General features: G+C 37.7%; 2 protein-coding genes and 1 non-coding gene across 3 annotated transcripts; all 3 read left to right on the forward strand.

The window, feature by feature from the left end:
* Window positions 1–4,480: 4,480 nt before the first annotated feature.
* Window positions 4,481–8,627, forward strand: MGD1 (monogalactosyl diacylglycerol synthase 1). Its single transcript, XM_079055362.1, has 8 exons — window positions 4,481–5,492; window positions 5,575–5,747; window positions 6,131–6,292; window positions 6,518–6,659; window positions 6,925–7,149; window positions 7,267–7,329; window positions 8,004–8,078; window positions 8,165–8,627. The coding sequence occupies exons 1-8, from the start codon at window positions 4,962–4,964 to the stop codon at window positions 8,399–8,401; spliced, it is 1,608 nt and encodes a 535-aa protein (XP_078911488.1). The 5' UTR covers window positions 4,481–4,961; the 3' UTR covers window positions 8,402–8,627.
* A 15,264-nt stretch (window positions 8,628–23,891) lies between these two features.
* On the forward strand, window positions 23,892–24,801 carry LOC145120403 (DnaJ/Hsp40 cysteine-rich domain superfamily protein). The gene is made up of 3 exons (XM_079056232.1): window positions 23,892–24,250; window positions 24,366–24,515; window positions 24,624–24,801. The coding sequence occupies exons 1-3, from the start codon at window positions 24,023–24,025 to the stop codon at window positions 24,699–24,701; spliced, it is 456 nt and encodes a 151-aa protein (XP_078912358.1). The 5' UTR covers window positions 23,892–24,022; the 3' UTR covers window positions 24,702–24,801.
* Window positions 24,802–58,341: 33,540 nt separating this feature from the next.
* On the forward strand, window positions 58,342–58,448 carry LOC145123024 (small nucleolar RNA R71). Its single transcript, XR_013714904.1, has one exon. It is a non-coding gene; the product is annotated as a small nucleolar RNA R71 (small nucleolar RNA).
* Window positions 58,449–72,089: the final 13,641 nt, after the last annotated feature.

The raw sequence follows: 72,089 nt of genomic DNA on the forward strand, positions 1-72,089 counted from the left end.
ATAATTCTTCGAATGAAAGGTCCTACCCCACAACGGTTGGACTCAAACAAGAGCTGCGCAGTAGGGCTAGACCTAACCTTCTGAAATTATTTCTTCCTCGCAATATGTAACTTAGCGCATTCGTTTACTAGTTAGCTAAAGATAACTAGAACTCCCGAAAGCACAAAGCAAGCAACATTCGAGCATTGACTAACCATACTAAGCATATCCTATTCAGGCCATCATATTATTGACTAATCAGTTCTAGCATGTAATTCAATAAGCGCATATAGCATGCACATAAGGCATCTTCCTAGATCCTTAGCCCTAATCTAGCATGCAGTTCTCATAAGCATATCATATCGTAACATAACATGTATGGGTATCTTGGGGAAAACTTACTTGAGCTCGGCCGGTCGCACGCATCACACACCTTGTTCTTTCTCAAATCCTTTTTATTTTAATTTTAGAAAACGATTTTCTTGTAAAAATCTTTCAAACCCTCGATTTGAGTCCAGACACACCCGAAGGTGTGTCTGAATCCCTCAAACCAAGGCTCTGATACCAACTTGTAACATCCCAATTTTCAAGACCAAAAATTTCGTTTTTGACTAAGTAATTTAACAAAAACCATTTTTGAAAAACAACATCAATATCATATCAAACTAATAACCCATAAGTCAAGTGTCATAAAAACATATCCTTGAGTAATAATAATGTCAGAGTACAATCCCAAGGTCATCATAGGGCGGAAATCATGTGTGTGCGATGCGCTGCTACCGTGCCGGCTCCTTCCCCTTCACTGAAGAGGTACTTGAAAACAAAAATGTAAACTGTAAGCACGAAGCTTAGTGAGTTCCCCCATCATACCACATACCATACAATAATCAATAAACATACTGTCATGCATATCTGGGTGCCCGACCTACCCTGTTAGGCATACCGGGGTGCCTAACCTACCCTTGTCAGACATATTGGGGTGTCCGACCTACCCCTCCGGTTTATCTCGACCGATTACGGGGACTATTTCACCCCCTACTACTACCACACAATAACATAACATAATCATATTGTCCAGCATAGTCGCGTACCACACTACCCCTTCAGCCCTATCGACCGGTAACCGGGGACTATCCCTCCTTACTACCGCTATCACATAACATCATATTATACTAGCATGCAAAACACATCAGATAGTGGCAAACCCAAGTAATTATCACAAAGACAACTACTCGACAACAATCCCTACTAGTGGGCCGACATTGTGGCCGTAGACCCACCTCTACTGGAAGATAACTCACCTCGATGTCGTGTAGTATCTGCACAGTCCTCGGCACGGGAATCAACTCGACTCCACTCCTTAATCCTTACACAATGACCTCTTCCGATTACTAATGCATACTCATAACCCTTACAAGGGTCAACCCAAATCCTGGTCAAAGTCAAAGTCAAGGTCAACTTTGGTCAAAGTCAACATCCAGTTGACTTGACTCGCCGAGTTGGTCCACCAACTTGTCGAGTCCCTATCCTATCAAGACGATACTACCCCCGACTCTACTCGTCGAGTCTAGAAAGAACTCGACGAGTTCACATTCAACCATAGCATTGAGACCATCTTCAACCGACTCGCCGAGTTCATCCTTGAACCCGTTGAGTTCATCTTCATCATATGAATGTGTCCAGTCTATGACTCGCCGAGTTCCATGAACAACTCGTCGAGTCCGTCTTCATAAGTTGAGAGATTCCCTTGGACTCGCCGAGTCTGTTCATACACTCGCCGAGTCCTATGATTTCCAGGTCCAAAACAAACCCTTAGCAGGCTAAGTGTTCCTCCCACTCAACCAAAACCATTTTCAGAAGACGTTTTGGGGGAAAAAAAGCGTCCCGACTCGCCGAGTCACCCAAGTGACTCGCCGAGTCCCTCTTTGTCCAAAACTATACAGTCGATTATAATGGGTCTTAACGCGTCAAGACCATAGATCTGGCCTCCTAGGGTCCATTTTATACGTAAAGCTTCAAACTTGATGTACATGCATGGGGCCTTTGGCTCAAAAAGCCATAGAAATGGGTTTATATGATGCATGGGTCTCCCATGGCCATAAAGTTGGTACCTTTATGTCATGGGAATCCTCAATGGTTCCAGATCTGAAGTCCTTATCCCAAAATCATGGTTGCACCCAAGAATGGCTCCAAAATGGCTTCCAAAAACCCTAAGTTACTCCAAAAAGAGTATCTAATGAAAGAAGAAGCAAGGTCTGGACTTTTTACCTCCAATAAACAGGAAATGAAGCAAAACCTCTGGATCTCCTTGCTCCTTCTGAAATCCCAAGCTCCTTCTTCTTCTCTTCAACCTTCTAACTTGCACAAAATGGCATAAGGAGCTCAAAATCACTCAAAAAGGGTTAGGGTTTCAAGTTAGGGTTTTCTGGAAGTGAGAGGGACGATGGAGGCTGGTTTGGGACGAGTTAAGTTGTTTAAATAGGGTGCAAACTCTAAATATTAGGGTTTTGTCCAAACAGCTCCTACTCGTCGAGTCGGTCTTCCGACTCGTCGAGTAGGTCACTTAAACCCCCGATCGAAAGTCGAGTCTACTCGACGAGTTGGGCCTCCAACTTGCCGAGTCCTAGAGTAATTTGCAACATTTCTTGAATTTAAATACATACCAGGAATCGGGTGCTACATGATATTCCCAGTTGATTTTTATGTTTTAGATATGGGAGATGTCTCACCGAATTCGAATTCCATTCTTTTGGGGGTCCATTTTTGAAAACTGCAAGAACAAAAATAGATGTTTATGATGGTACCCTTTCTATGGAATTCGATGGTGAAGTTATCAACTTCAATATTTACGATGCCATGTGTTATCCAGACGATGTTTCAGCTCTTAATTTCATAGATGTAATCGAACCATTAACTGCTGAATATTTTGAGATTACTAACCGAGAGTCACTAGCTTTAGTGCTTTACATAAATTTGTCTGTTAATGCAGCCCAAGTTTTATCAGAAAAATATGTTGTTGAAAAACAAGTGTAGGAAATGATAGCTCACATGGACCATCAGAGGAAACTCAAGTATGACAATCAGATTCTAAAGTTACCTGATTCTAACTCCAAACTTTTTCCTTCTGTAGGGAAAACACCCATCTTGGAGCTGAAGACTCTACCAGAGCATCTGAAATATGCGTTTCTTGGAGAAGAAGAAACACTTCGAGTGATCATATCCAACAAGCTTTCAGAATAGGAAGAATCCGAACTGATTGGAATTCTGAAGCAATACAAGAATGCGATTGGGTGGACCATTGCTGATATAAAAGGACTCAGCCAATCTTTATGCATGCACACAATACTAATAGAAGAAGGTTTTAAGCCCTCATGAGAAGCCCAACGAAGACTGAAGCCTCCGATGATGGAAGAAGATTGTATGTTAGGATATACGAGTAGTGGTATGCTGGTTAGAGTACCAGGGCCGATGATCGTCAAGTTGAGTGCCCTAAGGGGTTGTATGTAGTCATTTAGGATAACCTAAGAACTCTTGATCTAGGATTTCTTGCATTTTCCTTGTTTGGTTGTGGCTCTAGAGTGGGATCACCTGTCCGACTGTCTATCTCACCTCTAATTACATATAATTATGCATTCATTAGTGATCTGCCAGTAGTGACGTAAAGCGGTCTATGCATCCTATAAGCCTTGCGAGGCGGCCTAGACAAACTGTAGGCTCTTATGTACACACTTGTGGTGTGTGGTATTTTGAGGGAACTCATTAAGTTTTGGCTTACAGTTATGTATTAAATGTTTTCTAGATACCATTGGTGATCGTGGGAAGACGAAGATGTGTCTGTACACACTCATCAGCAACATTGGAGATTCCACATTTTCTATATTACTCCGATTTTTAACAAGTGTATTTTGAAACAAATGAGTTTTCTTAATTTGAGTTTTATGTAGATGATGTTTTACCTTATTTAAAAATGAAAAAAATTATTTGTGAAAAACGAAACATTATATAAAGATAGAGTTTAAAACTACTATTATCAAATGATAATATTCAGATTTCATTCCTAGCATCTTTAAAAGAACCCACACACCATATTTTAATCGAGTTGTTTAAAGATTATAAAAGTTTCATTTGCACCGGTCATATGCTCTGCCCATATCACCGATTCGACATGGATTATCCCCCAAAATACTTCCATAGTGATATGATTTTTTTTAAAAATTAAATATAAAACAAAAAATTAGTTTCATATAAGTTGTTTAACAATAAAAAGACATCTATTTAAACTAAATATTTTATAAATTAAGAATGAACATGTGATTAATGATTAATGTTAGGTGAAATCGTCAAATCAATTTATTCCACAACCAAATGGATCCAGTTAATCACAATTACAATTTGATGTATACAACTTTGAAATCCAAATTTCAATTTAAATAAACAAATGGAGACATAGTAGCACAAATTGGACAATAACTTTGTCTACTAAATTCTAAAAACCCTAAAAAAACCTCAAATATGGAAAAGCAGTAAACGATTAAACAACCAAACAAACCCGGGCGTGATAGACATGACCACCACCACCGCACACACAACCACCACCAGTTTCCGATTGGGCGAGATTTGTTAACGCATTTCCCTCTCACAACGAGTCTTTCTTTGTATCGACATACATTCCAAAGCCTCTGAAAAAAGGGTATATAACTTCTAAATCCATGGAATATTACCTTTGTTCCTAAATCCTATCTATGTGGTTGCAAACCCCTCTTCATATTTCCCTCCCTCTCTTCAAAAAACCACGAACTTATCCGTTTTCCTGTCAATTCATTCCAACCCAGTTGGGGATTTTGTCAGTTTCATCTCTCAAATCCTTTTCTTTCTCGAGAAGAAAAACGAATACGCGTTTCCCTTTTTTTTTCGGGTATATGACTTGATTACTTAAGAATCAGAAGAATTAGAAGAATTAGAAGAATTAGAAGATAGTAGCTATGCAGTCATCGTCATCTTCGTCATCGTCTTCATCTGTAACTTTAGAAACCAATAATGCCGTCAAATTTTTATCCAAATTGACTAACTTCGCATTTGATTCCAACACTAAGTGCTTGAGTTTAGATGGGTATTCCTCGGTTCTCTCTAATTTTGTGCAGTGCGACAGAAAAGTTGGGGATTTTTGGGCTGGTGGGAGAAGGAAATCATTAAAACTTGTGGGTTCATTGAGTTCAGGAACCCGAGGCGCTTCTAGTATCAATAAGTTCTTCAATGAGTTTAATAAGTTCGTTAGGTTTCATTGCGACAGGATTCCACTTGGGTTTGCTTCTGTTAAGCTTAGTTCAGGGAATATTAGTGGATTAGAAGATAATGGTGGTGTTTTGGAGGATGAAACATTGCCTTTGAGTGGTTTTGAGTCTAATGGTAAGAAAAAAGTGCTCATTTTGATGAGCGACACAGGTGGTGGACATCGGGCTTCTGCTGAAGCAATTAAATGGGCGTTTAATGAGAAATTTGGTGATGAATATGAGGTTGGTTTGTTAAAGTATATTCTTTTAGTTTCCATTAATCATGAATGTGTTCTTTATGGTTCAAAAATCTGTGTTTTTTCAGGTGTTTGTGACTGATCTATGGACAGATCATACTCCATGGCCATTTAATCAATTGCCAAGAAGTTATAATTTTTTGGTTAAACATGGATCCTTATGGAGGATGACATATTATGCTTCTGCTCCTCGTGTGGTGCACCAATCGAATTTTGCTGCCACTTCCACGTTTATAGCAAGGTGAAGATTCTTGTCTTCCTATTTAACATTCAAATTGATTACTTTTTTGATGTTGTTTTCTTTGGATTTATGTTTTTGGTATGTTGCTTATATTTGGAGAATTTGTGCACACTAATATTATAGCTAATAAGCTTCTTTTTATAAAAGTTTCTATGGGTGACTAAATAATAGGTCCACCTTCATGTGTGCGTCTTGATTCTCTAACTTTTAACATAGAGGGTGTTTGGTTGTGTGTGTTTAAAGTGATTATTGAGTAATCAGAATCAGATAATTAGCTATAATAAACAAATCAATGAAAACATGTTGCTATTTGTTCATTCAACACTATTTGTTTCCCTTTACACCATAGAAATTACACTTCACTAATCTCCTTATCATCACAGAGAGGTTGCAAAAGGTCTAATGAAGTATCAGCCTGATATCATCATCAGTGTACATCCTCTAATGCAACATGTACCACTTCGTGTCTTGAGGTCAAAGGGTCTTTTGGACAAGATTGTATTTACTACAGTGGTCACCGATTTAAGCACTTGTCATCCTACATGGTTTGTTTTCCACTCAAACTTATTCTGTTACTCATGACATGATAGATTGTACTGTATTGACATGCATTGAACTGAGACTCAGACTGATGTCAATGTGACAAAAGTTTCAACCTTTTGACCCACCCAATACCCGTTTTGTTTAAAAGACGTGAATACCCTTCTCATCCTCATAATCGAAAATAGCCCTAGAAAGATTGTGATTTTGGTTTGTTGTTTATTTGATAGGTTTCATAAACTTGTAACAAGATGCTATTGCCCTACAGAAGAGGTGGCAAAACGGGCCTTAAAAGCTGGACTCCAATCTTCTCAAATAAAAGTTTATGGGCTTCCTGTTCGACCTTCTTTTGTTAAGCCCATTAGGCCCAAGGTTTGTTTGAATCTTTCTTGAAAATATAACAAATGTTTGACACTTGTACTTTCACCATTATATTCATTTAGCCACTTAACTATTGAGTATATTTTATCGATTTCTCCATTGAACTATTGTTATAATACTTAATGACCAAATCACTAAGATGGTGAAAGTACATTCTGCTTTTCTTTAACTTTTTTAAAAACCGGAAAAAGGGTTTTTAAAAAAGTCAAAGAAAGTACAAAAAGAAACATTTTTTTTTTAAAAAACAAATGAATAGGATGAATTGAGGAGGGAGCTTGGTATGGATGAGGATCTACCTGCAGTGTTACTGATGGGGGGTGGGGAGGGGATGGGGCCCATTGAAGCCACAGCTAAAGCATTAGGAAAAGCATTATATGATGAAAATCTTGGTGAGCCAATTGGTCAAGTTCTTGTCATTTGTGGTAGAAATAAAAAACTCACTACCAAATTGCTTTCAGCTGAATGGAAGATTCCTATCCAGGTATATTTCAAATTTTTACTTTTTTCATATTTTCCTTTCATTATAAATTAAATTTATTTAGTAAGTAATCAGATTTTAGAAGATACATTTTAAGCCATGGATTCATATTGTTTACAGGTGAAGGGATTTGTCACTAAGATGGAAGAATGCATGGGTGCTTGTGATTGTATTATCACAAAGGTAAACTGCTTCCTTCTATTCACCTCCAAATTTTCAATTTTTTGACTTAGATTTTTGGGTTAAATTTGTATTTATGCAAATAAAGTGGTTTTTTTATACGAAATATACAATATTTTTCTGGTTTAATCTCAAAAAAGACGTAATATTTTGTGTTTTTTCCGGATTAAAACTCAATTTTTTTTTTGCCTGAAAAAGACCTTGTATTTTTTCATTTTTTCCGAAAAAAGCCCTCAACTTTGTTTTTTTTTCCCGAAAAAACCCTTAACCTTCTAAATGCTTCCAAATAAACCCTCAATTTTTTTAGTTTTTCTCGAAAAAAAACCCTCACATTTTACAATTTTTTTTTACTAAAAGGGCCAGATCGGAAAAAATGAAAAAATACAAGGTCTTTTTCAGAAAAAAAATAAATTCGAGGTTTAATCCGGAAAAAAAACACAAAATATTACGTCTTTTTTGAGATTAACCTTATTTTTTATACAAACATTGTTTTATAAACTGGTAAAAAAGTGAAACATTGCTGCATAAATAAGCATTTAACCGATACTCAAATCAATTCTCTATGCACAAATACGATAACTCTTTCCAATTTCAAGATTATAATATTACTTTTTTGACACTTAAAAAGTCAAAAGTCCATGTTGACTTTTTCATTGACCCTTTTTTATTTCTCATAGGCTGGTCCAGGCACAATTGCAGAAGCCATGATCCGAGGTCTCCCCATCATTCTAAACGATTACATAGCTGGCCAGGTAATTTTGTTATTAAAGTTGATTTCAGAATGCAAGGGTAAAATGGTCACTTTGTCTCGACACCTTACAAATCTGATATTCTGCAGGAAGTTGGAAATGTACCTTATGTAGTGGAAAACGGATGTGGGAAATTTTCAAAGTCACCTAAAGAGATTGCAGAAATTGTTGGTCAATGGTTTGGTCCAAAAGCACATGAACTCAAGACAATGTCACAAAATGCATTGAGATTAGCAAGACCCGATTCGGTTTTCAAAATTGTTCAAGATCTTCATGAACTTGTGAAACAAAAAAGTCTAGTAATGCAATATTCGGGTTCCACTTAAGAAGAATGAGATTGAATTTAAAGCTACTTGTGTAATGAAAACAATTTTGACTTATGTTGTAGCAAGTTATGCTTTGAAGGGATTTTCCCATGAAGGTTGTATAAGAGGTGAAAGAGCATTTTTAAAACATAGTATTCATTTTGTGTGTGTGATTATATTATGTGGGATTTGAGGTGAAAAATTTGTAAACATTGTTTATGATTGATAACATCTATTACTTGAACTATTTGTACTTTGTTTTGGCAAATGAATACCCTTGATGGAAGACCAAAAGTGAAATATTTGTACTTTGCTTTTGCTTTTGATTTTCTTGGTTAAATTGGCCATGTTACCCTTGTTTTGAGGGTAAAGTACATAAAAGCCATTATGTTTTACAATTTTTATGGTTTAATTATTATATTTTAGTTTCGTCAATGAAAGCCACCAAAGTTTGATAGTTTTTCCTAAGTCAACCACTTTGACCAATGATTTGCTATATGTTAGGTTAAAATTGTCACAATAGAAAAATATATCAAAGTTTAGTGGTTTTAGTGAAGATTTTGACACTTAACTTTGACACAAAGTATATCATTAAAGCCACTAAAGTCTTACAAAGTTTCATATTTTGACCACTTTAACTTGCTAATAACATATAAAAGTATCCTCTCATCTCAACATCATACTTCATATGTCCTTGTTTTCTTTGTATTAATTGTTGCACATTTCCTCCTTAATTGCTTATCATTAATTGTTGTGTGTTGTGCGATTATACTTGTTTCTTTGAATTGATTGTTTTATAAGGCTATAGAGCACGCTCTCACACACCAATATTAGAACTTACAAGAAATGTAATTATAAGAGCAATGAGGAATACTCCTTTCCATGTGCCAAGAACAAAATTTGTAAATCTTAAAATTCAACAAAATACTTTTTACAGAGCAGGAAATATATTTTGTTATATAAAATTTTGTAAAAATTATAATTATAAATGATAAAATGATAAACTGTTATATATAAGAAAACAAATAAGTCAATACTATAAGTATGACTTTGTGGGTCATTTTAAAGATAACCCGAATTTGTCAAACACTAAAAATCAACTTATCTATTTGTTGTGTTTGATACAGTATACATGAGGTTCACCTAAATTATTGTTAGTGTTACCTGATTGACCTTGGACGGGTTGGCGTAGACCGTTCAGATTGTATTTACCATTTTTTATAATCTAATACGAACATATTTTTCGTAAACTACATTTTGATATTGTATAAGCTAATAAACACTTTACAAAAGACATAAGTTGTTTAAATAAGAAATCCCAAATGCTCCCTTATAATGTAAGAGGCTAATTCATAACAAAAAACGTAAGTTGTTTAAATAAGAAATCCCAAATGCCCCCTTATAATGTAATAGGCTAATTCAAAACATTAGTAAATAAACATTTTTTTAACAACTTAACATTAAACACAAAACTAGCAGGAAGCTAGAAATTACAAAAAGATAGCTAAAATATTGAAGCCAATCAACCTAACTAACTTTAACCTTATTGTTTTTATGAGCAAACCAATTATACAACATATCGTATCATCAAAATCAAAATTTTAGACGAAACCATTTCACAAAATAAAATAAAATTTCGAAACCTCCACATCACCTAAAGGACCGTTTGAATAATCGATTTTCTCTCTCTCTCTCTCTCTCTCTCTGTGTGTGTGTGTGTGTGTGTGTGTGTGTGTGTGTGTGGATAACGAGACCATATCTAGCCAATCAAGCATGTGTCGTCACGAATCCTAACCAGGAAACACTATATCAATCCATCTAAAGACTCTTCGCTAAATAGAACCCACCAATTCACATAATAAAAAAAAGATGATCAATTTTCTCCACATGACCATCACACAAAGGACACACCAAAGAAGGGAGCTCCAAACATTTAATACTTAAATTCCACCTAGTAGGAAGTGATGATAAAAAATATTTATCTTTCGGTGCACACTTCAATTCCATCTCGTAACCGAAAGACCATCCAGAGGCGAAGCCATTTCAGTAAGTTACCTAGTATCATGAACCGAAAATGTCACACCCCAAAACCGGAACGGCGAAAACACTCTGGGGTGGAGGACGTCATGTTTAGTATCACAAGACATGCATCATAGTAATCAAAGTAATAAGCAACCATTTCATTAGAAAGAAAGTGTTTACAATGTGTGATCACAAAACATAAAATACATATACAAATAACAAAACGAGACTTGAAGCTATACTGCTCCATCTTCTGAATCCCAGTGCAAGTACCTGTCTATTAGGCTCCTGAGAATACAAGTTATTTGAAAGAGTTGGTCAGCAATTAAGCTGGTGAGTTCATAAGATCTTAGTGATGTAAGTAAGTTGTAAAATGCTGTGGTAAACTGCTGTTGAAAAGGTAGTTAAAAATGTAGTAAATTGTAAGTTCGGTTTAGAAAAGTTCGCCGGTTCCTGTTAGAAAATCCTATATTTTCTACTTTGATGAAAGATACGTAAAAATGATTCTACAATCCTTTCTATGGGTACTAAATGGATACAAGTGATATACTACTCAGAGTAAACAAACAATCGATTGAGCGCATCTGCCCTAAGGCGGAAAGCACACATCCCATAGTTTGTTTGATCATTGTGGTATATAACCCTGGTGTATTCACTTGTTACTCATGGAGTTAATTGTAATAGTTCCTTTATATTTAATGAAAAGATTCTTTAAGAAAAACCCTTATTCCTTATAATAAAATGGTGACCACAGTAATTACTCCTATAATCACTTAGTTTATACTGGCTATATATGATCTAATATCGAATAGGGAGTTAATTGGGTGGATCTGCCCTAAGCCCACAACCAAACAAGGAACAGGAAGTAAGGCGGAGAGCACACATCCAACTACCTATTGGGTATCAATGATATATAACCATGCTGTATGAACTAAAGTATTATAGAGTTAATCACCCAAGGTCCTTTAAGTTTATCCTGGTTTAATAAAATGGATTAAACCCTTAACTGGTAAGTTTCTAGTTTTTGTATACCCAAAAGTTTTGATTTGGAAAGTATGTTCTATTCTAGAAAACTGTGCGTTGACTCTGTGTCCTATGACTTGACCCATACCTGGTACCCTTATGACGACTCAATGTATACTGGACATATATATCTAGAATCGAATAGATAGTAGACTGGGTGAATCTGTTCCAAGCCCACAACCAAACAAGGAACAAGAAATGAAGCGGAAAGCACGCATCCTATTACCTGTCGGATCCTTATATATATATATATATATATATATATATATATATATATATATATATATATATATATATATATATATATATATATATATATATATATATATATGTATCCTTTGATGTGTACATTAAGGAATCATAAGGTTAGCATTATGGTCCTTTCTACTAAACGTAGCCTTCTACCAAGCATCCAATGTTATGTGTGTTTGTTTCTTGTATTAGGGTGTATTTTCCCAAATGAACTATCATTAACAAAATATAGATTATACATTAATGAATAGGTGAGAAGATCATAAAATTAAATGTAATAGGGAAAATAATGTTTTACCTTAGCAGTGACACTACTGGCTATAACGTAGAAAAATACCGACTCCAGGTGGTATTAAATGTACAATACACCTCAGGGAGTCGTTTTGATAAAATACAGACTCCAGGTAGTATTAAATGGACAATACACCTCGGGGAGTCTAAAATAGCCTTTAGTCCTAGGTTGGTTAATTAAAGGTTTTAATGTGAACTCGTATGTAACTAGGAAGATATATTATTATGTTTTATCACCTCGTGTCTGCTAACCCAGATACGTGTAATCGTACTAAAGTTAACGCAAACTCGGAAATATATATTATTATGTTTTATCACCTCGTGTCTGCTAACCCAGATACGTGTAATCGTACTAAAGTTAACGCAAACTCGGAAAGATATATTATTATGTTTTTATCACCTCGTGTTTGCTAACCCATATATGTGTAATCGTACTAAAGTTAACGCAAACTCGGAAAGATATATTAACGTGATTTTTCCTGGTACTTAGTATGGTGTGTTCCTCCATGTACTTGTTATAGTATGTTCCTCTATGTAAGTGTTATAGTATGTTCCTTTATGTAAGTTTTATAGTATGTTGTGAACCCTTAAACTATACCTATTATAGTTTACTACTAATGTACTTGAACTGTTATTGAAAATATCGTTTTACTACCAAGTTATGCTTGTACTTTAAAACAGAGTTTTGTTAGACTATAAAGTAATATAACTTGAAAGAGCTTTTGAAATGTTTTGATCACTTATAAAAGGCATAAGTAATATTTTGAAAGATGTTTGAAACAAACAATTACACAATTAACATTGTGTTCAACTTGTATTCCCCCCTTAAAACATTGAAAACAGTTAAAAGATTCATTACGGGGTATGAACTCACCTGATGTGGGTGATTCAACGAATACACGTGTAAGGATGAGAAGTTCCACGAATGAAGTCCCGAGACTTAACGAGTCCTAAAAGACATATAATGGCATATATTGACATAAATATAGTGTTTAGAAGCAACCAAATGCAAGGAAACACCTCACGGGACTAGGAAACACTTTGACCAAGTGTTGGAATCACATGTGATTCAACTAAAGAGTGTTTAAGGCCATGGTTTGGTGTTTACGGTCCTAAGTTTACGGCTAAGGTAGTTTACGGCCGTAAACTCCTGGTCAAAGTTGTATATGAGGGTGTTTGAAGGCTAGGGAAGCTTGAGGTGATTTTACTCTACACAATGGTGTGAAAGACCACCTCTATTGAGGCTTTTGATGAGTTTACGGCCAAGCAAGAAGCTTACGGCCGTAAACTCATGGACATTATGAAGTGAGTGTGGTTTAAGGTCCTATGCTCATCAAGGAAGGTTTCTGGGTCACTAGCTTTGCATCTAGGAGGGTTTATGGCCCATACATGCCATAACATTGAGTTTACGGCCAAGGGGGATCTTGGGCCGTAAACTCAAGATGTTCTTGGGAAATGCATGTTTCAATGGTGTGATTCAAGGCATTCTTAGTAGATATGAAGTATAGGAAAGAGTACTCACGATCTAGAAGCTTGAAATGGCCGTTTTTGGCCAAGAACACTAGTGTGTGTTCTTGGTGTTCTTAGTGAAACTTGAAGATTTGAAGATCTAGTCAAAAATGGATGTTTTCATGGATGGAATCAAAGAGTGTGACTAGAAGATGAAGTGTAACAACAAATATAGGAAAGAACACTTATGTTTTTGAAGATCTCGAGTGAAGATTGGGATGATAGTTGAGAGAGAACAGGAGTGTTCTTGAGGTTGGAATGTGAGAAATGGCTGAAAATGATCAAGGACCACATATATACTCTTGGGTTTACGGCCGTAAACTCCTTGTTTACGGTCGTAAACTCCATGTTTACGGCCGTAAACTCCACATGTTGGAGTTTAGGGCTTTAGTGTTGTACAATGTCTCTAGCAGGTACATTCTAACACTCCTTTCTTAAGTGTACTTGGCTTAAAACTCCTTAGAATGGCCTATAACCAGACTAGGACTCATTTCCAATAAGTCTGACACTCAGTTGAGTTGACTGACTGTGATTTTAAAAGCAAATTTTTTTTCGGGTTGTCACATCATCCCTCTGTTAGAGGGAATTTCGTCCCGAAATTAGCTTTCTTACAGTACTGCTGGGGTTGCGCTCCTCTGATTTGCAGAATACCTACTCGTAGACCTGGATATTTTTTCCCTGGTGTTCATGATAGGATTTGTACTTGGTCCCTCTATCATCACTGCGTGTATACAAGTCGTATATAATTAGGATTAGTAAGACGGTCGGATGTGCGACTCTGCCCCAGGTCCACAACCACACAGGGAACAGGAGATAGGGCGGAAACACACATACTGAATCTGCATAATCATGATCATATACCACCCTCGTGTCTACACTGTATAGTGATAGGTGGGTTGTATTCGTCCATAGCCTCTCTGCTCGAACTGGGTCTGCTGGACGAGTGGTATTCCATGATGGTCTGCGGACATTCGACGATGAGGTTTCGGAGGACAAAGTACTCTTCGCATGAGTACTTTGGGGTTTAGAATACGAGAGATAAAACTGAGGTTTATGTTGGACTGCCGATATGAATGACGAAAGCTTCGAGAACTTGCTGATCGAGGCGATAGAAACATATGAACTTTAGTATGGTGAGGACCACGCCAATTTATGAAGAATGATAGCATCGGACTCTTTACTGAACAAAGTTCGGCCGATTAGAAGGGAATGTATGTTATACGATGATGTATCCTTAGCACGTTCGAAATGTACTCTTAGTGCGCTCGACTATGTACTTCTAGTGTGTTCGAAATTGTACTCTTTGTAAATGTTCTAGTGTTTTCTGTTTTCCCCTTTATGTTAACACTCCTACGTATCGTACCGCGATGTGCGCGTACATACTGCGAAAGTGTTTTGATAACTAGTATTGATACTTTAAACTACGATCCTCCTTGGTACCACTACGATCGCCTGGAATATACAAGTTACGAATATTTAAGATGAATTGGACGACCGACTGAGTAACTCTGCCTCAAATCCACAACCAGACAAGGAACAGGAATTAAGGCGGAATTACTCACTCTAAGTCTGCGGCATCTTAGTTATGCACAACCCTGATGTATATGTTCAGCCATCATAGCTTCTCTAAACGGATCCTTTAGTTCTTTTGAATGCTGTGACTTGTTCCTATGGGTGAGTTATTATAATTACTTTTAAGTGTTATCCCCAAGTTTTAGTCATATATTATTATAAATTAAGTTTTAAACCAATACTTGTTTTTAAGACGTACCAAAATCTCAAAAGCGGGATTCCTCGCGGTTCGTTTATGTCTTTTTGTTAGATTCTTCCTCCTCCTCCGTCGCCTCCCTCTGTTGGGCAGTCTTTCTTGGCGTGACCCATTTCACCACATGCATGGCATACCTAAACTATACCCGCATCGGTGGTTGAAGTGATATGCTGAGTCGGGGTTTCACAGGAACGAGCTTCTGCGTCTTCCCTCTCTATTGGACAGTTCCTTTTAAAGTGTCCTGATTTGCCGCACTTGAAACAGGCCAAGTTCACTTGGGGAATTGGCCCTGTCGGCGCCCTGCAGGAACGGGCAGTGTGCCCCTTTCTGCCGCAATTAGTGCATTGCAGCTCTCGGCAAGCTCTGTGGTGGTGGTAAGTGCATCTGTCGCACTCTGGGAGATTTCCTGCATATTGCTTGCCGGGGGTGGTAGTGGTAGCTGAAGTGCCAGATGTTGCGACTGTTGTTGTGGCTATGGGGGTAGTCATGGGTTGTCGTCTCTTGTTAGAACCTTGAGCCGGCCTTTTTGCCTTGTTATACCGGGATTTTCGCTTCCTGCTCGTAGGTTTGTGATCGGGGGTGTCCTTGTCACCAGACGCTAGCTGTTTCCCTTGATCGTTATTGTGATTAGCATTGAGATGTGCCATGACGGCTGTCACAACAGCTGTGACCGCAGCCTGGAAAGTAGCAGTGTCTATCTGCAGAATTGGTGCCTCGCCTGTTGGCTGGTTCCTTCCTGGTGTAGACATGATTCTGTTGCATGGAAAAAATGATCTAGTGAGAAATGATGCCCATTGTTAGTCGTATTCCATCATCTTAAATGTACTAATTAGTTTCACGCTTCGCCGGACCATTCCCAATGTTTTAGGCGACACTGTTGAGATATGCCTAGAGCAGTGGGTAGAAGTAGGTATGGTACGAGTGATATTAAAACCAAGTTAACCTTGGTCTGAGTGTATCTAGTCCTGACTTCCACAGGGTGTTGGAAATAATTCATAAAAGAGTCTATACCTAATAAACTCTATGAATTCGGAATGACAATCCTCGAATGAATATCTGTTACCTGAATAACTGTTACCAGTTGCATGTAAGAAAATAATCCTAACACATAATGTGAGCAGTGCTACCACTCGCTCAATAAGTTAACAAGATTATTATTTATTAGTGTGACGTGTAAGACGTTTTGGTTACTTCGGTTGATCCTTCTTTGAAACTTCTCCTGAACTTGCTCTTGTTCCTCCTGGATTCTTCTGTTGTCTACTATGAGGAAGTGGTTACATCTATCTGGGTTTGTCGTGCGAGAATGGAAGTGACTAAAGAATCTATGAGATTTAAGGTAACTTTATGGGGTGATCCTTACAGAGTCCTATAATTGCACAATGTATACAAGTTGTATATAACTTAAGATTAGATAGACCTTCGAATAAGTGATACTCCAAAACCACAACCAAACAAGGAACATGTAGTGGAGCGTAGATTACAAATTCTAAGTCTATAAAATCTCAATTATATATAACCTTGGAAGCATACATTGCAAGATTATAGACCTATCCGTAAGGGTCTTTTAAGTTATCACATAAGTCATTTGTGTAGTGCCTAAAATACTCCTATAGTATTTTAATGTAATGTACTTAGTATGTTTCAAACTTGTTATCGCGTTATAGTATCATAGAATACTCCTATAGTATTCTAACTCAAATGTACTTGTTCTAGTATTCCCTTGACTTAGTATTTGGTAAGTTTTAAGACTGTTGCAACACCACATCACTCCCAAACACATGTCGGTCACATCTCAAATGAATATAGTTGATCAAGCTATATTGATCCTAGCTATGATTACATAACTGTTCAGGTTTGACGACAATGTTCAACCTTTAAATACTTTTAGTTCTGTTCTTCTTGTGATACTTGGTCTAGTATGTACATGTATAAGCAAGTAGGTATATTTTTATAACTTATCGTTATACTCATAAAATATACCATTATCCAGAGCACTTAAGCCCCATTGTATTTATAGTTGTATATCTTTTATCGGTTGATATACTTAGTTCACTATAAACAATGCTCTGATACCAATCTGTCACACCCCAAAAACGGAACGGCGGAAACGCTCTGGGGTGGAGGACGTCATGTTTAGTATCACAAGACATGCATCATAGTAATCAAAGTAATAAGCAACCATTTCATTAGAAAGAAAGTGTTTACAATGTGTGATCACAAAACATAGAATACATATACAAATAACAAAACGAGACTTGAAGCTATACTGCTCCATCTTCTGAATCCCAGTGCAAGTACCTGTCTATTAGGCTCCTGAGAATACAAGTTATTTGAAAGAGTTGGTCAGCAATTAAGCTGGTGAGTTCATAAGATCTTAGTGATGTAAGTAAGTTGTAAAATGCTGTGGTAAACTGCTGTTGAAAATGTAGTTAAAAATTTAGTAAATTGTAAGTTCGGTTTAGAAAAGTTCGCCGGTTCCTGTTAGAAAATCATATATTTTCTACTTTGATGAAAGATACGTCAAAATGATTCTACAATCCTTTCTATGGGTACTATATGGATACAAGTGATATACTACTCAGAGTAAACAAACAATCGATTGAGCGCATCTGCCCTAAGGCGGAAAGCACACATCCCATAGTTTGTTTGATCATTGTGGTATATAACCCTGGTGTATTCACTTGTTACTCATGGAGTTAATTGTAATAGTTCCTTTATATTTAATGAAAAGATTCTTTAAGAAAAACCCTTATTCCTTATAATAAAATGGTGACCACAGTAATTACTCCTATAATCACTTAGTTTATACTGGCTATATATGATCTAATATCGAATAGGGAGTTAATTGGGTGGATCTGCCCTAAGCCCACAACCAAACAAGGAACAGGAAGTAAGGCGGAGAGCACACATCCAACTACCTATTGGGTATCAATGATATATAACCATGCTGTATGAACTAAAGTATTATAGAGTTAATCACCCAAGGTCCTTTAAGTTTATCCTGGTTTAATAAAATGGATTAAACCCTTAACTGGTAAGTTTCTAGTTTTTGTATACCCAAAAGTTTTGATTTGGAAAGTATGTTCTATTCTAGAAAACTGTGCGTTGACTCTGTGTCCTATGACTTGACCCATACCTGGTACCCTTATGACGACTCAATGTATACTGGACATATATATCTAGAATCGAATAGATAGTAGACTGGGTGAATCTGTTCCAAGCCCACAACCAAACAAGGAACAGGAAATGAAGCGGAAAGCACGCATCCTATTACCTGTCGGATCCTTATATATATATATATATATATATATATATATATATATATATATATATATATATGTATCCTTTGATGTGTACATTAAGGAATCATAAGGTTAGCATTATGGTCCTTTCTACTAAACGTAGCCTTCTACCAAGGCATCCAATGTTATGTGTGTTTGTTTCTTGTATTAGGGTGTATTTTCCCAAATGAACTAGCATTAACAAAATATAGATTATACATTAATGAATAGGTGAGAAGATCATAAAATTAAATGTAATAGGGAAAATAATGTTTTACCTCAGCAGTGACACTACTGGCTATAACGTAGAAAAATACCGACTCCAGGTGGTATTAAATGTACAATACACCTCAGGGAGTCGTTTTGATAAAATACAGACTCCAGGTAGTATTAAATGGACAATACACCTCGGGGAGTCCAAAATAGCCTTTAGTCCTAGGTTGGTTAATTAAAGGTTTTAATGTGAACTCGTATGTAACTAGGAAGATATATTATTATGTTTTATCACCTCGTGTCTGCTAACCCAGATACGTGTAATCGTACTAAAGTTAACGCAAACTCGGAAAGATATATTATTATGTTTTATCACCTCATGTCTGCTAACCCAGATACGTGTAATCGTACTAAAGTTAACGCAAACTCGGAAAGATATATTAATATGTTTTATCACCTCGTGTCTGCTAACCCAGATACGTGTAATCGTACTAAAGTTAACGCAAACTCGGAAATATATATTATTATGTTTTATCACCTCGTGTCTGCTAACCCAGATACGTGTAATCGTACTAAAGTTAACGCAAACTCGGAAAGATATATTATTATGTTTTTATCACCTCGTGTTTGCTAACCCAGATACATGTAATCGTACTAAAGTTAATGCAAACTCGGAAAAATATATTAACGTGATTTTTCCCGGTACTTAGTATGGTGTGTTCCTCCATGTACTTGTTATAGTATGTTCCTCTGTGTGAGTGTTATAGTATGTTCCTCTATGTAAGTTTTATAGTATGTTGTGAACCCTTAAACTATACCTATTATAGTTTACTACTAATGTACTTGAACTGTAATTGAAAATACTCGTTTTACTACCAAGTTATGCTTGTACTTTAAAATGGAGTTTTGTTAGACTATAAAGTAATAATTTGAAAGAGCTTTTGAAATGTTTTGATTACTTATAAAAGGCATAAGTAATATTTTGAAAGATGTTTGAAACAAACAATTACACAATTAACATTGTGTTCAACTTGTATTCCCCCCTTAAAACATTGAAAACAGTTAAAAGATTCATTACGGGGTATGAACTCACCTGATGTGGGTGATTCAACGAATACACGTGTAAGGATGAGAAGTTCCACGAATGAAGTCCCGAGACTTAACGAGTCCTAAAAGACATATAATGGCATATATTGACATAAATATAGTGTTTAGAAGCAACCAAATGCAAGGAAACACCTCACGGGACTAGGAAACACTTTGACCAAGTGTTGGAATCACATGTGATTCAACTAAAGAGTGTTTAAGGCCATGGTTTGGTGTTTACGGTCCTGAGTTTACGGCCAAGGTAGTTTACGGCCGTAAACTCCTGGTCAAAGTTGTATATGAGGGTGTTTGAAGGCTAGGGAAGCTTGAGGGGATTTTACTCTACACAATGGTGTGAAAGACCACCTCTATTAAGGCTTTTGATGAGTTTACGGCCAAGCAAGAAGCTTACGGCCGTAAACTCATGGACATTATGAAGTGAGTGTGGTTTAAGGTCCTATGCTCATCAAGGAAGGTTTCTGGGTCACTAGCTTTGCATCTAGGAGGGTTTATGGCCCATACATGCCATAACATTGAGTTTACGGCCAAGGGGGATCTTGGGCCGTAAACTCAAGATGTTCTTGGGAAATGCATGTTTCAATGGTGTGATTCAAGGCATTCTTAGTAGATATGAAGTATAGGAAAGAGTACTCACGATCTAGAAGCTTGAAATGGCCGTTTTTGGCCAAGAACACTAGTGTATGTTCTTGGTGTTCTTGGTGAAACTTGAAGATTTGAAGATCTAGTCAAAAATGGATGTTTTCATGGATGGAATCAAAGAGTGTGACTAGAAGATGAAGTGTAACAACAAATCTAGGAAAGAACACTTACGTTTTTGAAGATCTTGAGTGAAGATCGGGATGATAGTTGAGAGAGAATAGGAGTGTTCTTGAGGTTGGAATGTGAGAAATGGCTGAAAATGATCAAGGACCACATATATACTGTTGGGTTTACGGCCAGGATTGGGTTTACGGCCGTAAACTCCATGTTTACGGCCGTAAACTCCATGTTTACGGTCGTAAACTTCATGTTTACGGCCGTAAACTCCACATGTTGGAGTTTAGGGCTTTAGTGTTGTACAGTGTCTCTAGTAGGTACATTCTAACACTCCTTTCTTAAGTGTACTTGTAACATCCCAAAAATACAACCCAAAAATTTTCGTTTGAAAACTTTACTAAATCATCATATCAAATATTAAAAGATAAATCCATGGATCATGTGTCTCAAAATGTCATAATAAGTTTATCAAATCAACTGATGTCAAAACATATCAAAGTATCTGAATAAAAATCCCAGGATAAACTGAAGCTGTGGTGTGTGCCATGCCATCATCCCGAGCTCTTCCCCTTACTAGCGGAAGTACCTGAAACCAAAAACTGAAACTGTAAGCACAAAGCTTAGTGAGCTCCCCCAAACTACCACATACCATACAATAACATATAAAACAACTACTGGGCCTTGCCCACTGCATCAGACCGAAGTCTGGAAACTGCATCGGACCGAAGTCCGGAACTAACCAGGGCCTTGCCCTCTGCATCAGACCGAAGTCCGGAAACTGCATCGGACCGAAGTCCGGAACTAACCAGGGCCTTGCCCTCTGCATCGGACCGAAGTCCGGAAACTGCATCGGGCCGAAGTCCGGAACTAACCAGGGCCTTGCCCTCTGCATCAGACCGAAGTCCAGAAACTGCATTGGACCGAAGTCCGGAAACTGACTGAACATAGCATAGCATAATCATAACTACTAGCATAAACACAGATACTACATACTGCATCGGACCGAAGTCCGGAACACATAACACAAAGACATGCTTGAATCACAGAGACATCAAGCACACTGAACTACTGCATCGGACCGAAATCCGGAACTACAGCTAACTAAACGGGCCGACATTGTGGCCGTAGACCCATTCCTACTGGAAGGAAAACTCACCTCGTAACGCTGGCTGCCGAGATGCTAAATCTGAAACTGCCTGACTGCTGCTCCGAAACTCCCCGGCTACAAATCCCATAAACACTAAATCAAATACTGATTACTAATCTCAGGGTAAAATAACTATCTACCCCTGGTCAAGTCAACTTCCTGGTCAAAGTCAACTTCCAGTTGACCGGACTCGCTGAGTTGGGCCGCCAACTCGCCGAGTCCCTATCATCCATTCTAGTCCTCTACTCGCTTCTACTCGTCGAGTTTGGCAAGGACTCGACGAGTTCTTCTTCGATACTAACATCGAGTCTAACTTTATCCGACTCGCCGAGTTGTATGGACAACTCGTCGAGTTCTCCTTCATCATATGAACACGTCCAGTCTGTGGCTCGCCGAGTCGTATGAACAACTCGCCGAGTCCCAAGCATGCTATTACTATACAGTCGATTCTAATCGATTTTAGTGCTTCCAAATCATAGATCTGAGCTTCTAGGACTGGTTTTACACGTAAAGTTTCTAACTTTACGTGCATGCACAAGAGTATAAGGCTAAAATACCCAAAATCATCAAATACTAAGCACTTAGGGTTTGGAACAAGGCCATGATTGCATAAAGGTGGCTATAATGAGCTCCTGGAGTTCAATAACGTCCAGATCTAAGGTTTCCATCCACAGGAGAGTCCATATCTCAAGTTTTGAATCATATAAGGCTCCAAAAGAGACATAACAAGCATAAAGGGGGGGGGGGGGAGGGGTTTAATGGAGGAATGCACAAGGTAATAACTTTATTACCTGAATGAGAAACAGATGGAAGCTAACTCTTGGATTTCCTTTCTCTTCTATGGACCTTCTTTCCTTCCTTCTCTTACAAAGCTTCCAAACTGGCACAAACACACTCAAGCTCAACAATGGGGGCTAGGGTTTACAGGGGAAATGCTCTAAAGGTGCTGGAGGCTGGGGTGGGAGGCTATAATGACGTTTAAATAGGGTACAAACCCTTGAAATTAGGGCTTCATCCAGACATGCAGACTCGCCGAGTCCAAGGATATGGACTCGTCGAGTTGCCAACTTAACCCGCATGCAAATCCCGTCTCTACTCGACGAGTCGGGCTACAGACTCGTCGAGTACCCCTTTAAGAAATGAAAATTACTTTAATTAAATCACATACCAGAAATGAGGCGTTACAGTACTTGGCTTAAAACTCCTTAGAATGACCTATAACCAGACTAGGACTCATTTCCAATAAGTCTGACATTCAGTTGAGTTGACTGACTGTGATTTTAAAAGCAAATTTTTTTTTCGGGTTGTCACAGAAAACCCCATGACACCATCGAATTCCCATCTCCAAGAATCCTTCTAGTTTATAGGCTGGGAATTGCCAATAAGGCCGATCAAATAATCAAGTTGTCGCTGCAAAGCACCTTCACATATTTGACGGTTCCAAGACAATGACCAGCCGTTAGGGATGCACATAATCATTATTTTTTTATATGCTTTTGTTATATTGCCTTAGGGATGCATTGTGCATTTGTGTTTATTTCTTTAACCTACAAAAAGCTACTTGATTGAGGTGAATATCTTAATGGTCAGTTATAATGTAAAATGTAAGAGGGTAATTTGACATAAATTTGATAATATGAATTTAGTTATGCGAAGAAAACATATTGTAAGGATAAAGTCATAAAACGTAACATTAGCCTGGTGTTATAATGTAAGGGGCTAATTTGACATAAAATTGATAATGTGAAGTTAGTTACATGAAGAAAACATGTAATGACAAAATGTGACATTAGACAGGTGTGATCTTACCACACCTTAACACAATTTTAGTGTGTCATGTCATTTTCCTCACATCATAGGGTGTCATACAACATCTTACAAAAAAATTAACGATCACAAGAAAATGTTAAAATTGGGCGACAATGTCTCCACGATGGGCTTACCGCACTCCTAACCGTTGGTCTGTGTCATATTCACCGCACTACCATGATGACATGTCACCGCCACCACCGCAGGGTGCTTAGCATTAAGTTTATAGGATACGCTACCGGTCTTAGGCTGACCATTATTTATTTTACAAATTTATCTAATACGAACAGAAAATATTAAAGAAACGCCGGTGGGCCACCGGTGAAAGTTGTAGTGCAGAAAGCCACAAGAAAACGGCTTCTGTCGTCATCCACGACTCTAAAAAATAAAGTCGTTTGTTTGCTGAAATCGTTCTCTCTGTTCTTTCGTATCAACGTATTTTGCTAAATCAAAGCCTGAAATCGATGATTTCGAGTACATGTAGTAGTTGTTCTTGCAAACCGTTGCTGATTTCAACAAAGTCATCGTTTACAGGAAGGTATTTTCATCTCCGTCACGGCGGTGTAAGTCTGATCCAGAAACGCTTCAACGGCGACGGAATTTGCGTTGTGAGAGCTTCAATGGTGGGGAATACCTCCGAGAACTCCTCCAATTTCCTTAAACGTATGGAACAAGCTTGGTTAATCTCTCAGGTATATACACAAACTAAAAGTCATCATTTAGGGTTTTCTCAATAAATTCTCGATTCAATAACAAATTCGATGGAAGCATCTATAGATCTAAGCAACTATGTTATTTTTGTTGCAGCAACCAAGGCCAATTGCTTGTTCTTCTTGCGAGTCGAATGGGCATGTCGAGTGCAAATGGTGTCGTGGCACAGGGTTTTTCATTCTTGGTGATAACATGCTTTGTCAAGTCCCATCTAGAAATTCAAGCTGCGTTATTTGTGCAGGAAAGGTGAGTAGTTTAAGAAATTCATCCCATTAACATGACAACCAAATCATCTTTCTTTTTCATTTGGGGGTATGATTCAAGATTGCTGATTAGGGTTTATGTTTGTATCAGGGATCAACAAGTTGTGCAGATTGTAAAGGAACTGGATTTCGTGCAAAATGGTTGGGGCAACCACCAATCCAATCTTAGTTTTTGCAGGTAAGTCGTTGAATGTAAAACTGGAAAACTAGATTGCTCTGTACATTGTATTCTTTTAGACATTTACTTCAATTTATCATCCCATTTGGTATTTTTTTGCCACATCAGCATTAAGCAAAAAAAAAAAAAGTTAAATTATAACTGCTTACTGTTTAATAGGTCAAAAAGTGTATGTATATATGTTGCTATTATTAGTAAGAATGAAACTATGTTGTGCATATTGATACACCAAAATATGTTATCTTTAGTGGTTTTAATGTTACATTCCAGTTCCAGATTTTCTTCTTAATGTGGTTAATGTGATTAAAAGAATTTTTGGTTATGATGATGCTTTTCCAGCTTTTCTTATTATTAAAGGTAAGTGGTTATGAACTTATGATGTTAAATGGTGCAATTCTTTTTAGGGGGTTATGAATTTCAATTTTATGGTACTATGTAGTTTGTGATGCAAATGCAATTCATGATGTATCGGCATTTTGATGATACTTTTGTTGATTAGCTTTATGTTTTTAAGTTAATGATATTCCACTATAATTTCACCATTTTGTTATGTTAGAAGAGATTAGGGTGATGTATTTTTATGTTTTAAACTTATAATGTGTCATTTTGATAGGATTTTTCGATCTGGATTCGATCCTACGATCATAATTTTGCAAAATGAAAAACAATCCTATGTAGGATGTCGATATCGACGACCTAAATAAAAACAAATCCAAACAAAATTAATTTTAATCAAATCTATCTTGATCACAATAAAAATATTATAAATGTTGAACAAATATCGATCCAATGTAAATGTAAAAATAAGACAAAACTGTAATTCTCGTGGTTTGCAAAAATTTTTGGATGAGTTCTAAAAAATTTTAAATTTGCATGGAAGGTTTAAAATCATGAATTTTCCATGAATTTGGTAGTATTTTTATTATTAAAAAGGGTTGATGTCGCATTATGACCACCAACTATTGTTTATGTTCCCAGTTAATAAATCGTATTCAATATGTCACTACTGAGAGATATCATCGAAAAGTTAATTTTCTAAATCAATAGTCTTACACGGTATCATGTTGGAAAAATTTGTTAACATTATGTCTCACACACATACATAAGCATACACGTGTCACATCATTGGAGGCTCATTTAAGATTTTTTTTGTTATTAAATTTATTAGAGCTTTAAAAGAAATCATTTATATTTATTTTTAGTGTAAATTGCAAGATTCTTTTTTATTATTAAATTTATATTTTTAGTGTAAAAGAAATCAATAGCCTGGCTGTTTGTTAGCCGATGGTCATGTTGGGTTACTGGTGCACTTAAATTTGTCCAAAATTTGCTATGGTTGTGCCTACTTTTCTATTATTTAATTTACATTTATAATACATCCAAAAATATATAAAAATAAAAATACAAAACCTTACTCTATTACAAACATATTAGCAAAATTGACCAACCCAACAATACAACAATTTATATAAAATACCTAAAAACAAATCGCAAAGTATTTAGACAAGAACAACACATTCATTCCTAATAAATGTGATTAATGGTTTGTTTAGACAAAATTGCAAAAATGTCATTGTGGTATGCAAATTTTTGGGGTTTATCCAAACCCTGAGTTTTTTGGATTCATGGTCCTTTTGAAGTGGTTTGTATGTGAAAATAGTCCCTCCGAAAATTGAAATGACTATAATACCCTTAGGGTATTTATTTTTCATTTTTCTTTAATTTTTCTTAAAATTTAATATTTATTTATTTATTTTAACAATTAAAAAAATAATAAAGGACCCACCTCTCTCTCTCTCTCTCTCTCTCTCTCTCTCTCTCTCTCTCTCTCTCTCCATGGCCAGTAAACAAACAAGATCAGAGAGTGGTCAAAAACAATGATGATCTCTTTTTTGAGGATTTTTGTCAAACACCTTGTGTGCGAGATTCGGCACTCCACTTCAACATGTACTTTATTAGTAGAAGCATCCCATTTCTGATATACAACCCAAACCAAAATCGGACACTAAGATTGTTGTTATCTAAAAATAAAGGTAATTGTTGCTGGCCTTAATTTTAATTCGAGAATATCTTGTAAATCTGTGCTTGAATCGTCACCCAATACATGCCTTTGCTCCTTAATCCATCCTCTCAAACAGCTCTCATGCCAATTTGTTTCTGATCATCTCAGCTCATACCTGAAATTAAGATCACGTTACTGGTAAAAAGAAGATGCTATGGGAGGATGTCGATAGAGACGATGATCAGTAGGGAAAGGTGGGAGGCTAATTATCGAAGCACTATGAAAATTGATAGAAAAAACAAAAAGAACTTTCATGTGTAAAAGTTATCTTTAGGGCATAACAAAAGTGTAGATTTATATATTCTTGGACACTTTGAGAAGTTTACAAGGCTCCGGCTCCAGTTTCACAATGCTCTGGTGGGTTTGGTTCTTTCCGTGGTCCATCATCATCTTCCTCAACCACCTGCAACTTTGATTTTTGATTTAGGTTATGATCAGTTCTTGAACACATAACAGGTGTATCTCGATTTATCCTTTTACCCCTGAATCAATCGGAGCAGATCACCCGAATACCTTTAGAGATCTCACCGGAGAGGTTGCCACTGAATGAAGATGAAGCAGCTGCTAGTAATGGAGGAGTGATGTTTTTTATTGTCTTCTATCCACTCCTCTCGTCTTCCAGGTTCAAATCAACGACCCTCTCTGATGTCCAAACCCCGTTCTTCATCTTGCACTTACATCCCCTCTCACCACCTCCTTCTGAAATCACCCATCAAGAACCCTTTGTACTTTCATTCGTCACCTGCAGATCACACAGATCCTTATCTCCCCCTTTAGCTCTATCAATAAAAAAACCGAATCGAGTACCAAAACATTTCTCTTTCCTTTTGATAAACCCCAACACACCACCAATTTTGTTACTTTCGTATTATCATCCTTTTTGCTAATCTGATTTTTAATGGCTTTGAGTTATAGGTGGGGTGGGGAGAAGAAGATACATGGGTTTTTTTTTTTTTTTTTTTTTTTTTTTTTTTTTTTTTTGAGAGTGAGAGAGAGAGATGTGGGCCCAAATTAATTAATTGTTTTCTTTTTCATTTAAATTAAATAGAAAAAAACATAAAAAATAAATCAGAAGGGCATTATAGTCATTTTAGTTTACCGAGGGACCAAATCCGCAACGAAACTAGTTCAAAAGGACCACTAATCCAAAAAAGTCGGGGTTTGGACTAAAACCCCAAAAAAATACATACCACAAGGACCATTTTTGCAATTTCGTAGTTTGTTTATTAATTTATGCATGCAGGTAAATAAATAATAGTACTTTCTAAAATATAATTGCATAAAAACTAGCACAATGTCAAAATTCAGTTTAATTATAGTATTTTAATTGTTGCTTCAAGAACGCAAATAATAAGAATGATCAACATATAATGGTTCAACGACTATTAAGTCTGAAATTGGTTATGATACATTGTATGTTTCATTAAAATAAATAAATAAAGCGGATCAATTATACTACTACTAATGGTTGTGTTTGTTGATTATTAGTAGTATAATTGAAAAATAATCGAAAAATAACATATATTCATATATATATCTACAATTCAAGTATAATCCTAAAAACTACTTTAGTAATTTAAATACTCTCATAGCATTAAAAGTAAAAGATGTAAGAATAATCGATAAACGAAGAAGTATAATTGTTAAAGGAAAATGAAATCTTATAGAAGGAAACCAAAATAAATCAGACGATATAAAGTAAATAATTAGATCATTAAGTTTAAGAATATAAAAATGACAGAAATAAAATATTTCTAAATATATTAAAGAGATACAAACAATAAAAATATCAGGAGAAATATCAACAGGAGAAGAAAAATCTAACAAACAAAAAAATTAAACATGACAACATTAGATATATCATCCATAAAAATAAAATATAAACATGACAACAAAGCAAAACTTGCATTTGTTGAAAATCTATTTGGAGAAAATGAAAAAAGAATGTGGCAACAATGGCGCACCATGTACCCTGATGCCTACACCACACTAGAGGCTATAGCGGACGACCCACAAAACATTACTTCACAAGTTTGCCAAATTATTCTTCTGGAAGACCCCTACCGAGGATCTACTGAAGAACAAGATGCAGCCTACAGAGATCTTGAACGACTCACCTGTGAACACACAAAAGACCTATGGAAATTCCTTGATGAATTCAGGATTTTGGCTTCAAAATCAGGCAGGATGTTCTTCCCATCCACAACAGAGAAATTCTTCACCAAACTTCCACCAATATTATCAAAGAAAATTGAAGAATTATTTAGAGCCAAATATCCTGGTCTTGGATCAGGAGTCCTACCAGCGATCAAGTTCACACATAGCTTTGTTGCAGAAATATGCAAAGAAGCTGCCCTACAAAAAGAATTAAGAGCACTTGACTTCTGTTCTAACATCCCAATCCCCGGATATTATAAAGCAACAAAGAAATATGGCCTCAGAAGATCAACAACATACAAAGGTAAACCCCACAAAACCCACATCAAGGTCTTCAAGAGGAAATATAAAGATGATAGGAGCAGGATTTCCAAATGCAAGTGCTACATCTGTGGAAAGGAAGGACACCTTGCACGAGACTGCAGAAGTGAAAAAGGGAATATGGCTAGAGCCGCCGTATTTCAAAATATGGAACTTGGTGATGAATGGGATGTCATTTCAGCCGACAATGATGATTCTAGTGTTTATAGTTTTTCCGAAGGAGAGCAGGGAAAAACAAATCAGAACATTGGGACATTAATCAATGAATCACCACTTGAAGAAACATGTTTTATGTTCCATCCAGGAAGTTCTTCACAAATTCAAAAGCAAACACAGGAAGTGGGCTCATGGAGGCCAGATAAACAACTTCCTCAAAATAGCAAAAATTGTCAGCATAATTGGGAAGAAAATGGTCTGACAAACCATGTGATGTGCTATTATTGTGGGATAGCTACAACACATAGGTCCAGGTTACATTGCTCACACTGTAAGCTCACAACATGTGCTCTTTGTGCCTTCAATTACCTTGGCAAAAGGATAACAATCAAAAGAGAAGAAAGAATTGCTGAAAGTACCCAACGAGAGGTTCAGTTGCTAAAAGAACTTTTGCAAGAAAAAGACAAGAATTTCAAACAAGCCCTCTAAGATCAAGCCAAGGAATATGCAGAAAGACTCAGGACTGAAGGGCAGATGTTCAAAGTAAATGCTATTTTAGATAGTGGTGCAACCGCTTGCTGTGTAAGCAAGGCAGTCATACCACAAGAAGCCTTAGAACCACTTGAACGAATTGTTTATTTCAATGGTGTTAACTCACGGCAACCTGCAGATCACAAAATTAAACCTGGCTACTTTGTGATTGAAGGTAATAAATTCAGAATGCCTCTGATCTATGTTCTTGATATGAGCATAAGTGATGGGATACAAATGCTCATCGGAACGAATTTCACAAGAGCCATGAATGGAGGAATTCGAATTGAAGGGGACGAAATAACCTTGTACAAAAGGGTTACAAAAATAAGATCTTTCCCCTAGGCTCATCTTGCTCAAGGACTTCTCTATCATTATTGTCAACAGAGTATCTTCTAGGTTCTGGCCTTCGTGAGTATCTTGTGAACTTTAAGCTTTGTGATCTGTCAAGCCTGTTATTGACAGCTACTCCGATTGGAACTCTGACTGTTGCTTGAGTTGATGGTTGAAGGTGCCAACTTCTTCCCTCAAGGTCTGATATGCTTAGATTCTCGCCTGGAATTGCTATGATTCCGCTTGTTTCCAGGTGGTCTACTGCATTTTGGACTTCATATTCAAAGCCCAACTTTAACCACCGGACTCTTGAGGCTTTGTTGGAATTAGTTTTGTTGTAAAAACTAATTATTGCCTGGCAATCAGTTCTGAGGGTTATTTCCTTCTTGTCTAAGTAATGGATCTTCAATTTCTCCAGTGTGTTTATGCAGGCATTGATTTCAGCGTCAATGGTGGATTGTATAGTTTTAAACCTCCCGCTGGTATAGGCGCAAACTTGTTCTTGAGACTTTGGGTCTCCTTTCTTGTTCTTCCACTTGCAAATTCCTCCCCATCCTTCCATGCATCCATCCGTTTCTAGGATTAAATAGGCTTCTTTTGGTGGGATTTGAAGGTCTGGTAACTCTTGAACTTGCCTCTTTATCTTCTTTATCAGTTCGTAATCTGAAGGTTTGAGCCTTTTGTCTCCATGCAGGCTTGTTTTTTCATATAGGGGTCCAAGTAAGATACCAAGCTTTGGGATATATCCTCTTGCGTAATTAAGAATTCCTAAGAATGATCGTAGGCCTGCTTTTGTCTTCATATTTTCTTCATTGAAATCAGCAATTTTCTTAATTATGTGTGGTTGGAGTTTAAGCTTCTGCCTTCCAACGACTGCTCCGAGGAAATCTATTTCTGTTACTGCAATCTTCATTTTTGTTGGAGAGAGGACGAGGCCAAATTCTTTGCACTTTTGAACCAATATCCTTAAATGGTGTTTATGTTGCTCTTCGTTTTCTGAGAAGACCAAAATGTCGTCAATGTAAACTGCGATAAAATTTTCCGTTCCTCTAAAACATCGATCCATTTTTCGTTGGAAGATTGCTGGGGCATTTTTTAGCCCAAATGGCATAACTAGCCATTCATATAATCCTCCTGGTACCAGAAAAGCAGTCCATGGTATGGATGCTTCTTCCATTGCTACTTGATGGAATCCTGATTTTAAATCAAATTTGGAATAAATCTTGGATCTCCCGATTCTGTGTAGCAACGTGTTGCTCGGCTATTCTTTGAACTAGATCGAGAACTTGACTTTTAGTGAGGGGTTGATATTGATGTACTTCAAACGAGATTTGCTGTAGGCTTTTTCTGGTTTCACTCTGGGTTTTTCTTATCAATTCCTCACAGGTTTCTAAACGAAGTTGTAATTCCTTTTGATTTTCAAGTATCTGATGAAAACGTTTGATGCAAACTTTTGCGTGTAAAAGTAGTTTATCATGAATACAGGAAATATTATTACTTAAAACTGGCAGCTTGACCTTTTGAGTTTCTTCAAGGTTGAGATATTCAAGGTTAGCAGTTCGGGAATGTTTATACCAATCTGCTATATCTTGTTCAAAACGATCAGTCATAGAAAATAATAACTTCTGTATTTATACTAAGGGAGTTACTATTCTTATTGGACTTGTGGATGCTAATATTCTTTGAAAAATGTTCACGTTTCCACACATAATTCCCCCTTCTGGGTACTTGATCGCGTGTACTTTGGCTTTTACATTAGTTTTTGAAAACAGGACCCACATAAATAAGAAATCCAATAACAACCGTTTAGGATAATACAGACGATATTACTTTAAATAACCAAAGATTTTTAAACAAAACTAGAAGGAAGGTACAAATATCCTTTTCCTGCAAACCTTGAATGGGCTTTTAAGCTACCATGCTTATAAACGCTTTGTTCATAAGCTCTGATACCAAATAAAAATATTTACCAGGAAAGTATTTTTATTCTAAGAAAGTATTTTTATTCTAAGAACAAAGACTAAATCTTAGAATATTCAAACATATTTATTAAAACTTACTTGTAAGAAAGTATTTTTATTCTAAGAACAAAGACTAAATCTTAGAATATTCAAACATATTTATTAAAACTTACTTGAAAAAAAAGGTTTAAGAACTTCCAACTTATATTTCACACAATATGATTCTTACAAGGGAGATAGAGAGAGAAGTGTATATGCTTTTCGATGCCTCTCTATCGGAAAATAAACACACTTATTTATACAAGATTTTAAGTGGACAACTCAATTATAGAGAAAACCCACGATAAGGTAGCTGGACCACCTATTATTCAAACTTATTCACAGCTGGCTTCAATAATTCTCAGGACTGCTGTGAGGTGGGGCAGGTTTCTAGAGAAAATTTGACAAACCAGGCAAAGTAGGATAATAATTTAAACAAACAGACAAACAGCTGTAAAGTGGTCCGAACACGTTGCTTTTTAGAGTCGACAGTATCTGGCTCCACGTATATTGGTTCTCTTCGAAAGAAGGCCTAGTGTATGGAGTATAGCGTCATCCCATCCGTCATCTTCAAGAATGTAACTGGTACAGTTACATTCTTCCTCTTTGTTATTGTCTCCTGTGGAATCGTCATCCCTTACGTATCCGAGGCCCGTACGATAATATTTGTGAGTTTCATATGGGCCTAGTGTTTTATTCGTGTCTTGTGATTCATCAGTCCAGTCTCCTTTAGGCTTGTATGCATGGACCGGGTTGTTTCTGAAAATGGGCTTTTCCTCTTCTTCAGTTATGCAGTTGATTGACAGGGAATTGTTAGGCCTTTGGGCTCTTTTTGCCTGATCTATGATTTCTTTTCCTTGGGCTTTGGTTTGGCTTTGGGCTTCAACTTTATTAGCTCGTATTGAGTATGTTCCAAAACGTGCTCCATACCATTCTCTTCAGGCTCATCTTGCTCAAGGACTTCTCTATCATTATTGTCAACAGAGTATCTTCTAGGTTCTGGCCTTCGTGAGTATCTTGTGAACTTTAAGCTTTGTGATCTGTCAAGCCTGTTATTGACAGCTACTCCGATTGGAACTCTGACTGTTGCTTGAGTTGATGGTTGAAGGTGCCAACTTCTTCCCTCAAGGTCTGATATGCTTAGATTCTCGCCTGGAATTGCTATGATTCCGCTTGTTTCCAGGTGGTCTACTACATTTTGGACTTCATATTCAAAGCCCATGTAGCTGGTGTTTGATAATCTTCCGGTGAGATTAATGGTTACCAGGAGGTTGCTTTCTCCTCCTTGCCATGCTTCATAGCCATGAGTTTGGATTGCAACTTCAATGTGGTTATGGAAATCTTCTGTGCTTATCATCATATTTGGCACCATATAGATTAACTGCGTTCGGCGCAAACTTGTTCTTGAGACTTTGGGTCTCCTTTCTTGTTCTTCCACTTGCAAATTCCTCCCCATCCTTCCATGCATCCATCCGTTTCTAGGATTAAATAGGCTTCTTTTGGTGGGATTTGAAGGTCTGGTAACTCTTGAACTTGCCTCTTTATCTTCTTTATCAGTTCGTAATCTGAAGGTTTGAGCCTTTTGTCTCCATGCAGGCTTGTTTTTTCATATAGGGGTCCAAGTAAGATACCAAGCTTTGGGATATATCCTCTTGCGTAATTAAGAATTCCTAAGAATGATCGTAGGCCTGCTTTTGTCTTCATATTTTCTTCATTGAAATCAGCAATTTTCTTAATTATGTGTGGTTGGAGTTTAAGCTTCTGCCTTCCAACGACTGCTGGAATTGCTATGATTCCGCTTGTTTCCAGGTGGTCTACTGCATTTTGGACTTCATATTCAAAGCCCATGTAGCTGGTGTTTGATAATCTTCCGGTGAGATTAATGGTTACCAGGAGGTTGCTTTCTCCTCCTTGCCATGCTTCATAGCCATGAGTTTGGATTGCAACTTCAATGTGGTTATGGAAATCTTCTGTGCTTATCATCATATTTGGCACCATATAGATTAACTGCGTTCCTGCAGATAAGTCTATTTCCATTGTCCCTATGATGGCTGTACTGTTTTCCCATCTAGTATCACGGAGTACTGCTAGTGCCATAGTCCCTGCTCCTCTCCTATGGAGTGCATGTATGCGGATCATAATTAATCCCATGTGTACATGTTGCAACCCTGATTCTTGAAGTTGTCTATAACTTTGATCATTACAGAGCCTTATATTTGTCTGAAAAAGCCTACAGCAAATCTCGTTTGAAGTACATCAATATCAACCCCTCACTAAAAGTCAAGTTCTCGATCTAGTTCAAAGAATAGCCGAGCAACCAAAATTGGTTGAGAAAGAAGCACTCAAACTCACGGAAGACCTTAATCAGAAGATCCAGAAGGTTGAACGCCTTCTGCATGAAGTAAGAGCCTTCTTAACCTCATGAGCCTAGCTAGTGTCAGAGCTAGTTCGGACTATCAGGAAGCCGTCGGTGCAACAAAAGACTTTGATTCACCTGCAGTTGGATTTGCAAAACCATCTGATTACAAAAGTGGTGTAGCAGCGCAAAACGCAGCCATAATTAAACAAAACAACACCCTATTATATCTAGTAATAAAGCAAAACCAGAAGCTTTCAGAAATAGAAGAAAAGGTTGAAAGACTACAAAAGGAAGTCAGTCGTGGAAAAGAAGCAACACCCGCAGACCTTGAAGAATCCATCATCAGCTTATCCAAACGGTTAGACAAAGTTTCAATTACGGAAAAAACAGTCACTTCAAGAAAACAAGGTCCTATATACTTTTACCAAGATCCCAACATAATATTTAAAGAAGAATACAAGAAAGACTCGAGAAAATGAGCCACATGGCAGCCGTTCTTAACAGAGAATCTGTAACCCAGACTCAACCACCAACACAAGAAGATCAGATACGAGGATATCAACAGATTCAATGACTTCAGTACAACACAAGAAGAAGTCTTCAGAGGACGTTTGGAACAAGGTACAACAGAACCTTAGAATCCATGGTTAGCCCAGAAAGACAACTAGAACTTTCAAGAAGCAGAAGGGCAAGTCTCGTTCCGGCAGAAGTCCTGTACTCCAACAACAGAACCACAGTTCGTCACAGAGTGTATCAACACTATTCAGAAAGAAGGATACTGGTAACAGAAGAGCAACAGACAAATATAAGGCTCTGTAATGATCAAAGTTACAGACAACTTCAAGAATCAGGGTTGCAACATGTACACATGGGATTAATTATGATCCGCATACATGCACTCCATAGGAGAGGAGCAGGGACTATGGCACTAGCAGTACTCCGTGATACTAGATGGGAAAACAGTACAACCATCATAGGGACAATGGAAATAGACTTATCTGCAGGAACGCAGTTAATCTATATGGTGCCAAATATGATGATAAGCACAGAAGATTTCCATAACCACATTGAAGTTGCAATCCAAACTCATGGCTATGAAGCATGGCAAGGAGGAGAAAGCAACCTCCTGGTAACCATTAATCTCACCGGAAGATTATCAAACACCAGCTACATGGGCTTTGAATATGAAGTCCAAAATGCAGTAGACCACCTGGAAACAAGCGGAATCATAGCAATTCCAGGCGAGAATCTAAGCATATCAGACCTTGAGGGAAGAAGTTGGCACCTTCAACCATCAACTCAAGCAACAGTCAGAGTTCCAATCGGAGTAGCTGTCAATAACAGGCTTGACAGATCACAAAGCTTAAAGTTCACAAGATACTCACGAAGGCCAGAACCTAGAAGATACTCTGTTGACAATAATGATAGAGAAGTCCTTGAGCAAGATGAGCCTGAAGAAGAAACCTTTTTTTTCAAGTAAGTTTTAATAAATATGTTTGAATATTCTAAGATTTAGTCTTTGTTCTTAGAATAAAAATACTTTCTTACAAGTAAGTTTTAATAAATATGTTTGAATATTCTAAGATTTAGTCTTTGTTCTTAGAATAAAAATACTTTCTTAGAATAAAAATACTTTCCTGGTAAATATTTTTATTTGGTATCAGAGCTTATGAACAAAGCGTTTATAAGCATGGTAGCTTAAAAGCCCATTCAAGGTTTGCAGGAAAAGGATATTTGTACCTTTCTTCTAGTTTTGTTTAAAAATCTTTGGTTATTTAAAGTAATATCGTCTGTATTATCCTAAACGGTTGTTATTGGATTTCTTATTTATGTGGGTCCTGTTTTCAAAAACTAATGTAAAAGCCAAAGTACACGCGATCAAGTACCCAGAAGGGGGAATTATGTGTGGAAACGTGAACATTTTTCAAAGAATTTTAGCATCCACAAGTCCAATAAGAATAGTAACTCCCTTAGTATAAATACAGAAGTTATTATTTTCTATGACTGATCGTTTTGAACAAGATATAGCAGATTGGTATAAACATTCCCGAACTGCTAACCTTGAATATCTCAACCTTGAAGAAACTCAAAAGGTCAAGCTGCCAGTTTTAAGTAATAATATTTCCTGTATTCATGATAAACTACTTTTACACGCAAAAGTTTGCATCAAACGTTTTCATCAGATACTTGAAAATCAAAAGGAATTACAACTTCGTTTAGAAACCTGTGAGGAATTGATAAGAAAAACCCAGAGTGAAACCCGAAAATGAGCCACAGGGCAGCCGTTCTTAACAGAGAATCTGTAACCCAGACTCAACCACCAACACAAGAAGATCAGATACGAGGATATCAACAGATTCAACGACTTCAGTACAACACAAGAAGAAGTCTTCAGAGGACGTTTGGAACAAGGTACAACAGAACCTTAGAATCCATGGTTAGCCCAGAAAGACAACTAGAACTTTCAAGAAGCAGAAGGGCAAGTCTCGTTCCGGCAGAAGTCCTGTACTCCAACAACAGAACCACAGTTCGTCACAGAGTGTATCAACACTATTCAGAAAGAAGGATACTGGTAACAGAAGAGCAACAGACAAATATAAGGCTCTGTAATGATCAAAGTTACAGACAACTTCAAGAATCAGGGTTGCAACATGTACACATGGGATTAATTATGATCCGCATACATGCACTCCATAGGAGAGGAGCAGGGACTATGGCACTAGCAGTACTCCGTGATACTAGATGGGAAAACAGTACAACCATCATAGGGACAATGGAAATAGACTTATCTGCAGGAACGCAGTTAATCTATATGGTGCCAAATATGATGATAAGCACAGAAGATTTCCATAACCACATTGAAGTTGCAATCCAAACTCATGGCTATGAAGCATGGCAAGGAGGAGAAAGCAACCTCCTGGTAACCATTAATCTCACCGGAAGATTATCAAACACCAGCTACATGGGCTTTGAATATGAAGTCCAAAATGCAGTAGACCACCTGGAAACAAGCGGAATCATAGCAATTCCAGGCGAGAATCTAAGCATATCAGACCTTGAGGGAAGAAGTTGGCACCTTCAACCATCAACTCAAGCAACAGTCAGAGTTCCAATCGGAGTAGCTGTCAATAACAGGCTTGACAGATCACAAAGCTTAAAGTTCACAAGATACTCACGAAGGCCAGAACCTAGAAGATACTCTGTTGACAATAATGATAGAGAAGTCCTTGAGCAAGATGAGCCTGAAGAAGAATTTATTGGGGCATTTATTCAACAAAACAATTGGGATACTCTAGGAGAGCCATATGGAAAATTTGACTATCTGGTCAAATATGATCCCCCTTCTGAAACAATTGCAATAGAGGACATCATACCTTCCGGCTGGGAGACGGATGATGAACAAGACAAAGATGAACATGATCAGAAAGACCCCTTTGGTGCGATAAACACAGAAAAAACAGTTGCCGTCACAACCGAAGAAGACGCTATGGAATATCCAAGAATCCGAAAGCTCAGAAGAGACCTAGAGCAGTTAGCCTTCCCAAATACAGAAGAAAGCGGACAATATGATCCTCCAAGTGATCATAATATGGGTCTCCCAACCTACCCACCTGCTAGACAGCAACAACAGCAGCAACCCACAGGGTTCAACTATCCAAGAACCAATAGAGTGTTTAAAGGAGGATATGGTGAATACTATAATCAGCAGTGGACATTACCACCAGCCCACCTCGGCATAGGAGTTTTACTAATCCTACCAGCAGATCCAGGCTTACGGGCAGACGTAATCTCCAGATGGGAGTCTATAACAATTAATAGACTCAACGACCAAGATTGGCCTGACAACAAAGCAAAACTTGCATTTGTTGAAAATCTATTTGGAGAAAATCAAAAAAGAATGTGGCAACAATGGCGAACCATGTACCCTGATGCCTACACCACACTAGAGGCTATAGCGGACGACCCACAAAACATTACTTCACAAGTTCGCCAAATTATTCTTCTGGAAGACCCCTATCGAGGATCTACTGAAGAACAAGATGCAGCCTACGATCTTGAACGACTCACCTGTGAACACACAAAAGACCTATGGAAATTCCTTGATGAATTCAGGATTTTGGCTTCAAAATCAGGCAGGATGTTCTTCCCATCCACAACAGAGAAATTCTTCACCAAACTTCCACCAATATTATCAAAGAAAATTGAAGAATTATTTAGAGCCAAATATCCTGGTCTTGGATCAGGAGTCCTACCAGCGATCAAGTTCACACATAGCTTTGTTGCAGAAATGTGCAAAGAAGCTGCCCTACAAAAAGAATTAAGAGCACTTGACTTCTGTTCTAACATCCCAATCCCCGGATATTATAAAGCAACAAAGAAATACGGCCTCAGAAGATCAACAACATACAAAGGTAAACCCCACAAAACCCACATCAAGGTCTTCAAGAGGAAATATAAAGATGATAGGAGCAGGATTTCCAAATGCAAGTGCTACATCTGTGGAAAGGAAGGACACTTTGCATGAGACTGCAGAAGTGAAAAAGGGAATATGGCTAGAGCCGCCGTATTTCAAAATATGGAACTTGGTGATGAATGGGATGTCATTTCAGCCGACAATGATGATTATAGTGTTTATAGTTTTTCCGAAGGAGAGCAGGGAAAAACAAATCAGAACATTGGGACATTAATCAATGAATCACCACTTGAAGAAACATGTTTTATGTTCCATCCAGGAAGTTCTTCACAAATTCAAAAGCAAACACAGGAAGTGGGCTCATGGAGGCCAGACAAACAACTTCCTCAAAATAGCAAAAATTGTCAGCATAATTGGGAAGAAAATGGTCTGACAAACCATGTGATGTGCTATTATTGTGGGATAGCTACAACACATAGGTCCAGGTTACATTGCTCACACTGTAAGCTCACAACATGTGCTCTTTGTGCCTTCAATTACCTTGGCAAAAGGATAACAATCAAAAGAGAAGAAAGAATTGCTGAAAGTACCCAACGAGAGGTTCAGTTGCTAAAAGAACTTTTGCAAGAAAAAGACAAGAATTTCAAACAAGCCCTCCAAGATCAAGCCAAGGAATATGCAGAAAGACTCAGGACTGAAGGGCATGCACTCTTAAATAGAGACATTGACACTCTAAAACTGCAAAATGAAATACGAAGCTTAAAGGAAACTCTAATGGAGCAAAGAGTTGAAATAGCAAACATGCAGAAAGACTATGAACATTAGCTGCATAATAGAATTATGGATGTTCATATTCTTAAAGATCAGCTTAGAATGGCAAGAGAAAAGATAAAAGATTTAGAGGAAGAGATAAGATGCTTCCAAGAAATAAACACGCCCGAACCAGAAACCCCATACCAAGACTCTCAAAATCCTTACTCGAATGAACAATTCCCACCCTTAGAAACCCAGAAGTCAGCCAAAGTGTTCATCGAAACAGAAGTCCACCATTCAATGAATACAGTTGAAGAACCCAAAGTAAGAAAGGTGACAAACAAACTATACAATGTCACCGTTGAATTCGAAATCCAAGGCGTCCAGATGTTCAAAGTAAATGCTATTTTAGATACTGGTGCAACCGCTTGCTGTGTAAGCAAGGCAGTCATACCACAAGAAGCCTTAGAACCACTTGAACGAACTGTTTATTTCAATGGTGTTAACTCACGGCAACCTGCAGATCACAAAATTAAACCTGGCTACTTTGTGATTGAAGGTAATAAATTCAGAATGCCTCTGATCTATGTTCTTGATATGAGCATAAGTGATGGGATACAAATGCTCATCGGAACGAATTTCACAAGAGCCATGAATGGAGGAATTCGAATTGAAGGGGACGAAATAACCTTGTACAAAAGGGTTACAAAAATAAGATCTTTCCCCCAGGCAGAGGTTGCTGCAGTCGAAGAAGTTCAAGGATGGGACTGGTACGACGATGAAGCTCATCAAATGTTACAGGAAGCATATGTAACTTCACCTGCTATACCAGAGATTAGTCTAAATCTCTCAAAAGATTTCAACCCAGTCATCCAAGAGCTTAAGCAACAAGGCTATATTGGTGAAGAACCGTTGAAACACTGGCGAAAGAATGGAGAGTTATGCAAAATTGATATCATCAACCCTGATATCACAATACAAGACAAGCCTCTCAAGCACGTGACACCGGCCATGGAAGACGCCTTCAAAAGGCACATTGATGCTCTACTACAATTAGGAGTTATAAGACACAGTTCAAGTAGACACAGGACCATGGCCATGTTAGTCAACTCAGGCACAACAATCGACACCAAAACTGGTGAAGAGATAAAAGGAAAGGAACGTATGGTCTTCAATTATCGAACATTGAATGACAATACGTACAAAGATCAATACTCTCTGCCAGGTATTAACACGTTGCTACACAGAATCGGGAGATCCAAGATTTATTCCAAATTTGATTTAAAATCAGGATTCCATCAAGTAGCAATGGAAGAAGCATCCATACCATGGACTGCTTTTCTGGTACCAGGAGGATTATATGAATGGCTAGTTATGCCATTTGGGCTAAAAAATGCCCCAGCAATCTTCCAACGAAAAATGGATCGATGTTTTAGAGGAACGGAAAATTTTATCGCAGTTTACATTGACGACATTTTGGTCTTCTCAGAAAACGAAGAGCAACATAAACACCATTTAAGGATATTGGTTCAAAAGTGCAAAGAATTTGGCCTCGTCCTCTCTCCAACAAAAATGAAGATTGCAGTAACAGAAATAGATTTCCTCGGAGCAGTCGTTGGAAGGCAGAAGCTTAAACTCCAACCACACATAATTAAGAAAATTGCTGATTTCAATGAAGAAAATATGAAGACAAAAGCAGGCCTACGATCATTCTTAGGAATTCTTAATTACGCAAGAGGATATATCCCAAAGCTTGGTATCTTACTTGGACCCCTATATGAAAAAACAAGCCTGCATGGAGACAAAAGGCTCAAACCTTCAGATTACGAACTGATAAAGAAGATAAAGAGGCAAGTTCAAGAGTTACCAGACCTTCAAATCCCACCAAAAGAAGCCTATTTAATCCTAGAAACGGATGGATGCATGGAAGGATGGGGAGGAATTTGCAAGTGGAAGAACAAGAAAGGAGACCCAAAGTCTCAAGAACAAGTTTGCGCCTATACCAGCGGGAGGTTTAAAACTATACAATCCACCATTGACGCTGAAATCAATGCCTGCATAAACACACTGGAGAAATTGAAGATCCATTACTTAGACAAGAAGGAAATAACCCTCAGAACTGATTGCCAGACAATAATTAGTTTTTACAACAAAACTAATTCCAACAAAGCCTCAAGAGTCCGGTGGTTAAAGTTTACAGATGCAGTTACAGGAACTGGAGTACAAATCAATATCGAACATATTGATGGGAAACAAAATGTTTTAGCAGACTCCTTATCACAAATGGTAACCTTTTGTTTGCAGGATCACGAGAAGCAGCCAGAGGCCAAGATGATAATGAAAGTAGCCGAAGAAGCAATCCAGGATAAGAGAATTAGTAAAGACCAAAGGATGGAAGAACTCAAGCAAATGCAAAGCCTTTTGGAAGAATTGAAGTTACTACCAAAACCCATAATCAAAACCAAGGACCAACCGCAGGAAGTTACTTACCCTTTAGCCCAAAGATTTACTCAAGAAAGTCCTTCAACCTTAAAACCACAAAGCATGGCAAACATGAATCTGGCCCAATTTCATGAAGCCCATAAAAAGGAGAAAAATTGTAAAACCCAATGGTATGAAGCAGAAACCCATGACGATAGCGGAAGATGGGAATGGTATGGAGCACATTTTGGAACATACTCAATACGAGCTAATAAAGTTGAAGCCCAAAGCCAAACCAAAGCCCAAGGAAAAGAAATCATAGATCAGGCAAAAAGAGCCCAAAGGCCTAACAATTCCCTGTCAATCAACTGCATAACTGAAGAAGAGGAAAAGCCCATTTTCAGAAACAACCCGGTCCATGCATACAAGCCTAAAGGAGACTGGACTGATGAATCACAAGACACGAATAAAACACTAGGCCCATATGAAACTCACAATTATTATCGTACGGGCCTCGGATACGTAAGGGATGACGATTCCACAGGAGACAATAACAAAGAGGAAGAATGTAACTGTACCAGTTACATTCTTGAAGATGACGGATGGGATGACGCTATACTCCATACACTAGGCCTTCTTTCGAAGAGAACCAATATACGTGGAGCCAGATACTGTCGACTCTAAAAAGCAACGTGTTCGGATCACTTTACAGCTGTTTGTCTGTTTGTTTAAATTATTATCCTACTTTGCCTGGTTTGTCAAATTTTCTCTAGAAACCTGCCCCACCTCACAGCAGTCCTGAGAATTATTGAAGCCAGCTGTGAATAAGTTTGAATAATAGGTGGTCCAGCTACCTTATCGTGGGTTTTCTCTATAATTGAGTTGTCCACTTAAAATCTTGTATAAATAAGTGTGTTTATTTTCCGATAGAGAGGCATCGAAAAGCATATACACTTCTCTCTCTATCTCCCTTGTAAGAATCATATTGTGTGAAATATAAGTTGGAAGTTCTTAAACCTTTTTTTTCAAGTAAGTTTTAATAAATATGTTTGAATATTCTAAGATTTAGTCTGGTAGGACTCCTAATCCAAGACCAGGATATTTGGCTCTAAATAATTCTTCAATTTTCTTTGATAATATTGGTGGAAGTTTGGTGAAGAATTTCTCTGTTGTGGATGGGAAGAACATCCTGCCTGATTTTGAAGCCAAAATCCTGAATTCATCAAGGAATTTCCATAGGTCTTTTGTGTGTTCACAGGTGAGTCGTTCAAGATCTCTGTAGGCTGCATCTTGTTCTTCAGTAGATCCTCGGTAGGGGTCTTCCAGAAGAATAATTTGGCGAACTTGTGAAGTAATGTTTTGTGGGTCGTCCGCTATAGCCTCTAGTGTGGTGTAGGCATCAGGGTACATGGTTCGCCATTGTTGCCACATTCTTTTTTCATTTTCTCCAAATAGATTTTCAACAAATGCAAGTTTTGCTTTGTTGTCAGGCCAATCTTGGTCGTTGAGTCTATTAATTGTTATAGACTCCCATCTGGAGATTACGTCTGCCCATAAGCCTGGATCTGCTGGTAGGATTAGTAAAACTCCTGTGCCGAGGTGGGCTGGTGGTAATGTCCACTGCTGATTATAGTATTCACCATATCCTCCTTTAAACACTCTATTGGTTCTTGGATAGTTGAACCCTGTGGGTTGCTGCTGTTGTTGCTGTCTAGCAGGTGGGTAGGTTGGGAGACCCATATTATGATCACTTGGAGGATCATATTGTCCGCTTTCTTCTGTATTTGGGAAGGCTAACTGCTCTAGGTCTCTTCTGAGCTTTCGGATTCTTGGATATTCCATAGCGTCTTCTTCGGTTGTGACGGCAACTGTTTTTTCTGAGATAAAAGAAAAACAGTCTAACTTGAACATAATTTAAAATGGAAACAACTTTTGGAAGAAATGAAACTCTCACAAAACTAATGGCATTATTAGAAATACCACAATTAGATAAGAAGAACCCGATGTAGAAGAGGAAGTCGGAGTAGTATATGACTTCGAGAATGATGAAAATGATATAATAATTTTTGTACTAAAAGAAAGAAATCATATGTAGATGATGATTATCAAAGTCAATTTATTTACGGACCATTTTCTTTGGAAGAAAACTATCTTTATAGACAAGGAGTGATAAAAAAAAAACAAAAAAAAACAAATGGGTCTATATACCAAAATTATCGGTAACATCGACACAATCAGACATTCTTTCAATTGATTGTGAAGTAGCAAAGATTCAAGAGTGGATTAACAAAATGGGAATACAATTACAACTAGCGGCGCAGCGTGTTGCCCGTTTGCCTTCAATCGATATGTATTGAACTAAAAAATATATAATCTATTGTGAATTAGACTAGAAGAAGAATTAGTAAAATTACATCCAAGACAACTTTTAAGTTATATAATACACAAAACTCATGGAAATGTCTGCAGATTCCTCGAATAGCTACAAAAATGCTATGAGAACATTTAAAAATGTAATCAATAAAATAGTACAAGAATTTATTGGAAAGAAAGTTGGAGAAAAGAAACTCCAAGAGAAAATGCATTATAACATTTAACAAATTTATAAATATGCAACGTGTGTTATGTAGATTCACTCATTTCTGAATCTTCAGAAACTATAATATTATCGACACAGAAAGACAAAAACTTGCTTTAGAAATGTTATATAACAAATTACCACAACTAGTTTGCTAAGAAGTAATTAAACAATTAGATTTAACTCTAAAAGCAGAAACTATTATAATCTCGACCAATGAATATTTTATCCATTAATATTCGATATATTGGGTGCGATATCAAAACTAACTTGAAGAAAGATATCAAGAACCAAAATTGGGTATTCTTTGTTCCAAATCAAGAAATGAAATCGAGTGATGTTAAAGGGAAATTCGTCAGAGAAATATAGGGATCCACTAATTTCGAAAGTGAAGTGGTTAACCAATGGTAATGGTGGTCTCTTATCCCTTTAAGATCATCTTCTCTTCAAATTCTCATGTATCTATAAAGATACCAATTATCTTGATGTTTGTGGTACTTGGCTTCCTTCAAACACCAAGTGTTGGTTTGTCAATATACATGCCTGCAACAAGCAACAACTCAACTGAAAAGAGACTATATGGCCATTGGATTTATTGATATCATGTGTAACACAACCTTCATTACCTTGGTGGCAAAGATCACGGATCCCATTGCTCTAAACGACTTCTGTCCCACATAGGATCCTTGAAAACCCAAGGCTGGTATCATATAAACAGTTGATGCATTTTAACAAGATCAAACCTGCAGTATTTGATTCATTAAAAAAAAAAAGACAGTATTTGATTCATATAAACAGTATTTGATTCATTTTTAAACAATAAATCCTAACTTTTAGTTCCAAAAGACAGCATGTTACTAAAGTTGGAAAAATCAATCGAGTATCAACAGTGAAATCAATACTCATTCATGGATATAGGAACTAAAAAGGTAGAGTGATTCGGAATATGGCCGACATTGATTCTGAAAATTGTCGACGAAATCAATTTATTATTATTCTTTATGAGTATCCTGATAAGAAAACAAGAGAAACATCGGTACCCAGTTGGCGAAACGAATTAAAAAAAAAAGTTGAATTTCTACTTGCGTACACGTGGCAGAAAAATGCCAGGTGGGACTGAAAGAAGCTTTGAAATGGAGTAGATCACCTTTTACTAACATTACTATAAATACTGCTTCTTATAAAACACTCAAAAGACGCGGTTTCCTATTATAGAACCATGTCCTACGACATTACCTAGCAAGTCCGATTTTTTTTTTTTGAAACCGCTATTAATATTAGAAGGCCAACCGACTAGCAAGAAGCTAACCAACAAAAAATAGTTTACAGTTATGCATTACAACAAAGAAACGGAGAGCAGCATCAGTCGGTTTACCATTATAATGATTCCCCCTATATGTGTGCCATGAAAACACCATCGAGATAACATCATCATCGGCCAATGTAGGAGAATGAGGCATATTATTGAATATTTTGTTATTTTTGCCTTCCATATCCGCCACAACATTCCATAGAGTATAGCTAATAACATGTTATAACACATGTTATTTGAATAAAACCTAACTTTTAAATTAAACATAACATTTAAAAACTAAAAAAAAATTACTAAAAAGAAAAAAATATGATAAACCTAAAAACATAGTCTTAATTGCCCAAATAATTGGCCCGAATCCTCTCCTTCATCGCTCGCAGGACTTCGAGATCTCGTAGCACCAAACCTTCCTCCATAGCCTGAAGAATTGCCAACTGGTTCATCATTTTTTCTCGTTGGCGTCGCTCCTTCTCCTCCCCGAGCTTGCCTACAAAGGAAATCAAAGTGCTCATGCTGCAAATCAATTTTTTTATTTTGCTAGTAAATTGTGTGTGTTGAACTTCTCTTTCATTTCCACCAACTCTTGTACCATTTTTTCAACTTCAACCACATGTTGTTGAGTGCGCTTTGCTTTGTCGCATCCTACCGGTCGTCGTGACAGAGAAATCTCTCCAATGTCGTCCAAAATCTCATCGATGTTGGCGTTTAGGTCGATGTTAGTTCGCGCGACGGAAACATCGAACGATCTCGAATTTCATGACAATTTTTATTGAACCTCCGAAGATATTGGATTGTTAAGCCATTTTGGATCGTTTCTCAACATCTCCCATGATTTTACATACTCGAAAACATGACCCATTTTGATGCGATATTTCTCTTTCGTAGCTTTAAACAAATCGAAATCGTTGGCACCACTTTGCATTTACGAATAAAGTTTGTTGTAGATCCCATTGAATTTGGTGTACCTACGATTCATTGCGGTCCACTTTCTACTAAGCATATCGGTATCACGATACGAATATTTCTTCAAAATAGCATGAAATCTTGCGAGCAACGCTTCCCAAAAGGTAACTTTCCTCATATTATTCCCGACATGTTCGTTTTTTGAAGTCCCGTACCATGCGACCGCCAAAGCATACTCTTCTTTTGGTGTCTACCATTGTGGACGTTCTTATGTGACAACTTTTTTCACTTTCATTTTCCCTTTCCCTTTCCCTCTCCCTTTTCTAGGGATGGAGAAAATCACATACCCGATGAGGAACCCGAAACCTGCACCTGGTTTGACTGAGGAATCCTCAAGTTTACTGGGGATGGGGAATCCCCAAATAAAAAAATGGGTATGGGGATGGGGATGGAGATACATCTAATCCCCAACCTTGGACCCGGCCCCAATAAATATTAATATATAAAAATAATACAAAACATATACGTATAGTTTTTATGCAATCTATGAATATTTAGCCTTGTGTATAATTTATGTCTCCTTGGTTTATCTATTGTTACCTCAAATATCATTTTGATAATTTATTTCTACTTGATTTTCCATGCATGTAATTAAATTTGGTACGAAAATTATTTATAGTTTTTATGCAATGCATGCATATTTTTATATTTTGTAAAATCTTTAAACTTATGTTGGTAAAAATTGAATTTTAGAGTTTTTTTTTTATGTAAAAGTTTTCATAGTAAAATATAAAAACTAAATCCCCGATTCTCCGCTGGGAATCCCCGGTCCCCATTGGGGGTGGGGATGGGGATTCATTTATATTCCCCAATGGGGACGAGGATGGGGACGTGGATTACAATGAGGATTCGGGGAAGAGGATGGGGATTAGGGTCCCGGTATTCTACGACCCCCTTTCCATCTCTACTGTAACGTCTTAAAAATCACAATTTTTTAAACTTTTCAAAACAACCCGTAATCATAAAATGTTTACAAAATCATTGTTTCCAAAGTGTTTATCAATATCAGAGTATCCCAAGATTATAAAGCCATAAAACAGGAGGATGTGTACAGTCATGCCTTTGTCTTTCCGCGATCATCAAAAGTACCCGAAACAACAAACTAAAACTGTAAGCCAAAGCTTAGTGAGTTCCCCCAAAGTACCACCACTTAAACATAACAAACAACAACATGCATAAATGAGCCTTCAACCTGAATGGACCGCCTCGCAGGGCCTACAGCCTATCTGGACCGCTTCCGAGCCTTCAACATGACTGGACCGCCTCCCAGGGCCTACAACTTATTCAGACCGCTCACCGGGCCTTTGGCTTGACTGGACCGCCTAGCACGGCCTACACCTATCCGAACCGCCCCATGTATCTTGGCCTTCAACACAAAGCAGGACCGCCTCAACCCAACCAACCATAACATGTCAACATATACGTAACAATCAATAACTAGATTATACAGCCAGTCATACATATCTAACAGATCACCATAACATAGCAACACCCTATATACCAGGGTACAGATCTAATAGATCACTACATTATAGCATCATCCTATATACCAGGATACAGATCTAACATATCACTCCAACATAACAAACTCCTATATACCAGGATACAGATCTAACAGATCACTACAACATAACAACATCCTATATACCAGGATATATATATATATATATATATATATATATATATATATATATATCTAACAGATCACTATAGCATAGCAACATCCTATATACCAGGATACAAATCTAACAGATCACTACAACATAGCAACATACCAAAGACCAACAATCTAAGGAATGCATAACCGTATATACTCAGAGGTGAGATACACACCTGGACAGGTGATCCTACTCTGAAACCACAACCAAACGAGGAACATGTAAAAGAGCCTACATCAAGAGTCCTCAGTCTATCCTACATGACTATATACAGTCCCTATGACATCCTTTTACTAAAGATAACCAAAACTAGTGGGTCGACATTGGTGCCTTTGACCCATGGTACAATGAAGCAAAACTCACCTGAAGTGGCTGAATATCTCAGACAAAATGCTTGAGCCGCTGATCCGGACATCCCCGCGCTAACCAATCAAATACACCAAATCAGTAAGTTGAGTCATAAGCCGAAATCATGAATCTCATTCAATTGTCCAGTACCAGGGTAAAAGACCATTTTACGCTTTCTTCACTTGGCTCAATAACCAAAGCCCGTTCCAAAAGCTCCAAGAGCCCAACATGGCTCAAAATCCTAAATGGCACCCAAAGCCCATTATAGACCCAATCCAAGAAGACCCAAAGCCTTAAAATACCATAATATCAAAAGACTATTGGCCCAATATGCGAAAATCAACAAAAGTCAATCGGAAGTCAACCGACTAAGTACGCCCTACTTACTCAGTCTACGCCCATTGTACTCACCCAAGACCAGTACGCACGACCTACAAGCTGGGTACACCCATCGTACCTCCCAACAACCCATTCTTCTTATTAAGTGCTTTACCTCTTAAGACTTTTTTTCCAGAGCCTAGATCTAAGTCTAAATGATTACCTAAATCATAAAGTTTCCAACTTTATGATATTACATGGCATGGAAGGGAGAAAAAGGCTAAGATCATATTTTTATGACTTAATATCCTCTTATAGACCTGAAAATGAACCTCACAAGACCAGGAACGACTCACAATAAAATGGACCAAATCATGGGACAAAAAGGACATAACTTTAACCATTAACTAGATCTACCAATGGAGGCATAAAGGTATGAACTTTATACCTTATGGAGATGAATGAGGGAGGAGAACTTCCAGATCCAAGGTTACTTCAAGCTTCTAAGCACAATCCCCACCTTCTTCTTTCTTCAAAGGCACACAAGAACACCTTCTTTTTCTTATAAAACTCCATCTAGGGTTAGGTTTTCAAGGATGAATGTTTAAGGGGGTGGAGGCTAAGAATGGAAGGGGTTGGAGTGAGTTAAGGAGCTTAAATAGCGCTCAAAACCCCCAAATTAGGGATTGGCACCTAAGTGCGTACGCGCTGCGTAGACCTAGTATGCCCAGCGTACTAGGTTAACCCTTCGTGATCACTCCGAGCTAGTACGCCCGACGTACAACCTGTACGCCCACCATACTAGGTTTTTTGCGAAAACCTTCTAACTTCCGAAGGCCATAACTTCTTCGTTTGGGCTCCGATTTCGACGATCCTTATATCGTCGGAAAGGTATTGAATAGCTCTACAACATTATCTACCTATATTAGACTAAAAACTTCTCGGAAAAAAATCCATATTTCATGCAAGAAGTCCGAACACCGTTTTTCCTGATACGCCCCTAATGCTCCAACACACACTCCAAGGGCTTGGATTGTATGACAACCCGAAATTTTTTGCCTTGTAAAGTCCAGCCATTCGATTCAACCGTGTGTCAGACTTGTTACTACTATCTTTTAGCCTTGTTTAGAGTCTGTTTAAGGGTTCAAAGCTCAGTACATTCAAGCATTGAGTAAAGTATTGAGTTGCATAAGTTCTTCAAGTTCCAATCAAGCCATAAACTCCTTCATGAGGAGTTTACGGCCACATCACATGAGTTTACGGCCGTAAACTCAAGGGGGCCGTAAACTCTTGGCCTTAAGGATGATATTCTGATGTGCACAAAAGTACCCACTAATTTTATATTTATAACTTAACTAACTTAACTAACTAAAATACACCTAGGCAGTCTACCTAGTCGAATTATAGAATAGTTGGGTAAGTAGGGTGTCGATCACAGGGAACGGTGTTAACTAATTAATCTACTTACTACTAAATTAACCTAATTATTAACAGCTTAAAAGGGTTTTATCTGATTTTACAATATCAGACGAACTTTACTCTCGTTTAGTTCGAATCCACTTCTTCTTTAGGGTTAGCTAACTATCATGGATTATCAAAGTTGGTTATCTAATTTATTTTATATTAGTAATTTAGGTCTAAATTTACCAATAATTAACTCATTCATGTAAAACTATGCATGGTCACACAATCAAACACAAAATTAGTTATGATTATGAATTTGCTATGTAAGATTGTGTAAACACAATTATGGTCATAATTTATGTTCTCTAGCACAGCTAAATTTATTTACTTCAATTACTATCTATGATTTTGGTCGATCCTAGCTCTAGCAATTTAATGTTCACTAAATCACTAGGTAAACAAGTTCATGCAGTTTAATGGTCACTAAGCTACACATAACATGAATTCAAGTAACTAAAGAAACAAATATTAACATGCTAGGTAGTAACAAATCGAACACAAGCAAATTACCAACTAAGCAAATCCAATATCAATAAGCTAAAGCATAAGTCAGAAGCTTCATCTAGCTAAACAAGAGTACCTAGATTCAGCTGCTCACGACAACAAATAAAAAAACACAAATCGAAATAGAAATCATAATGAAAGTACCAAACAATTAAACTATTGATGTACTTTTCTCTCCTTAGGTGATAAAAGCCTCTTCCATAACTTATTTTTCTCTCAAAATCGTCTCTAGGTCTGCCTTCTATCAGCCAAAAGTCCCCCAAGTCGTAATGGACAAGGATATATATACTTTCTGATTTTGCCGAGTTCACGTCGTGAGCCAATAAGTCTCACGTCGTGAATATGAGATAATCGTGTTCGACAAGGATTCCTCCATCCGGATGCATATCTTCTAGAACACTCCAACTCACGTCGTGAGTCATGAACTATTCACGTCGTGAGTACGTCATTTGCTGAATTTTTATTCCTTCTTTCCTTCAAGCCTCCAAAGTTCCATGTTTTGTCAATTTTAGTCCCTATCTTCGAAAATGCTTCTATTTGGCTGCAAAATATAATTTTAGCTTATAAGTACCATTATTCTATGCAAATAACCCAATTATTAGTAAAAATGTAAATAAATAGTGCTTAAAAATATGTATAAATATGGCAATATCAAAATACCCCACACTTGTGCTTTGCTTGCCCTTAAGAAAATCTAATTATTTTATACTTAAACCTTCATCACCAACATCACATAGAACGATCCAACTCAAACTCAACCATTATGCCAAGACCTCAACGCGTGCATTTGTGTCTAAAATGTTTCCTAAATAACCCCCATCAATTCTAAATACTCACAATCCTCATAAACACTCGCCTACTTCTTTTGAACAACGCTCATTTTATGCATCCCTCCGAATCCATCTGCAAAAAATCTTTTTAACCTCAAGGTATTTTTGTAAAGCTACCCAAGCATACATAAACTAGAGAATTACAACTTTTAAGATACCACACTTTGGAGCTCTTGAATTCTTCACTTCTTCGATATTTGATCTTCGATTTCTTTGAATTCACCATCTTTTGTAATCTTTGGTATCTTCAACTTTGATTTTTCAGAATTTTTGATCTTTGATCTTCAACTTTGATACTTCTATAGCTCCAAAAATTCGTCAAATTTTCACTTTTTGGTAATTTCTCTCTTTTTTTAAATATCTCACTTTTTCCACTCAAAATCTACATGCTTAAGCAGGGGCGCTTAACTTCAACCTTTATTAGTTAAGGATATTAGTTTTCCTGGATACATTTCAAGTACAGGCTGCTAAACATATTGCATCCCTCAAACTAAGCGAGGTTATGTTTTTGTCCCATGATTTCACTAGAATAAAGGAGGCCACAAATGCACTATAACGTATATTGGCTCAACTAAACATTTGAGCTCTTATCGGATCATCCCACACAACACTAGCAACTTAAGTTTAGATTATTATTATAACTAGAATCTTTATTTAGATTATTATTTCAAATCTATTTCTAAATTTTTAATTCTACTAAATTCTAGCAATTTACTTTTAGCAATCTAAGCAGTTACTTTTTCGACCTCCTACCCCACACTTATTACATACAATGCCCTCATTGTATGCATAAAATAAATAAAAGCAATAAAAGGGAGAAAAAGGAACAGACTCCCCTGGGATAGTGGCGTGATCGAACTCCAATCGTGTGGATGAAATGTGCAACTCGAATATGGACTTCTTCTAAATCGGAACTTGGACCTTGAACTCGCGAAATATGTAAAGGGGCCAACAAGCAACTAATCGAAACTTCAATCTTCAAGAAAGGTGGATGCAAATCTTCAAAACATATAAAATAATGTGGGAAAGCATACGCCACATTAATAGTAGAGAAAAACGAGCCATAATAGTTGTCATAAGAACTCCAAATATAATGGTGGTGATCCATGTAGTGAATAGAAACGAAAGGACTTCAACGTGGTGAAAACACAAAAATCACGACGTGAATAATATGCCTTACGACGTGATATCGCTGAACTGCATATTCTGAAATACCTCATAACCCAACTCACGACGTGAGAAATATAGCCTCACGACGTGAGAACTGGGCGACTGAATAATTAAAACTGCCCATTTCCTTAATAGTTTTAGCATTCCACCCCAATATCTTAATGGATAAAGACACTTCCAAATGCAGAATTTCTATGACATTTTGCTAAACTCATCCTCTCTCTCGACTCACCCCACACTTATTTTCAATTGTGGGTCTCGACTCGTGACTCTAGACTCTAGACAACCCTTGGCTAGACACATACGCTCTCGACCTTCCTCTCCGAGACTCCATAGCAAATCTGAAATAAAGCCACCAAAAGACAACTAAAAGTAACATAATAGTTTAAAAGTCTTACAAACCATAGCAAGTTCAAAACCACAAAAATCTAAACCAAATAAAATAATAAAAAAAAACTAAATAGGAAATCAATCGTCATCTTCTTCATCCCGTGCTCCACTTGTACCGGCTCCATCTTCCCTCGAATGTTGATAGGAGCTCCACGTTGGGCAAATGGGGTAGTGACTCAAATGTGGTGGTTGCTCAATCTGGAAATGTCGGACCATATTCTCCATTGTACCACCAATCCAATTAGTACTCAAAGACAGCTGATCAAAATAACCAGCCATATCACCTCCAAAATTTGGTCCTCCCATGGGTGCGGGCTGATGCACCGGTTGCCCTCTCTCTCCTCGTCCTCGCACATTCCTCCTCCGAGGCCTTGGCTGTGGTTGTTGCTCAGACTGTGCACTAGGATGCTCTCCATCATCACCCTCATCATCCGTATGAACAATCCCCCAATGGGACCCATAATTCCGAACAACCCTCAATGTCTCCAAGTATCCCATAGTGAAGTCGCTACCCTCCATGCAAGTCAACGAGTGGGTAATTCCAGGAACGATTAAGCCATAAGAACGGGCCAATCTAGTAATGAAATGGCCACCACAGATAGGGCTCCCAGGGCGGGGACTTGCAGCAGAATCAGCCAAGAAGCGAGCCAGAAAATATGGAATGTTACAACAAACTCCTGGCTGTAAGATGCACCATAAAAAGAACAAATTTTGCTTCGTGACCTTATCCCCATGTCGCCTATTATTGATGGAAAAAGTGATGAATCAGTGTATCAAACGGTGAATGGGGGATCTTATGCTGCTCTCGGGTGACACTCCGGAATTGAATATTCCGGATGCAATATTGGTCCACAACTGAAACCCCGAGGCTCCATTTTCATATTCTCGAGCCGCCTCCCGCAAAAACATAACAAATTCTGGAGTCATAGCTTCCTGGGCCGTGTATAACCCCATTCTCCAAGAGAACTCTACCAAACTACATTCTTGGTATTCGCCCTCGAGACGGAAACCCAATGCTCGCTGATAGGTAGGATCTTGGACATTCTCATGAAATGTCACAGTGGCAAAGAATTCCACGCATAGTTCTTTATACACCCTCTCTTGGATACCAAATAAATTAAGCCAGCCCTTGCACGTGAACGGAAATCCATCTCCCAAAAATATATTCGTGAGAAATGGAGATAACCGATCAAAGATTCCGACCTCCCTCAGTCTTTCCCAACGAATTGTAGGAGCAAGAGCAATTTCCCTATTGTACAACCACCCTAGCCTGTTATTGCAACGTGTCAAAATGTCTCGTGGCATCGTGGTCGGAAAAACGTAAAATGGGTGCAAACTTGCCACCCCTGCCGGAATTTCTCTTCTGGGAGCAATTGCTGAAGAAATAAACATCAAACAAGACCAACAAAAACATCCCAAAAAATTAGCATTAAACAGAATCTGAAGCTGTAAATGTCCAGGATTCACGTCGTGAGTTCGTAAGCAGAAGTCAGAATCGGGCATAGCAGAAATCAAATCAGGCCAACAATGTCAATGGGGTTTACTCCTAGGGCAATTTCAAACTCTTTACAAGCACATGCAGCAAAAACTTCACATATTTAGGATATCGATTTTTAAGATTCAAGTGAAATGGAAACCCCAACCCCTAAATCTAGTAAATTAGTCAACAATAAACAATGTAAAGAAGATTAATTTACCTAGAATGGTGAATTACGTGAGCACAAGAAGAATATGAGGAATGTCGGCCGCAATCGCGAAGAAGGGGGGGACCAGAGGCAGCTTCTCACTTCGTGGGGAATAAAGAAATAGTTTAGGTCAAATGGCTTCTGCCTTTTACTGTGGTCCCATGCTGTTCATTATTCACGTCGTGAATTTGCACATACTCACGTCGTGAGTCCGTTTTGGGATGCAAATTTGAGCCATTCTATTAATAATAAATGGACTATAACATATATTGGGCCGGCAGATAGATGTCCGTGATTTTTACTTAACTCACGTCGTGAATACTAGAGGATTCACGTCGTGAATTATGGTTGACCTTTAAATCCTCCATTTCATTAATTATATTTGGGAAATTGTCAGAAAAGTCTCAATATTTTCAGGAAAGTTACACTTTAGTCACAAGATTTTTTTTTGAACATTAAAGTCCCGATTATTTTTAAAAACACGCTAATATGTCATTTCCTGTTAAAAGAAAAAAATGACTTTTTTGTAAACTTGAGCCAAAATGAAATAATCGGGACTTTTTTGTTCAAAAAAAAATCTTGGGACTAAAGTGTAACTTTCCTGAAAATATTAGGACTTTTCTGACAATTTCCCATTATATTTCTTAATCTTTTAGCACTTAATTTTTCTAGGTACCCCACACTCAGTGTTTAATGATTCAGATGATATGATCGATTTAAAAAAAAAAACTAAAAGACGCAAAAACTAAAAGAAAGAAAATTCAAACCGAACTCGGGTTGCCTCCCGAGAAGCGCTTTTTTTTGATGGAGTCGTGAGCCGAACTCTGTGCCTCCTACGTCGAATCTTCAGATGAGTCCATCACCAGCTGGATTTTCTGCTCCTTCCATCGCCTTTTGTATGCTTGAACACGTCGAATGTATGCCTTTTTTGAATTTTCCTTTTTAGCCTTTGCCTCGTCTATGTCAAGCTTCCTTTTGGTCCCTTTTGTTTCCAATTTTTCTTCATTCTTCTTTAGCTCAATAGGAACCTTCTCTTCTTTCACCACTGGAACCGTCTCCTTGGAAGTAGCCTCGTCTTCATCACTCGACAAATCATCGCTTTCCTCACTCATTAAAGTTTTTGGTTTTGTGTAGGCAATGACTTCAACAAAAAATGGAACGGATGCTCTCGGCTTAGTACGTTTGACTTGATTAATTGTCTTGATTTCTTCCTCCATGAGCTTTTCTAATTCTTCAAGTTCATTATCTTCATCAATATTAAACACCTCACCGTTAACATCATATCCTTGAAACCCATCTTGTATTCCAAAGTCTTCCTTATCATCACCAACCCGCAATGTAAGCTTGGATTCACGAACATCAACTAAGGCGCTAGCAGTATTTAGCAAGGGGCGACCAAGAATGATTGGGACATTTACATCCTCCTTCATATCCATGATCACAAAGTCAACTAGGAAAAAAAATTTCCCAATTTTAACAAGGATGTCTTCTACAATTCCCCTTGGGTGCGTCTCCGAACGATTGGCCATGTGGATTGTCATCTTTGTAGCCTTCATTTTCTGAATGTTCAGCTTTTGATAGAACGAAAATGGCATCAAATTTATGCTAGCCCCGGAATCGGCTAAAGCATAAGTCTTCAAATTGTTACCAAACTCACGTGGAAGAGTGAGGCGGCCAGGATCTCCCATTTTCTTAGGCAACTCTCCCAATACAGCTCTTGAGCTTTGTTCATTAAGAATGACCTTAGAATTTTTCTTTAGTTGCTGACGAGTGTTTACAAGATCTTGTAGGAACTTCGCGTATTCTGGAATTTTGGATAGTGAATCTATAAAAGGAGTATTAATAGGAATAACCTGTACTTGCTTGATAAACTCCAGATGTTTTCTTTCCAGTGGACTGAGATTAGCTCGAGACAGAAACGGCAAAGGCGGTCGGTAAGCCGGAACAGATTCTGAATTTTTCTGTTCAGACTGGGCCCACGACGTGAGCATGGCGGGCTCACGACGTGAGTGTGGTGTTTCAGCAACATCTTCATTTTCGAGCTTCGACTTCTTCGGATTTGGATCGGGCTGCTTTGGTTCCACTTCTAGTGCCTCCAAAAACTCAGAGATTGCCTCTTCTTCAGTATCAATCACCATGACATGAGGTTGAGCTTTCTTTTCAGGAAGTTATGAGGATAACTTGTTGTTAACCAAAGTAGTGAGTTGACCAACTTGGACTTCTAAACTATGAATCGATGCTTGATGATTTCTTAATGAAGCTTGCTGGTCAATCATCATTTTGTGCTGTTCTTTCATCATATTCATGTGTTCCTTTAGCACTGCATCGGTATCATCATGCCTTTTCTCGGATGCTTCCATAAATCGGGTCAAAATATTTTCCAAGTCTACTTTCTTCTCGGCTGGTGGTTGCTCTTTTTGATAGAAGCCTCGGCCTGACTGCTTAAATTTCTCTTCCTTTTGCTTCTTTTATTCATCATATGGCAGCCACTCTTTCTTTGGTTTTCTCCAATCCTCATCATACTTATCCCCAATCGAGTAGCAAACTTGAGCCCTTTTGTTCCCATACTAATCCAAGTTGCAATCTTTAGTCAAGTGTGGTCCATTACGTCGTTCACACCCAACTTTAATTGCATGAATTGATTGGTCCATTTGTGTCAACCTCCGGTCCATATTATTCAGCATTGCCATCATAGCAGCCATTTCTTCAGAATGTGTGCCTCCACTACCTTTTGTGCCATCTTGTCTTGGGTTGTGGTACTCACGAGAGTGTTTTGCGAATTCTTCTACTAACTCCTTGACCTCCCTTGGAATTTTCTTGGTCAATGGTCCTTGAGAATCAAGGAGTTGCCTTGTCATAACATTGACCCCATCATAGAAAATAGACATCTCTTGTTGAACATTAAGATCATGTTGAGGATAATTTCTTATCAACCCTTTGTAACGCTCCCATGCCTCGTATAATGACTCCCCCGGTTGTTACTCAAAGTTGGCTATTGCCTTCTTGAGTTTAGCTATCTTGGATGGTGGGCAAAATTGATCTAAAAACTGCTCACGCATTTGAGCCCATGTAGTGATTGTACCCGGTGGTAGTGCTTTTAACCAGTCTTTTGCAGCTCCCTTAAAAGTAACGGGAAGCATCCTTAGTAAGACGATATTTCTATTCACGTTTGGGACATTAAAATAATCCGCAATGTCATTGACCTCATCGAGATGCTTAAAATCATCCTCATGATCTTTTCCATAGAATGGAATATCCTTCAGTGCAGTCAAGATATGTCCCTTCAGCTCGAATGTGGCAGTGGCAGTGGCAGGAATCGCGAGTTGTACTAAACCGGGACCAACATCGTCTCGAATTCGCTTCTTATAAGATCCCATGGACATTTCTTCAATGTTTGCCATCTCGTATCCTTGCACGTCTTCGGGTTCACTTGTAAATAGTCCAAACTCGGTCTCAGATTCGTATTCAGATTCGTTTGGGATCGGTATTTGATCGATGCTCTCAACATTGCTCTTGTCCTTTGAAGATGAACTTGACTCTCCCGTTTTCTTCCTCGACTTCTTTGAGAACACTGACTTGAGTTCTTGTAAGGGTGACTTCTTTGGTGTGTGATCCTCTTTCGCGTTCTTATCTTTCTTTTTGTGAAGGGCCGACTCTGGATCTTCAAGTGGTGGCACCAAAGGTGTGTCGGACCCTCTGGTCATGTACTTCTGCAAAATAAACAAAAAAAACCAACCGTAAAACTGAACTAAGAAAGACAAACTAAAAACTAAGAAAACGAGGAATCACATGATTCACGTCATGAGCCTTTACAAGCTCACGTCGTGAGTTCTGTAATGCAGGAAAAAAAAATGAAACTGAAAAATAAATTTTTGCAGGTTTTACCCCACAAAAAGGATTGATTAATTTAAAGCAAATAAAGCAACAATTAACTAAGCCGTTCCCCGGCAACGACGCCAAAAACTTGATGTGCACGAAAGTACCCACTAATTTTATATTTATAACCTAACTAACGTAACTAACTAAAATGCACCTAGGCAGTGTACCTAGTCGAATTATAGAATAGTTGGGTAAGTCGGGTGTCGATCACAGGGAACGGTGTTAACTAATTAATCTACTTACTACTAAATTAACCTAATTATTAACAGCTTAAAAGGGTTTTATCTGATTTTACAAGATCAGACGAACTTTACTCAAATTCAATCAATTACTGAAAACACTCTCGTTTAGTTCGAATCCACTTTTCTTTATGGTTAGCTAACTATCATGGATTATCAAAGTTGGTTATCTAATTTATTTTATATTAGTAATTTAGGTCTAAATTTACCAATAATTAACTCATTCATGTAAAACTATGCATGGTCACACAATCAAACACATAATTAGTTATGATTATGAATTTGCTATGTAAGATTGTGTAAACACAATTATGGTCATAATTTATGTTCTCTAGCACAGCTAAATTTATTTACTTAAATTACTATCTAAGATTTTGGTCGATCCTAGCTCTAGCAATTTAATGTTCACTTAATCACTAGGTAAACAAGTTCATGCAGTTTAATGGTCACTAAGCTACACAGAACATGAATTCAAGTAACTAAAGAAGCAAATATTAACATGCTAGGTAGTAACAAATCGAACACAAGCAAATTACCAACTAAGCAAATCCAATATCAATAAGCTAAAGCATAGGTCACAAGCTTCATCTAGCTAAACAAGAGTAGCTAGATTCAGCTGCTCATGGCAACAAATAAACAAACACAAATCGAAATAGAAATCATAATGAAAGTACCAAACAATTAAACTATTGATGTACTTTTCTCTCCTTAGGTGATAAAATCCTCTTCCAGAACTTCTTTTTCTCTCAAAATCGTCTCTAGGTCTGCCTTCTATCAGTCAAAAGTCCCCCAAGTCGTAATGGACAAGGATATATATACTTTCTGATTTTGCCGAGTTCACGTCGTGAGCCAATAAGTCTCACGTCGTGAATATGAGATAATCGTGTTCGACAAGGATTCCTCCATCCGGATGTATATCTTCTAGAACACTCCAACTCACGTCGTGAGTCATGAACTATTCACGTCGTGAGTACGTCATTTGCTGAATTTTTATTCCTTCTTTCCTTCAAGCCTCCAAAGTTCCATGTTTATTTAATTTCAGTCCCTATCTTCGAAAATGCTTCTATTTGGCTGCAAAATATAATTTTAGCTTATAAGTACCATTATTCTATGCAAATAACCTAATTATTAGTAAAAATATAAATAAATATTGCCTAAAAATATGTATAAATATGGCAATATCATATTCCTTCACTTTTTCTCATTATTCACCATTTCAAGCCAATAACTCATTCACTCTCAACTATCATCCGATTTTTTTCATCCTAGATCTTCAAGATTGTAAGTGTTCCTCCCTTGATTTGTTGATTCCTTTCACTATCTAGTAAAGATCATTGATTTCATCCATGAAATCACTTCATTTTGGTAGATCTTCAAGTGTTCTTCTTTTTCACCAAGAACACCTACTAGTTCTTCTGGCCGAAATCAACCCTTTTTGCTTCCATATCGTAAGTATCCTTTCCCTATACTTGTTATATAGTAGAAGTTCCTTATTTGCATCCTTGAAATCAACCAATTTCCAAGAACAATGAGAGTTTACGGCCAGGAGCATCTCCCTTGGCCGTAAACCCTTGTTAAGGCTACTAGTTTGGACATAAACTCTTCTTAAGGCTAGGAATGGGTCTAGAATACTTCCTTAATGCTTGAAAGACCTTAAAAACACCCTTTGGCACAAGACCTCATGAGTTTACGACCGTAAACACATAGGGCCGTAAACTCTATGGCCGTAAACACATAGGGCCGTAAACCCTATGGCTGTAAACCCATGGACGTACACTCCCTATAGTGGCCGTACACTCCCCTTTGATGAATCACATGTGATTCTAACACTTGGTCCAAGTGTTTTCGAGTCCCTAAAGGTGTTTTCCTTGCATGTGGTTGCTTCTAAACACTATATTCATGCCAATATATGCCATTATGTGTCATTTAGGACTCGTTTGTGTCTCGGGACTTCATTCGTGGAACTTCTCATCCTTACGCGCATATTCGTTTGAATCACCCACATAAGGTGAGTTCATACCCCTATAATCAATCTTTTAAACTGTTTTAAATTCTTTTAAGGGGGGAATACAAGTTGAACACAATATTAATTGTGTAAATGTTTGTTATAAACATCTTTCAAAGGATTGCTTATGTTTTTATAAGTGATCAAAACATTTCAAAAAATCTTTTTAAGTTATGTTTCTTTATAGTTTATAAAACTCCGTTTTTAAAGTACATTCATAACTTACTAGATAAATGAGTCTTTTCAGTAACAGTTCAAGTAAACATACTAGTAAACTATAATAGGTATAGTTTAGGGGTTCAGTTCATACTAGATACTATAACATACTATAAAGAGAAACAGGGAGGTAGAAACAATACACGATAACAAAAGGAACATACTAAGATACTATAACAGAAAGAACATACTAAGATACTATATCCAGGATCTAATTATACCAATAATCACTAAATCATTGTTCTAAACAAAAGGTGATAGTAAATTGGGTATACATGATCATATAACTTTAATGTGAATTTACACGGCCTAGCAATTTGTTTGCAGAAGTCGCGTTTGGTCCCCAGAATCTCTTGCAGGGAGAGCGTATAGTCTGGGTACTACTCATCACATTATGACCTTAATAAAACAAACATGTTTTAAGGTAATCAGTACTTCAGGATGTCAATTTAAAAGACAACTATGTACTTACATTTTCCGATTACTTTCCTATAGTGACAGTTCCACTTGAAAGTTAATGCAAACTATTTTCGAGTTAAGATAGTTATAAACTAGGGAAAACTTACATCTTTTCAAGCGACAAACAGAACAGTCGGGTCTAGTACATTCAGTAGAAAGGGACCTATAATGCTAACTTTATGATTCCTTAGTTTATACATCAGGGATATATATTAAGCGGATCCGACAGGTAGTAGGATGTGTGCTTTCCGCTTCATTTCCTGTTCCTTGTTTGGTTGTGGGCTTAGAGCAGATTCACCCAGCCTACTATCTATTCGATCTTAGCTACATATATATTCCGTATACACCAAGTAATCATAAGGGGTACCAGGTATGGGTCAGGTCATAGGACACTAATTCAATGCACCGTTTTCTAGTGAAAAACATACTTTTCAAATAGAACATTTGATAAACAAAACTAGAAACTTACCAGTAAAGGGTTTAATCCATTTTATTAAACCAGTATAACTTAAAGGACCTTAGGTGGTTAATTCTATAATACCTTAGTTTATACATCAGGGTTATATATAATTAATATACGATAGATAGTTGGATGTGTGCTTCCGCCTCATTTCCTGTTCCTTGTTTGGTTGTGGGCTTAGGGCAGATTCACACAATTAACTCTCCGTTCGATATTAGATTATATATAGCTTGTATAAACTAAGTGATTATAGAAGGAACTATTGTGGTTACTATTTTTACTAAAAGAAATAAGGGTTTTCTTAAAGAATGTTTTCATCAAATACAAAGGAACTATTACAGTTAACTCCGTGAGTACCAAGTGAATACGCCAGGGTTATATACAACGACGATCTAACAAACAATGGGATGTGTGCCTTCTGCCTCATTTCGTGTTCCTTGTTTGGTTGTGGGCTTAGGGCAGATTCACACAACCGATTGTTTGTTTACTCTGGGTTTATATAACTTGTATCCATTTAGTACTCATAGAAAGGATTGTAGAGTCATTTTTACTTATGTTTCATCAAAGCAAGAAATATAGGATTTTCTGGAGGAACAGGAGAACTTTTCTAAACAGAACTTACAACTTACTACAACTTTCTTACTACTTCTTACATCACTAAAATCTTATGAACTCACCAGCTTAAATGTTGATCTACGCTTTCAAAATAACTTGTATTCTCAGGTAACTAGTAGACAGGTACGCGCACTGGGATTCAGAAGATGGAGGAGTATAGCTTCATGTCTTGTTTTGTTATTTACTTTGTATTCTATGTTATGTGAACACCATACTTTGTAAACACTTTCTTTCTAATGAAATGGTTGTTTATTACTTTGATTACTATGATGCATGTCTTGTGATACTAAACATGACGTCCTCCACCCCCGAACGTTTCCGCCGTTCTGGTTTTGGGGTGTGATGGATTGGTATCAGAGCATTGTTTATAGTGAACTAAGTATATCAACCGATAAAAGATATACAACTATAAATACAATGGGGCTGAAGTGCTCTGGATAATAATATATTTTAAATATATAACGATACCTTATAAAAGTATACATACGTGCTTATACATATATACATACTAGAACAAGTATCACAAGAAGAACAGAACATAAGTATTTAAAGGTTGAACACTGCGGTCAAACCTGGACAGTTATGTAATCATAGCTAGGATCAATATAGCCTGATCAACTATATTCATTCGAGATGTGACCGACATGTGTTTGGGAGTGATGTGGTGTTGCAACAGTCTTAAAACTTACCTAACGCTAGTCAAGAGATTTCTAGATCAGTACATAAGGATAAGATACTATGGGAGTATTTTATGATACTATAACACGACAACAAGTTTAAAAAATATCAAGTACATTACATTAAAATACTATAGGAGTATTTTAGGCACTATATAAATAACTTATGTGATAACTTAAAAGACCCTTACAGATAGGTCTATAATTTTGGAGTGTATACTTCCAAGGTGTTATATAATTGAGATTTTATAGACTTAGAATGGGTGATCTATGCTTCACTACCTGTTCCTTGTTTGGTTGTGGTTTTGGAGTAGGATCACTTATTCGAAGGTATATTTAATCTTAAATTATATACAACTTGTATACATTGCGCAGTTATAGGAGGAGTCTGTAAGGATCACCCCATAATGTTTCACTTAAATCTCATAGATTCTTTAGTCACTTTCATTCTCGCACGACAAACCCAGATAGATGTAGCCACTTCCTCATAGTAGTCAACAGGAGAGTCAAGGAGGAATAGGAGCAGGTTCATGAGAGGTTTTCAAAGAAGGATCAGCCGAACTAACCAAAACGTCTTATGCATCACAATAATAAATAATAATCTTGTTTAACTTAATGAGCGAGTGGAGACACTGGTCACACTATGTGTTAGGATTATTTTCTTTACATGCAACTGGTAACAATTATTCAGGTCACAGATATTCATTCGAGGATAGCCGCTTCTAATTCATAAAGTTGGTTTTGTATAGACTCTTTTATGAATTGTTTCGAGAATCCTATGAAAGTCAGAACCAGATACACTCAGAACTAGGATAACCTTGTCTTTCGGCTTTTGGCTTATAAACCACTGCTATAGACTTATTCTGTCTCATATTTGTATTATTTTAGCAAAGATGCCTCCTCACAGATCAAACATATGCACTACTCCAATAACTCCAACTCAACCGCCACTACCTCCTCCGCAGTTCGATCCTGCTGCTCTTCAAGCAGCAATATCAGCTGCAGTGACAACTGCTCTAGCTCACTTCGGTGAAAGTGGTACCTTCGAATATGGTAGCGGTACCCACTTAATCAACCCCGAAGTTACTCACAAACACCCAAGGGAGTGTTCGTATAAGGACTTCATGAACTGCAAACCCAAATCCTTTAATGGAAATGGTGGAGCCATCGCTCTGATGCGATGGTTCGAGAAAACAAATTCGATCTTCGCAATCTGTTCGTGCCCAGAAGGGAGCAAAGTGAAGTTTGCTGCCCGCACCTTCTCCGACAGAGCCCTGACATGGTGGAATAGCCATGTTAAGTCACTGACCCTACCAGTGGCTAACTTAATAAGTTGGGAGAACCTAAAAGAGATGATGCTGGAAGAATACTGCCCGAGGGGCGAAGTTCAGAAGCTGGAACAAGAACTATGGGAGCTCACTATGGTCGGCTCAGACATAGTGGCCTACACTGACAGGTTCTGCGACCTAGCAACACTATGCCCCGGGATGGTTACCACGGAGAACAAGAAGATAGAAAGATACATCTGGGTTTTATCTGCCCTGATTCAAGGAGATGTACTGTCTTCTAACCCAACCACATTCGATAGTGCCAAACGCCTGGCTCAACGACTCATTGACCATGGAGTCCGCCATGGCGTGGTAGTCCCCGTTCCCGATCCATCGAAGGGAGAGGAATATAAACAGAAGTCGGGAAACAAGAGGAAAAAGAAGCGAACAACACAGGAAACACCGCAGGAGCAACAAACGAGTACTATGTACGCCGCCACAACACCTGCTACTCCAGCACCTGCCAGTCGATATGTTGGAACTCTCCCGAAGTGTGGAAAGTGCAACTATCACCACACTGGAGTATGCCGGGAAATGCAGTGTCTGAACTGCCACAGAAAGGGACACACAGTCCGTTTCTGCAGGGCACCGGCTCAACCGATCTCCCAAGTCCCCAGTGTTGAAGAAAACCAAGCCTGCTATGGCTGTGGTGAGATTGGACACTACCAGAAGGACTGCCCGATAACAAAGAACTCTGGAGCGGATGGACGAATTCTGATGATCACCGTAGGAGAATCTACCCCGGAGTCGCCAGCGAGCAGCGGTACGCCTTCGAAATAATAATTACTTAAAAATTAATTTATATTTATATAAGATTAAAACTTGGGGAAAACACTTAAAAGTAATTATAATAACTCACTTATTGAAACAAGTCACACTATTCAAGAGAACTAAAAGATCCGTTCAGAGAAGCTATGATGGCTTAGTATGTACATCAGGGTTGTGCATAGCTAAGATTTTGCAGACCTAGAGTGAGTGAGTCCGCCCTAATTCCTGTTCCTTGTTTGGTTGTGGATTTGAGGCAGAGTTCCTCAGTCGACTGTCTAATTCATCTTAATTATTCATAACTTGTATATTCCAGGCGATCATAGTGGTACCGAGGCGGATCGTAGTATAAAGTATCGACACTAGTTATCAAGAACTTGCATTGTATGTACTCGCTCATCGCGGTACGATACGTAGAAGTGTTAACATCAAGGGGAAAACAGAAAGCAATAGAACGTTTACAAAGAATACATTGTCGAGCACACTAGGGGTACATCATCGTATAACAAACGTTTCTTTCAAATCGGCCAAACTTTGTTCAAGTAAAGAGTCCGTTACTATCATTCGTCATGAGTTGGCGTGGTCCTCACCATACTAAGTTCATAGGTTTCTATCGCCTTGACTGTCAAATTCATGAAACCTTCGTCATTCGTAACACCAGTCCGACCCAGACCTCAGAATCGTCTACCTCGTATTCTAAACCCCGAAGTACTCGTGCGAAGAGTACTTTGCCCTCTGAAGCCTTGCCGCAGTATGTTCATCAGACCTTCCCAAAATACCACTGGTTCAGCAGACCGAGTTCAAGCACAGAGGCTAAGGACAAATACAGCCCACCTATCACTATTCAGTATATACGCGAGGGTGGTATATGATTATGATTACGCAGATTTAGTATGTGTGTTTCCGCCCTATCTCCTGTTCCTTGTTTGGTTATGGACCTGGGGCAGAGTCACACCTCCAACCGTCTTACTAATCATAATTATATATGAGTTGTGTACACGAGGTAATGATAGATGGACCGAGTATGAATCCTATCATGAACAATAGGGCAAAGTTGCCAGCTCTACGAGTCGGTATTCTGCCAATCAGAGGAGCGCAACCCCAGTAGTACTGCTAAGAAAGCTAATTTCGGGACAAAATTCCATCTAACCGGGGGATGATGTGACAACCGAAATTTTTTTGCCTTGTAAAGTCCAGCCATTCAATTCAACTGTGTGTCAGACTTGTTCCTGCTATCTTTTAGCCTTGTTTAGAGTCTGTTTAAGGGTTCAAAGCTCAGTACATTCAAGCATTGAGTAAAGTATTGAGTTGCATAAGTTCTTCAAGTTGCAATCAAGCCATAAACTCCTTCATGAGGAGTTTACGACCACATCACATGAGTTTACGGCCGTAAACTCAAGGTGGCCGTAAACTCTTGGCCTTAAGGATGATATTCCTTCACTTTTTCTCATTATTCACCATTTCAAGCCAAGAACTCATTCTCTCTCAACTATCATCCGATTTTTTCCATCCTAGATCTTCAAGATTGTAAGTGTTCCTCCCTTGATTTGTTGATTCCTTTCACTATCTAGTAAAGATCATTGATTTCATCCATGAAATCACTTCATTTTGGTAGATCTTCAAGTGTTCTTCTTTTTCACCAAGAACACCTACTAGTTCTTCGGGCCGAAATCAACCCTTTTTGCTTCCATATCGTAAGTATCCTTTCCTTATACTTGTTATCTAGTAGAAGCTCCTTATTTGCATCCTTGAAATCAACCAATTTCCAAGAACAATGAGAGTTTACGGCCAGGAGCATCTCCCTTGGCCGTAAACCCTTGTTAAGGCTACTAGTTTGGCCATAAACTATTCTTAAGGCTATGAATGGGTCTAGAACACTTCCTTGATGCTTGAAAGACCTTAAAAACACCCTCTGGCACAAGACCTCATGAGTTTACGACCGTAAACACATAGGGCCGTAAACCCTATGGCCGTAAACACATAGAGCCATAAACCCTATGGCCGTAAACACATAGGGCCGTAAACCCATGGCCGTACACTCCCTATAGTGGCCGTACACTCCCCTTTGATGAATCACATGTGATTCTAACACTTGGTCCAAGTGTTTTCGAGTCCCTAAAGGTGTTTTCCTTGCATGTGGTTGCTTCTAAACACTATATTCATGCCAATATATGCCATTATGTGTCATTTAGGACTCGTTTGTGTCTCGGGACTTCATTCGTGGAACTTCTCATCCTTACGCGCATATTCGTTTGAATCACCCACATAAGGTGAGTTCATACCCATATAATCAATCTTTTAAACTGTTTTAAATGCTTTTAAGGGGGGAATACAAGTTGAACACAATATTAATTGTGTAAATTTTTGTTATAAACATCTTTCAAAGGATTGCTTATGTTTTTATAAGTGATCAAAACATTTCAAAAAATCTTTTTAAGTTATGTTACTTTATAGTTTATAAAACTCCGTTTTTAAAGTACATTCATAACTTAGTAGATAAATGAGTCTTTTCAGTAACAGTTCAAGTAAACATACTAGTAAACTATAATAGGTATAGTTTAGGGGTTCAGTTCATACTAGATACTAGAACATACTATAAAGAGAAACAGGGAGGTAGAAACAATACACGATAACAAAAGGAACATACTAAGATACTATAACAGAAAGAACATACTAAGATACTATATCCAGGATCTAATTATACCAATAATCACTAACTCATTGTTGTAAACAAAAGGTGATAGTAAATTGGGTATACATGATCATATAACTTTAATGTGAATTTACACGGCCTAGCAATTTGTTTGCGGAAGTCGCGTTTGGTCCCCATAATCTCTTGCAGGGAGAGCGTCTAGTATGGGTACTATTCATCACATTATGACCTTAATAAAACAAACGTCTTTTAAGGTAATCAATACTTCAGGATGTCAATTTAAAAGAAAACTGTGTACTTACATTTTCCCATTACTTTCATATTGTGACAGTTCCACTTCAAAGTTAATGCAAACTATTTTCGAGTTAAGATAGTTATAAACTAGGGAAAACTTACATATTTTCAAGCGACAAACAGAACAGTCGGTTCTAGTACATTCAGTAGAAAGGGACCTATAATGCTAACTTTATGATTCCTTAGTTTATACATCAGGGATATATATTAAACGGATCCGAAAGGTAGTAGGATGTGTGATTTCCGCTTCATTTCCTGTTCCTTGTTTGGTTGTGGGCTTAGAGCAGATTCACCCAGCCTACTATCTATTCGATTTTAACTATATATATGTTTTGTATACACCAAGTAATCATAAGGGGTACCAGGTATGGGTCAGGTCATAGGACACTAATTCAATGCACCGTTTTCTAGTACAAAACATACTTTTCAAATAAAACATTTGGTATACAAAACTAGAAACTTACCAGTAAAGGTTTAATCCATTTTATTAAACCAGTATAACTTAAAGGACCTTAGGTGGTTAATTCTATAATACCTTAGTTTATACATCAGGGTTATATATAATTAATATCCGATAGATAGTTGGATGTGTGCTTTCCGCCTCATTTCCTGTTCCTTGTTTGGTTGTGGTCTTAGGGCAGATTCACACAATTAACTCTCAGTTCGATATTAGATTATATATAGCTTGTATAAACTAAGTGATTATAGAAGGAACTATTGTGGTTACTATTTTTACTAAAATAAATAAGGATTTTCTTAAAGAATTTTTTCATCAAATATAAAGGAACTATTACAGTTAACTCCGTGAGTACCAAGTGAATACGCCAGGGTTATATACAACGACGATCTAACAAACAATGGGATGTGTGCCTTCCGCCTCATTTCGTGTTCCTTGTTTGGTTGTGGGCTTAGGGCAGATTCACACAACCGATTGTTTGTTTACTCTGGCTTTTATATAACTTGTATCCATTTAGTACTCATAGAAAGGATTGTAGAGTCATTTTTACTTATGTTTCATCAAAGCAAGAAATATAGGATTTTCTGGAGGAACAGGCGAACTTTTCTAAACAGAACTTACAACTTACTACAACTTTCTTACTACTTGTTACATCACTAAAATCTTATGAACTCACCAGCTTAAATGCTGATCTACGCTTTCAAAATAACTTGTATTCTCAGGTAACTAGTAGATAGGTACGCGCACTGGGATTCAGAAGATGGAGCAGTATAGCTTCATGTCTAGTTTTGTTATTTACTTTGTATTCTATGTTATGTGAACCACATACTTTGTAAACACTTTCTTTATATTGAAATGGTTGTTTATTACTTTGATTACTATGATGCATGTCTTGTGATACTAAACATGACGTCCTCCACTCCCGAACGTTTCCCCGTTCCGGTTTTGGGGTGTGACAGATTGCATAAACCATATTGTCAACATCCAATAGTGTCCAAAGCTGACAAGTGTGTGTATAGAAAATTTGATACTTCTGGTAAAGGAGTCATGATTTGTTTTTATGTGGATGATATGTTAATTTTTGGTACTGATTTAGAAGAAGTTGATAAAACCAAGAAATTCTTATCATCTAGTTTTGAAATGAAAGACCTGGGGGAGGCTGAGGTAATTTTTGGTATAAGAATTAAACAAGGGAACAATGGGATTTCAATTTCTCAATCTCATTACATTGAGAAGATATTGAAAAAGTTTAACTTTGAGAATTGTTCTCCTATTAGTACTCCTATAGATCCTAGTCTCAAGCTTCTACCTAATAAAGGATCTCCAGTGTCTCAACTTGAATATTCTAGGGCTATTGGTTGTCTAGTGTATGCCATGATTAGTACTAGGCCTGATATAGCATATGCTGTGGGAAGGCTTAGTAGATATACTAGTAATCCCAGTTCACATCATTGGCAAGCTGTGAGTAGAGTATTAAAGTAGTTGAAACATATTACCTTTAAAAAAACTAACATAAAATCAGGTCTATAAATGGATCACAAAACTGGGTGTTTTTACAAAAAATACGGATTTCGACCCCAGCCAGGGCCTCTGCCCCTTGGACCCCGCTAGGGGCTGCCGCCCCTTAGACCCCGCTCCTAGGGGCGCTGCCCCCGGACCCCCGTCAGTTCAGGGGCTTCGCCCCTAAATAGCAGTATACTTTCAACAATGACAAAATCAAACAAATGTGCACTCCGCACCATACTAATTTGTTTGATAATTGTCAAAGTGACTTTGATCAACAAATTAATCCCATTACACTTAAATAATATTAGTGATATAAAATCACCAACACCCCACTTAAATTGGATTTCGTCCTCGAAATCCGTCTTGGTTACGATTACTAACACAACACTAACATATTCCAACACTCCCTCTAACCATTTTGAAATCAAGGCATCTTATAAACAACTTGTGAGACCGCTCGGAAGCCCTAGCTACCATCAAGCAACCTAACAACTTGAAAATGTTCACACACAACAATTTCCTTCTCTCCCTAACTGCATAACTCAACCTCCAGGGAAAACTACCCCAACCTAGAACTCCTAGTACTACCACCGCAACCATTCTCGTCACAATACCTCCCAAAGCCGGGAACCCATCAGTCTATTCTTAGAAACCTTACCCTAAGATTGATGATCATCCACTCATCGAACCTCCCCTAGTCCCTGACTAGGGACATCACCAAAACGTACTCAAAGGATACTTACAACATTCTGATTGCGAATTCCGCCCAAAAACTTTAAATATACCCTTTGACTTCTTGACAAATTATCCTTCATTAAGCGACTTTCGATGCATGAAATAATATCCTATTCTAAATAACTTTCCCTAGCCACACGATCCAAACCAGCTGGTTACCGAGTCTCTTGACTCCCAAGAGCAACGTACTGACATCCAACCACACCAATAAGACTAACGATATGAGTCCTAAGAGTCTCAACCAAAAGACTACCGGTCTAAAGATACTCAACCATCATCCCACTATCTTGTAGAAAATCCATTCAACATTCCTTTCAATGCTAACCAAATACGACCCATGCCATACCCTTTTATGGCGTACAAT

This window comes from Lactuca virosa, chromosome 6 (genome assembly GCF_052849685.1).
Source record: "Lactuca virosa cultivar CGN04683 chromosome 6, Lactuca_virosa_CGN04683_v6, whole genome shotgun sequence".
NCBI classification, from domain to species: Eukaryota; Viridiplantae; Streptophyta; class Magnoliopsida; order Asterales; family Asteraceae; genus Lactuca; species Lactuca virosa.

Coding starts and splice junctions, on each gene's coding strand:
- MGD1 (XM_079055362.1), top strand. CDS start 4,962: ATGCAGTCATCGTCATCTTCGTCATCGTCTTCATCTGTAACTTTAGAA. Junction 5,748..6,130: donor ACTTCCACGTTTATAGCAAG/GTGAAGATTCTT, acceptor TTATCATCACAG/AGAGGTTGCAAAAGGTCTAA. Junction 6,293..6,517: donor AGCACTTGTCATCCTACATG/GTTTGTTTTCCA, acceptor TTTATTTGATAG/GTTTCATAAACTTGTAACAA.
- LOC145120403 (XM_079056232.1), top strand. CDS start 24,023: ATGATTTCGAGTACATGTAGTAGTTGTTCTTGCAAACCGTTGCTGATT. Junction 24,251..24,365: donor AAGCTTGGTTAATCTCTCAG/GTATATACACAA, acceptor TTTTTGTTGCAG/CAACCAAGGCCAATTGCTTG. Junction 24,516..24,623: donor GCGTTATTTGTGCAGGAAAG/GTGAGTAGTTTA, acceptor TGTTTGTATCAG/GGATCAACAAGTTGTGCAGA.